General features: G+C 42.8%; 1 protein-coding gene across 1 annotated transcript; it reads left to right on the top strand.

Annotated features, from left to right (window-relative positions):
* The first annotated feature begins 18,714 nt into the window (after window positions 1-18,714).
* On the top strand, window positions 18,715-70,058 carry Tapt1 (transmembrane anterior posterior transformation 1). The gene is made up of 14 exons (XM_021210632.1): window positions 18,715-18,924; window positions 27,156-27,286; window positions 41,119-41,237; window positions 50,764-50,926; window positions 51,851-51,986; window positions 52,697-52,794; window positions 53,066-53,135; window positions 56,659-56,739; window positions 58,976-59,085; window positions 60,284-60,343; window positions 60,650-60,718; window positions 62,624-62,700; window positions 66,302-66,462; window positions 68,056-70,058. The coding sequence occupies exons 1-14, from the start codon at window positions 18,735-18,737 to the stop codon at window positions 68,283-68,285; spliced, it is 1,695 nt and encodes a 564-aa protein (XP_021066291.1). The 5' UTR covers window positions 18,715-18,734; the 3' UTR covers window positions 68,286-70,058.
* The last annotated feature ends 2,031 nt before the right edge of the window (window positions 70,059-72,089 follow it).

The following is a 72,089-nucleotide window of genomic DNA, read 5'->3' as shown; positions in this document are numbered from 1 at the left end:
GCAAAGAAGAAGGCAGCGAGATCAGTTAGGAGGCTTTTCAATGGCGCCTGCAGCTTACTGTGTTCTCTGTGCATACCTGGCGCTCTTCCAAGCTCTTTACACATTTTATTTTACTTAATCTTCACTGTAATGTACTAAATGCTCTTGTACACCTGCACTGCCAGGAGAAAACCGATGCACAACAAACTTCGCTGTGGGGTATCCAAGTTGACGAGTACTGCCGAGCAATGGATTTAACCTGGGAATCTGGCTCCGCAGTCTACAGACTTTTCTCCTTTTCCGGAACCAGAGATGTGTTATGGGTCATGAGAGGGCTGTCGTAACTGCCACAGAGAAAGGGAGCGAAACCCGCTGCACTTTCAAGGTGCAGTTAAGGCAAGAGATAAGATAACAGGTTAGGGCTCCCAAGGACCAGGAAAGGGGATTAGAACCCGTGACTAAAAGAGCAGCAGCAGCACATCGATAGAAGCATCCTAACTGTGCAACGTGACAGACATCCTTATGAAATTTCTAGAAATGCTTTCCTGGACTCTCAGATTTGCCCTCCTTCCTTCCCATCATGCGCAGCTCAGTGACAGCCCTTTGATGGATGAGTGTCAGCTCTAAAGAAAGGGTTTGATACAGATGTCCACGCAGTAATGCCACTGAGCGCTCTTGTAATGGACGGCTCTCATACTGGGCAAGAAGCTTTGTGCCTTGCCAAAGGAAGTAGTGAAAAATTAAAAGAATAGGATGGAGGGGCTGGATAGATGCTCAGCAGTTAACAGCACTCGCTGCCCTGGGAGAGGACCAGAATTTAGTTCCTAGAACCCACATCAGACAGCTCAGAACCACCTGTAACTCTAGCTCCAGGGGATCTGATACCCTTTAGCCTGTAAGGACACACAGACACACACACACACACACACACACACACACACACACACACACACACATCCTAAGAGCATGATGTAAAGAGGCTGGAACAACCCATAAAGATCCTACTTGCTTAATTAAGCAAGATAGTCATCCCACATCCTCAGATAAATCCCCAGAGAGAAAGAGATCAGTAGATCAGGCGGGGTCTTCCGGGTCTTTCGAGAACTCAATAGCTGTGGGCTGGATTAGGGCAGCTCTCTAAATTCTCCCACAGAGCACAAAAGGTGTAGGGAACAGAGAAGCCTGAGAACAGTCAGAGCTCCCCCACAGCATCCAGGTCTTCTTTCAAAAGTGTTGAAGTGTTGTTGTCCAAAGGATTTATCTTCCCCCAAACCTTCCCACCCCCTCCAGCCTTCACAGCTAGCTGTTCCAAATGTAAATGGTGGCGCGATTTTTAAAATGTTCAAGAATTTATTTGAGCAAGCAACAATTCAGAGATTCCAAAGTACAAAATCAGAAGAGGCTTGGGGCTCCATCAGAGCAGCCCAGGGACAGGCTTCTACAGAGTGAGCACGGAAAGAAAGAACGGATCTGACTGCAATAGCCCCACGGCTGCTTTATTTTGTCCATCCCAACGCAGTCCCTGGAGTGTTAAGGTTATGTCAGGTGGATGCTTCAGGCTGGTAGAGCTTAAATTTTTTTTTTCTGTATCATAAGCATTTGCAAATAATAAGGCAAAGTTTCTATCATGTTTTCAACTTCAGCAAGCTTATTTCCAAGGTGAAACTGGACTGTTAGCTAGGAAAAATTTCAGGCCAGGCCTGCATTTCAATTTGCTTAAGCAGTTCTCCACTTGGCTATATCCTCAGCAGGCTGGAAGGGAAACCAAACACCACAGTGTGACTCTTATTCACTGCCTTTTGGAAGATCTCCCAAGTCACTGGAACAAAGGGTCATGTGGACATTATCATTACAGACAAGTACACTGGGACAGAGGACGATGTCATTCTCATTGATAGTGACTGAGCTTAAGCTTTTGATTCTGGGCCTTAATTTGGTCATTGGATAAATGTAACTGTTGGAAAGCTTTTGCAACCTCAGGGAAGATGCCAGGACTATGGGGAGAGTAATAAGCAGGGACTAGATGTAAACAAGTTCATGGAAGCAGTATCTCTTGGTAGATGGGAACCTTGAATCAAATTTTAAGATATTTAGCATTTTTGACAATCCCTGACTTGTAAACATACACCTATCCTGCCACTTCCCATGAGCACCCAGTCTCTAAGGCTCGCCTGCAACCGTGCAATTGTAAGGTGGAAGGCCACGTGATAAAGTTTGTGGCGAAGCCCGGTGCACTCACGTTTTCTTCCTAAAAGGCATATTGAACTGTTTCTCCTAATCCAGAAAGGCCAGTGGGGAAGACCAGTGTTCCAACGGCCAAGAAAAAAGTGGGAAAAACCACAGAGCTGCCTGTAGCCAGAGGGCTGGCACTGCCTGGTGTTAATGGACAAATGGTCCCTAATCGGCTATTTGTTATTGGGGGGGGGGTCTTCTGAAACAACACCTGAGCACGGCAAGGGACCAGTCCTAGTCCATGGCCCCTGTGCTGATCTGTCCAACCCATGGACCAGAGTGGGATGCTTTGAAAATAAAGTTCCTTACCTTATATGTATAAAACTACATTTTGAGGCTCTTCATTAAGACAATTCTTGGATCCATTGACCTCAGTTTCCCTACGAATTACAGAGCAAGAAGATCTCCTGACTCCTGAATTCAGGTAGAGTTTGTTGTAGGATTTGGGATGGGAGAAAAGTTTGAAAACATTCATCAGGATGTCAACACAAAACACAGCTCTTGCTCCAAATGGGGAAGGGACAGTTTATTTTGAAACAAGTAACAGTGATCATGGCCCAGAAGCTAAGATTCAGGCTGTCCTTAATGACGAGTCATATCATAGAAGCAGTTAGGTGAGCCTTTCAGAATTGTAAACCAAAAGAAAGCTATTAATCAATAAATTTACTGAATAAATCAGGCAGGCAGATTACAGCAAAGCAAGGCAATCTCTGCTGTAAGCACCAAATGCTACCTGATGACAGTCTTAGCTGTGGGGTTGGTAGAAGTTCATGGTCTAAGCTAACACATTACAACACTTTTACTTGATGTCGAAAGGATGTTAGGTCAGATACAAAGGTAGGTGATAAATGGTTGTCAAGGGAACTAAGGCTAGAGAGCTGGGTTAGCAGGTAAAGGTGCTTGCTGTAAAGGTTGAGGTGTTCAATTTCTGGAACCCACATAGACAAAAGAGGGAATTAGCTCCTGACATAGTTATTGGCAACGTTCCAACTCCCCACCGCAGGCTGTTTCTAACCAGTCAATTAGCCAATCAGAATCTTCAACAAAGGCATGGCTTTTTCTAGATGTGTTAGTTGACGTGGATTGTGGTTGCAGGCAGGGGCAGGTGGGGGTGAGGGGTTGGGGGGGGGTTGTCTGGCTGCATTGGGAACACCTAATTCCAATACTTTCAATACACCATTGAAGATCAGACAACAAAGGCACATGTGGTCTTATGATCTTGAGCGCTAAGAATAGCGAGGTGTCTGTGGTTTCTTTGGGGGTGCTGAGAAAGCATCACTGGAGAATGAATAGTTGGGTGTTAGGGATGTCCATATCCCCATGGAGAACCTGATGTTTCATAGCTGCACCCAACCAGTAAGAGTCGGGTTTCCACATCTGTACGGGCAGAAGCCCAGCGTTCTTCTTGATTAGACAGTCTCTATCTCAGTCTCAGTCTCTCCCTCCCCTCCCCCCCCCTCTCTCTCTCTCTCTGTGTGTGTGTGTCCATCAATTTGTATTTGTAATCACTTTTTGAAAAGCCTACAAAAAATGTAAAGCATGATGAAAATAACTTGTAAAAAACTTAATGAGCAAATGCCTATTGTGAATTTAAATCAGAGTTTGAATGTGGTGTGGCTCTCAGAGAAAGAGCCCAAGACAGAAATCATGTAGCACAGCCCCATCCCTGAACACCATTCGAAGTGTGTGTGTAAAAGGGAAAAGGATGAGAACAGGGAAAGACAGAGGATTCTGGAGAAACGTCCCCACACAGCTCAAGAAAGAGCAGGTAAGGGGAATTAAGAACACAGAAGGGTTACAGACAAGGCACTACTCCCCCGAGACCTCATCACCGCCATTTGCAGACCTCACTGCCCTCTGGTACTGGTATGTATATTAGTTAGAAATATAATTAGGCAACCTTGTTAATCAAGGGAAATCCTTTTGTGGATGGACACTTTGCATGTGTACAAGACATTGTGGGGAGACACCCCACTCCTTTTGCATTTTGGGTCCCCTGGGTGAGTCTGTGAACACCTGGAAGGTTAGTTGCTTCAGGGAATAGATGCCAAGAGTAGACAATAAAAGCCTGTCTGTCTGACATCCACAGCTCCTCCGCCTGCTGAAGGCGGTCTCAGAGCAACCATGGATCCTGCAGAGGAGACTGCCAGGCGCCTGTGACCCAGAAGCAGAAGGTTCCATAACCAGCCTACCTGGGCTTGTACTCTAAGCGAGGCAAGCTAGAGGGGACAGAGAGGGAAAACACACTTGATAGAAAGGGCTGTGAAGCCACGTGAGAACTACCAACAGAGACCATTGTCTCCTTGCCGGTCTGTAGCGGAGAGCAAGAGGCAGCAACTGAAGTACATCCTGTCAGACAGGGAAAGAGGCCCTGAGGAGTTGGGGCTTCTTCCCCATTTTCCCTTTTCCAACAGCAGATGGTAACGAGACTGCAGAGTTCATATGGAAGTGGCTTGGCCTATAGGTCATCTTAGTGCACACTTCAATTTTGGGCTCAAACTGACACCCAGTGTCTCTCATGACCTTTCTACCTCACTGGACATACTTCAACCTAAGTATGGAGGCTTGACACGGGGAGACAAAAGAAGCTCAAAATGGCTCCAGAATAAATTATCTCTTATCCCTACAAGAGAGCAGCGGTTTTGTTGTTGTTGTTTTGCTTTTGTTTTTCTATTGACAAGCACCAATGCTATACCCCAGAAAGAGGGGCAAGTCAGGACCGAGGTTACCTCAGAGCCAGCAAAAACAGAAGCCTGGGAACTCGTCAGGGAAGAAGGCAGATGGTGGCAGGTCAGTCCACTTATTTTTTGTTGTTAAATCCTCATGCCAAGAACTCAGGTTGGCAGGAGTCAAGCCAGCATGCTAGACTCAAGATTGGCCAACAGGACTGTCCTGCCCTTTGTCCTGAAGGCAATATGATAAGAACAAAAACAGTGTCAGACAAGATGGAAGGGGAACGCTAGCTGAAAATACAGAGGGACTCAAAGAAAACCAATGCCCTTTCTTCAGTGTCCTGGAGATTCGGTAACCTATCTTGACTGCTATGAAAGCAGACATGTTTCCTTTAAGGTCTACCAGAGTCCTGGAATCTGTCCAGCCTTCGGGGCAAAGTTAACTTTTGAGGTTGTGTAATCTGGCAGGAGAGTTAGTGTGCAGTAAGAAGGGTGCATTTCATGTTTGACCATTGGTTTGTTAATAGATTCTGTGGGGGAGAGAAAGAGAAAGGGAGAGGAAGACTGGGGGTGGGGGGAGGAAAAGAGAGAGAAGAGGGAAAGGAAGAAGCGTTAGGAGGACAAGGATGAGGAAAGAAAAATTTACCAGCACTGGTTAACCTAGACGGGCTGGGTCTTTGCCTACCTCTCCACACAGCACAGCGGAGGGGTAGGGGGTAGGGGGTGGCGGAAGGGACTGAGTGATCTATTAAACAGAAAGCTTCCTGACTGGGCTGGGCTTGTGTTTCCTCGGGTTGTGAGCTCCCTGACTTACCAAGATGCCTAGTACGAGGACATGCCCACCAAAGTGCCTGGTACGAGGACATGCCCACCAATCAGTGAGGATTATTGCTCGGTCAACACAAATGTGTACGTGTTGACCATTGTCCAGTGTGTGTGAGGCAACATACATTTTGCTGTGGTTTGCACAGCCATGGGACAAATGAGAGGTGTAAGTGATGGGTTTCCTTACACATGGTAATTATACACTCAGCTCATAGCTAGACGGCACACACAGCAAAGCATATCTGAAGGGTACTATGGGACAGGAGTAGTGTAATAGGTTGTAATAGGCTGTGTGAGTGATAACAGGACTATGGATTAGGAACAGATTCCTTGCACTGAGATGGATATAGGCTATATGTGTGCATAGACTGTGTGCCCAGATTTCAGATTTTAATGCGGATGCTAGGGATCTGAACTCAGATTCTCATGCTTGCACAACAAGCATTTTACATACCAAGCCAACTCTCCAGTCCAGTGAGTCTTTTAAATGCTAAACAACTAGTGTCTGGCTAATACCTGGTCTGCAGAAAGTATCGGAGGCAGGAGGGAAAGCCAGAGTAGAAGTATAATTAAATGAAGCTAGTGGATACTGTTGGGAACAGGGTCCCAGACCTGGAGATTCGGGCAGATAGACAAGTGTAAACCCGCCGGACAGAGGAGGCTAAGCGCTTCCTATGATCATCAGGGAATCCAACTCATCTAAGTTCATTCTCTCCCCCTCCACCCATCAAGACCTCACCATGCTCAAGTCCCTTCCATAGTAATGAGAAATGTGCCTACTACCCTTCTTGAAGCAAGCGTACCCCCACTCACACAACTCGTGTACAAGCTGCAGTGTGGATCTTTCTCCACTCATGAGAAGGCTCTCCGTGAGGACGCAGGCATCCTCACTGCTATATTGCTGTGGCTAAGTCTGAACAGAACAGCACACTTCTGTAAGAATTCTCTCCCCAGCAGCTAGCCTCGGTGACCACTTCCTCGTCCTTGGCTGGACTCCCTCCTGTAGCTTTCTGTATAGCCTTTCCTCTTTGTATGGCCACCTTCCTTTCCTTTCTTTTAGTCTTCCCCCGTGCTTTCATCCCCCTTCCCTATCCCATGCTACAATAGTACTGGTCCTCCTAGGTTTGGAGGGTAATCGTTTCTCATGATACGTTTTCCCCATTCTGAGATGTCATTCATTTGCTTGGGTTTCATAGGTGAAAATGACACCAAGCCCAGGTCCACTTCACAGATCTCTTTAGCAAGTCTCCATTCTTTTTTTTTTTTTTTTTTTAAGATTTATTTATTATTATATCTAAGTACACTGTAGCTGTCTTCAGATGAACCAGAAGAGGGCATCAGATCTCATTACAGATGGTTGTGAGCCACCATGTGGTTGCTGGGATTTGAACTCAGGACCTTCGGAAGGGCAGTCGGTGCTCTTAACCACTGAGCCATCTCTCCAGCCCCCGCAAGTCTCCATTCTTGTGTCCATACATCTGTTTCTGCAGACATCTCCCTAGATATGTGGTTATCTCATACAGCATATGCCATACTGATGCTCATCTGGAGACAGTTTTGATCTGAGGATCTAACAAGAAACTGTTAAGGGCCAAACTATACTTAACAAGGCCTCCTAAAAATGGAAAGATGGTTTTGAAATCACCTATGATAGCCCAGAAAGATGGCAGAGGCTGGAGATACGTGTAGCCAAGCCTGACCACTTGACCTGGGCTGCATCCCCAGATCCCACATGGTACAAAAAGAAAGCCCACATCTACTTTGACTTCCATGTGCATACACAAGTAAATAAATAGATTTATTAAAGAAAAATAGAAAAAAGAAAGGAAGGAGAAAAGGAAGGAAAAAGAAGCTCTTGCTGTCGGCAAATTCAAACACTGGAATAATTATCTGAAGGAAATGTCCTTTTTTTTTTTTTTAAAGGTAAACACATCTGAGAACAGCAATAAATAAAAATTTTAAAAGATAAAAAATATTATTGCCTGAGACTTGATGAAAAGTCAAAATGATTTGAAATCTAAGGTTCAGGTGTTTATAGTTTATATGTCTAAAATTTGATGCTACAAATTTGACATCATAAAAAGTTATGTTCAAATGAGATTTAAGGATGGGAAAAGGTTAAACTGCAAATACCTGAAAGACAAAGAAAGGGAAGTTTGATATACTAAGCCTTCACTGTAAAACACACATGAGAAAGACTACACCCCGGTGCAAATAATGTTGGTACAATAAAAGTCCCCGAGGAAAGAATTTAAATCTGCCACATAGAAAATGGGATGAAGATCCTGAATGGTATACTAGAGACTTCTCCCAGAACAAACACAGTGCTTTCCATGTCATATCATGATGGAGTCTTCATGTGTAGTAACAAGTGAATCAGGGTCACATATAGGGTTCAAAATAATGAAGTCAAAATGCCCTCCTTTCCCCAAGGGACACCTTAAATCCTAATTTCTGTATCAGACTCATTTTATATCCTCCTTAATCTTAGTTCTCTTTTTCTGCTGCCACAACAGGAAATCACAGACTGGACAAATTACAAATGGCAGAAGTTTGTTTGGCTGTGGTTGGAAGGCTGGTTGGTGTATTAGGTACTTTCTCATTATTACAAAATACCCGACAAAAGGCAACATAAAGAAAGGAGGGTATTCTAGTCCATTTCTGTTGCTGCGATAAAATACCCTAACCAGCCAACCAGCCAACCAGCCAACCAACCAGCCAACCAACCAACCAACCAGCCAACCAACCAACCAACTAACCAGCCAACCAACCACCCAACCAACCAATCAGCCAACCAACCAACCAACCAACCAGCCAACCAACCAACCAACCAACCAGCCAACCAACCAACCAACCAACCAGCCAACCAACCAACCAACCAAATAAACAAAACCTTAGGGAAGAAAGGGATTATTTTATCTTCTGATACCAGGTTACAGTCCATTATTGTGAGAAAGTTAAAGTGACAGGAACTTGAAGCAGCTAGTCACATTACAGCCCTTCAAGAGAGAGAGAAATAAATGTGTGCATGCTTGCTTGTGCTCCTCTCAAACTCTACACCCTTACTAAGTTCAGGATCTTCTTCCTAGGGGATGGTACCACCCAGAGTGGGATAGCTCTTCCCATGTTAATTAACTTATGACAATCTCCACAAATATGTCCACAGGCCAACCCAATGTAGAGAACTGTCACCAAGACTATCTCCCCAGGTAGCTCTGGGTTATTAACAAAGTTAACCATTACAGAGGGTTTATTGTGACTCATAGCTCCAGAGTACTGTGTATCATTGCAGGGAATGCACAGCACCAGGAGCGTGAGGCAGCTGTTCCTACTACATCAGCGGAGAAACAGAAAGCAGTGCTTGCTTGCGTTCAGCTTATTTTTCCATTTTTATTCATCCCAGCACTTCAATCCAGGGAATGGTGATGCCTATATTTGAGGATGTTTGGGAGGGATCTCCCCACTTAGACAAGCCTAGAGCTTTTTCTCCTAGCTAATTCAAGATCCTGTCAAGTGGACAGCCAATATTAACCATCACAGTTCAGAAGACTTTCAACTGAATCATAACATGGTGAGAAAGTATGTTCATGTATGTGCACATTTTCATGAGAGAGGGAGAAAGACAGAGAGGAAAAGAAGGTGGAACGTCCACAATAGCAGGGCACACTCTCTAGGTAGATGCATGACCCTGGACATGAGAGCATAACCCTAATATCCTAATCACTACATAAAGGCTCAGCTCTTATGACTGTTACTATGACAACAAAATTCCAACATGACTTCTTGGAAGGGACAGTTAAGACATAGCAACCAACTGTAGGTGGTTGCTGCCTAGGTGATCTTTACTCTGTTCTCACTGCAGCCTCTTAACTGGTCATACTGGTTCACTGGACTCTTTCAACCCACTCTGCGAAGGAAAGAGATCTTCCTAAAACACCTGGATCCCGGACCTTCCTGGGCTCCCTGACATTTGCAGCTCCATCCTAAGTCACACACATCACCACAGCGAAGCTGCAGCTCTCCTTGGGTTTCAAACTTGAGTCTGCTCTGACTCTGACATGCTTCGCCTTCGACTCTCCTTCCTGATGCTCTCACTCTGAGGCTTCGAGCCCTGTCCTCACAATGCCTGCTCATTCGTCACAAATTATTTTACAGTTGCCTATTTTCTTGTCTGTCCCTCCTTTAAAGTCTTTAGGACACGGTCATGGCCTATTCACCTTCATGTTCTTGGTAGCAAGTACAGTAAATAATACTTACAATTACCAACGAGCAATCGGGCTCTGTATACATGCTGAGGTGATGAATGGAAGTTATTTAATCTTGACCACAATCCTGCATAACAGGTATCATTATCCTCATTTAAAGAAGTTCAAAGAAGTTAATTGGTTCCAATCCCCAGGGCAGGTAAGGAGAAAGACTCATCCCCTATTAGTGCAGCGAGGATGTGCATATTCTTTCTATTCCATTGCTCTGTACCTTTCAATGGAGTGCAATTTAAAAAAATAAAGCAAAAAACAAAAACAAAACAAAACAAAACAACAACAAAAACCCAAAAACCAGATATGAGGACAATGCTCCTAAGAAGGTGGCATTGAGAATTGTATTAGTTAATTTTCTCATTGCTGTGGCAAGACATCAGAGTGACAAACTTTATTGGAAGAGTTTCCTTTGGCTCCCAGTTTGAGGCTGGTGAGGGCACAGTCTCAGGAGTTTGAGGCAACTACTCGCATTGCATCAGCAGACAAGAGGCAGAGAGCAGTGTATTTGACTTGCTTTCTCCTTTTCAGGCTGGGCCCTGGACCATGGAAAGATGCTACCCATATACAGAATGGATCTTCTGCATGAATTAACCCAATCTAGAACCCCCGTCGCAGATATGCTCCAAAGTTTTTCTCCTAGGTGACTCTAGGCCCTGTCAAGTTGACAATGTTAATCACCAGAAGAGTCAACAGGGAAGAGAATCATTTTTGACAAAATGCCACACCGTGCAGTCTCGGGTTGCTGGAGGTGGAAAATAGTTATAAACAGAAGCAAGCGAGTAATAGGAGGAAAGCTGGTAAGAGATGACTGTGGGCGCTTAACGACTTAGGAAGACACGGATGGCCAAGGTCGGAGAAGTCTGCCAAGACATAGAAAATACATAGTTTCTTTATACATTGGCCACTTTATCAAAATAATAAAGAAATTAGTATTCTCCGCATAGCATAGATGACAACCCTGCTCATGCCAATATTTTGACATCTAAAAACACTGAGATGATTAATGTATAAGAGCATAAATGCCAGCCAGGCTGAGTTCTCAGAAGTCCTGTGCAGTACACTGAGAGTGTCTTTTTTGGATGCTGCCAGAGTCCTCAAGACAGGCCATTATGAACGTATTTCTTCATGTCTTGTGCTTCATCAACACATTCTATTGTGTTCCAAGTACTAATTAAAATTGCATGCCAATTGCCAAACTAAAAGCAAAAGCACTTACGTTATAACAAGTGTCTAAATTAAATGGATCAAAACAGAGCATCTCACTCCAAGCTGACATACACGCCTCATCCTACCTGTGTAACTGTGGGGAGAGGGCAGCCACTCTGACTGAAAATCGCCTCGCCAGCCTCAAACTGGGAGCCAAAGAAAACCCTTCCAATAAAGTTTGTCACTCTGATGTCTTGTCACAGCAACAAGAAGATTAACTAATACAATTCTCAATACAGTATCTCCTCCAACTTGGAATTTATAATTATTTAGAACCTTCTAGAATTTCAAATTTCACAAAAGCAGCTTCATGAGTCATTACTCTTCTGCCTCTTCAATGACTAAAATGCTTTGATTTGGAACTCAGGGAAAGGTGATGCTGTGATATCACAAACACACAGCTGTAAGCAAAACGTCTCTCCGTCCCTCTCAAAAAGTTTCATTCTTAGTTTCTGGTTACCTTCCAGCCAGATAAAGACAATCTTTGAAATATTTACCCCACAAATGGTACCCTAACCTCTCATGAAGAAAAAAGAAGCCAGAGGCTGGTAAATTCCCCTACCTAGATATTGGACTCGATATTGAGAGTAAGGCTCAGACCACCACAGATCCTTAGTAAAAACAATACTCTGCTTGTCATAACCAGCTGTTGTGGACAGAAATGCAAGCAAACCTCAAACATACGAGCATCCTGAGAATATTCTTCGTCCTGGGAAGGCCAGGCAGTTTCTCCTCACCCCCGTGCCTCGCCATTCTACCTACTCAGAGCACTACTTCACAGCATCCTTTAGGATTCGCTACGCACAGAAACTTTGTCAAGTTCGACTCAAAGAGTGTTATGCCTTCCTTCCCATCTCCCTCTGCCCATTTGCCTACACCTTCTGTAGGTCCTTGGAGGCCTTCCTGGGCCCCGTTTTCTGCTTGGCAAGCTCATCTTTGCAGATCCAGTCAGCAATCACTTCCCTTAAGTCATTCTGACTCTCTCAAAGTATAGTTAGTCTCTCCTTAGCACTATCATGATAGCTCCTCCACTGTCAGCACCCCTGCCATGTCTCTCTCCCTCTCCCTCTCCCTCTCCCTCCCCCTTCCCCCCTCTCTGTCTTGTCTGTCTGTCTGTCTATGTGCGTCTGACTATACTTAGGGGTGGGAAGTGCCTCTCATTGATCTTGTCAGGCTAGGGCTTTGTACAGTACCTACTCATAAAAGAATAAAAGAATGGCAGCATTGTTTACCTGAAAAGAGCACTGCAGTCTGATGACTGAAAGTAGGCCATTCAAGATAAACATTACAACTGACAATGGTCCCATAGGAGAAAAATATTAAAGTGAATGTAAAGTTACCACTTAGTGACAGCCTAAAATAATGCAGAGAGTAGTAAAATCATACAGTTCTAGAATAGAAGGAAATTTCTTGAGACTCTATTTTGTCCTTTCCTTCATGATTTAAGACAATAAGGTCAAGAAGCATGTGGCATGTCTCATGACCTTCCACCAGGTCTCCCAACCCCACGTTAGGAGCTTGATCTGCCATATTCCACCATTTTTCTGGAGAAAACGTCTTGCTATCACTGGAAATCCCATCCTTTGTTCTAGTCTCAATCTTCTATTTTACACACTGACATGCACATGCGCGCGCGCACACACACACTCACACACGCCCTGGGAACTGTTTTGAGAGACCCATCTGTCGGCTGAGACACATGCTTGCATGGATGAGTCCACCTCTGTTTACTTGCATCCCTGAGGACTAATGGATGCTGCCTCAGTACAACAGTGTGGCTAACTATTTGTGATCAGCCACTTTTAAAGCAAAAAACAAACAAAACACCACCCAAAAAACAAAAACAAAACTCCCGATACAAAGTTTTCAAGGTAGAAGCCAATTTTGCAGCCTATAGGACACCACTGTTAGCCACACCAGTGGGCTCTTTCCATGAGGCGTGATTAGATGTTAGAAACGAATGCAGATCAAAGGAAAACATTAAGGTCTATTCCATTCCAAAGCCAATGGAATCACTCTATTTTAGATCCTTTAACTCCATATGTGACTGGCTTTTATGGCCACAGTAAGATACACTAGACACTATGTTTCTATCAAGCTTATAAAAATAAAAACCAATATTCACAAAACATATTGTTCTGAAAAGGAGTATCTAGTACCCAGCTGTCAGTTCATACACATGAGCACCATAATAAACACCAGAATTAACTATTTAAAAATGGTTTGCAGCACTATAAATACATTTCCACTCACACACTTAGTGACGCTACGTACTTAACTGGATATATAGATGAAGGTCAGACTGAGCACTCAGATGATGAATAATGATCAGTGTCTGGCTTCACCTTCATTTTTTTCACGATCAGAAATTTATGTCTGAATCATATATTACACACTTTGAACCCAGCATGCATCTGTCACCAGAGGACATGTACTCAAGAAAACAGGAAATAATGTTTGTAACACCTTAGGCAGAGCATAGTAAAGAATACGAACTGTCCTCAAACACTGTTTGTCTAAAGCCACAATTTTTTATTGCTGTTTGAAGAACTTAACCACTACATTGTTCTCTTCTGTGAGACTACATTCCTAGGTTGTAGTATGAAAGCCAAGCAAGTTGTTAGTTATTTGAAAGTGGAACAGAACGAGAAATGTCAGGAGTGGAAGCATTTTACCAATATAAGTTCAATCCTGGAAAGGGAGAACTAGAACTGGAAATCTCAACCTCTGTTCTAGTCTCAAACAACTATTTTACCTACTTCGCACGCGCGCGTGTGCACACACACACACACACACACCAAGGTTTTGAGAAAACCATTTGTCAGCTAAAGCATATGCTTGTAAAAGGATGATTGGAGATCAGATGGATCTCTAAAACCAGGAAGGCACAAACCAAAAGGATTGTTTTGAAAATGTGTAATTTTATTAGTTATTTCTAATGACTTGTTATAATCAAGGGAAAAGTGGAAGGTAAATAGTTGAGTTGCCATAGAATAGGTGACTTCGCCTAGGTCTTGTAAGAGCTAGAGAGCATGATCCCTTTGAGTACCTCAGAAGCTGGGGAAATGGACAGTATACATGACAAACCGGTGGATGAGCAGAATGAGAGACCCAGTTACAGGAGCAGGATCACAGCCCAGAGAACTTTAAAAGGAGAGAAGAAAACAAATACTAACACTTAGTTACCAAACCCCTGGTACTTCAATTAGAAACACTAGGAAAAGGTAAACTATGAAACCAAGCAGTATACAAAGCTCACTCATTACCAACTCCTGCTTGATGAGCAGCCCAGCTCAGCAATAAATAGCTCACCACAAGGAACAAAGAAGCAGGGAAAGGCTAGCAACAGGGACTGGGAGACATTAAGATCTCTCTGCCCTCTGAATCTTAACGTATGCTTGGTAGAAATAAAAAGAATGTTAAGAAATAGCAATAAAGGCTGGAGAGATGGCTCAGGGTTAAGGTGCACTGACTGTTCTTCCAGAAGTCCTGACTTCAATTCCCAGCAACCACATCCTGGCTCACAACCATCTGTAATGGGATTTGATACCCTCTTCTGGTGTGTCTAAAAACAGTGACGGTGTACTCGTATGCATAAAAAAAATAAATAAATATTTTTTAAAAAGAAATAGCAATAAATATAAGGGAAGATTTGAGTTTCTCTCATAAGCATAAATGTTAATTAAGTGATAAAAAACAGTTCTAAATGTGACATGATTTTTTTTTTTCAATTGTGATGAGAAATATCTTTTCAATTCAAAGAGAAAAATCTAGAATGAGGAACTTGGTAAGTCATTTCCCAGGTCTCTTTCATCAGTATTTTAGAATTTTCCAGAAACTTAAATGCCTATATGGAATCAATATATCTGATGATAAACTTAAAATACTGTTAACTAACAGAATATGGACTATGTTCACACTTTTGTCACATAAACAGAGCCTGCCATGCGGTGATGGTGATACATGCCTTAAATCCAGCACTCAAGGAAGGCAGGCAGATCTTTGAGTTCAAGGCCAGCCTGGTCTACAGAAAATGTTCCAAGACAGCCAAGGCTATATGGAGAAACCCTACCTAAAGTAAGTAAATAAGTAAATAAATGAAGCCTACCTTTCAAACCTCAATATCTTTGTCCGAATATCCCTTTTAGCAAGGGATTATTAGAACAGAATGTTTCGTATAACTTTCAGAGTTTGAATTACTGTGATCCCAGTCAAATACCCTCATGCTGAGCAAATACTTAGGAATAAGATTTTCCTGGTTACTGTTACGTTGTAATGGGTATATTACAATCAAAGGCATATTCAGTGTGGTTATTTCTTCTAAAAATAAACAAAGTTAATTTCTGTGGAGCAAACCCAGAGAGGATAGAACATTATGAGACTCAGTCATAGGGGGAGAAAAGATCGGCAAAGGTAGAAGACATTACTGAAACCCAGAAATACAATGAACTCCATCAATTTGCTGCAAGACTCACTATAGACCCAATAGTGTATTTTTATTTCTAACCTTACAGCGAAGCTGTTTAGATTTTTTAAAAAAAATCCTCAACTCTTAAGTGTATCTGTAATACCAGCACTTGGGATGAGGTTAGAGGATCATTGATTTTTAAGGCCAATCTGGCCTACGTGAAACTTTGCCTCCAAAACAAACACTCAGAAGCAGGAGAGATGGCTCAGCAGTTAAGAGTTCTTGCAGAATACCTGGGTTCAGTTCCTAACACCCACATAATGGCTTACAACCATCTGTTAATTCTCGTTTTAGGGGATCCAATGCCCTCTTCTGGGCTCCAGGCACATACAACACACACGTGCACACAGGCAAAACACCCATACACACACAAATCTTTAAAAAACGAAGTTCCATCACCACCAGAAAATATACATCCCTTCTTCTCTGAAGAATTAAACTCAGGGCTGCAGCTTCAGAACTAAATACTGACTTCCATGTTGCCAGAAACAGAAGCCATGCATTGTCAGAGCAGATTTCTGGTGGAGTCCCATGGGCTTCACGAACCATGTGACTTCTGCCTTTGCAGCTACATGACTGAAACACACTCTAGCCATCCCTTCCAGTCCTAACATTTCAGCCACCTTCAAATGCCACCGGGGAGTAGTGTCCTTTGGAACACTCACTGGAATACTCCTAGAAGCTTGCTTGCTCCTGGTGCTCCTTGGGGAAGTCTGAGAATCTGAAGCTGGAGAAGTGGACGATAGCTTAGAGCCCAGAAGTCCGGCCTGCATCCACCAGTTAGTTCTCCCACATCAATGAATAAGGAAGGAGTGCAGAGAAAACGAAGAGGGCACATAGAGAGATGGAAATCTTTCATGTGCTATCAGTATAGTTACTGTGCTTGCTTTGCTTTTCTCTTTTCTTTTCTTTTCTTTTCTTTTCTTTTCTTTTCTTTTCTTTTCTTTTCTTTTCTTTTCTTTTCTTTTTAAGTTTTAGACCAGGTACAAAGTGACTCTAGTTAAGGATTTCACACATTCCTATAGATCTTGATAATATCAACAGGCCAATCTAGCTTTTTAAACTACATTGCACAAGGATCTAAAATGGGGGATGCAGAGACTTTGGCATAGTCGTGATGTTTTAAGAGGTCATTAATGTCTGGCCCAAATGTGATTTCACAGTAGGGGAAACAGAGCAGAGAGGGGCTCACCTCTGCTCATTTGGTCAAACACTAAAGTCAGAGTCCAGGTCTTTCCACGATGAGGGATGTTTTCATTAGAGTTTTTGTTTATTTTGTTTTTGTTTTTACTCAAGAAAAGTGTGAGGAACTCATTTCAAACAACTTAGGGGCAATAGATATGCTGCATGTGCTATCAAGAGATTAATCCACTTAATAGTAGAAAACTAAAAACATCATAAAGAATTCCAAGTCGTCACAAAAGAGAAATAGTATCCTTTTGCCCTATATATCAATGCCAAGGTCACAAAACTAAACGTTCTGTACTATGTAAGGTGTTTGCATCTTAAGGTTATTTGTAACCTAACTTCAAGCTTTCTGAATGCTTACTTATATTTTGGGGTTTGGTAGTATAGAACCAGGAAAAATCCCTGAGGGACATATAAATAGCAACTAAATATCATCTTTATAAAGGAAAGACATAGACTTAGGTTTCCAGCCATATCATTTTAAAACAAGTTTTTAAATAGCAACCCTGTCAGGGCCCCTCTCTCCTCTTGGACTATTTAAGATTAGGGACACCCTTTGGAACATAGATAATAAACTTAGGTTGGAAGAGACCTTATAGTATATAACTCTGTGTCTTTTGATTTTCATGATGCTGAAGCTTTGTCAAGTGCACTGTTTTTAAGATCCAGTTTTACCAAATAAAACCAAACTGACTTTAAATAATATTCTCTGCAGTGTTTGGTTTTCCACAATGTAAAGTTTACATTGGATTGGGATTGGGATTTCTTGGACTTTGCAAAGTTCCTCTTTAACCCTTCCTATCCCTTCATCCCGCCCTGCTGTGAACCGGCTTTGCTGCAGTCCAGTACTGAAAAGTTGCGGAGTTTGCAACCGGGTATCTGGCTATCCCTAAGGCTCTCTTGGATGTTCTAGGACCTGCTCCATCGGTTCTCGGCTTAAGTGTAGGGCAGATTAGGGAGTGAAGAGGTATTTGTTATGCTTTTGCTCATTTAAAAAGTTGCAACAATACAGGTTAATTCCGAAGTGGGCATGAAGGCAACCCAGGGGTCACTGTGTACGTTACAGAAGCGCACACAGCAATAACGTAGGAATCCCAGGTGAAGGTCTCCCAAGCCTGAGCCGGATTTATTTGCACCCAGCGAGCATCCGGTGGTCTCAGCGCGGCTATCCGTGGCTACCAGTGAGGGGGAAGGGTCACAGTCCCACGGCAAGCGGTGGCCAGGTGACAGAACTAGGCCGCCTTAGCTGCCACCCGCAGTCACATAACCCTATTCCCGAAAGGCAGCCCAGAATGTCCCCGGCGCTTTAGGCGCATCGAGCACACTGCCCGTCGGGCCGAGTCCCCCACCTGTTGGCACGCTCCCCCGAGCTAGGCTTTGGACACTGTCCACGGACAGGGAATGTGACAGACGATCATAAATATGCAGGAGAGATGCAGCCAAGACGGCAGAGCTACCGGGTCGGCGCCGGCGGGAGCCACAGAGCTGGAGCCCGGCTCCAGTCGCCGCGCAGCCAAGGCCAGGCGGGTCGCGCCGGCGCACTCCGGCCACCGCACGGGCACAAGGGGCTCCGGCCGCGCCGACCACCACGCCGAGCCCCGCCGCCGCCCGCCGTCCCCCACCGCGCGACCCGGCGGCATGGAGCCCGGCGCGGCGCCCCGGTCCGCAGAGCCCGCCGCGCGCCACGGCGACGGCAGGAAGAAGATGGCGGCGGCCGTGGCGGCGGCCACCGCGGCCTCCCACGCGCCGCTGACGCCAATGGCGCGCGCCGGCCGGCGGGCTACGGAGGGCGGCTGCCCGGGCTCGGGCGAGGGGCGGGGCGAGGCGGCGAGGGGGCCGGCGGGAGGCGGAGGCCGGGCGGGCGGCTGGAGGGAGGTGGCGGGGACAGTGTGTGGCTCTCGGAACATGGCGGGCGTCTGCGACGCGGCCGCCCCGGGAGAAGGCGGCGGTGGCGGCGCGGACGGCCCCGAGCGGACCGGCCGCGGCGAGACGGAGCAGCCGGGTGGTGGCGGCCATGGGCCGGCGCCCCAGCACACCGAGACGCTGGGCTTCTACGAGAGCGACCGGCGGCGGGAGAAGCGCCGCGGCCGCGCAGGTGAGGCGAGCGGCGGGCGAGCGGGCGGGCAAGCGGGCGACACTAGGCCGCGGCGGGCTACCGAGGGGCCGACCGGGCTGCGGTGGCGGGGACGCCTGCGCCTTCCCTCTGCGCGCGGAGTGGCCGCGGCTCCCGTGGCTCCCATGTCCCCGCGGCCGGTGACAGCTACCCCGGAGGCTACTGCGCGCGGCCCGACGCTCCCGCGGCCATGCCCGAGCCAGGTGCGCCCGGGAGATCGTCGGTCCCCGGTCCCCGAGAGTTCGCGACTGGCCTCAACCGTGACAGGCATCTCCCACATCCGAAGGAGGTCAAAAATGGGAAACGAAGGGCTTTCTAGGTAATGTCAATGCCGAGGTGACTCCCCCCCCCCCGTGGTTTTAGGCGAAGTTGAGTCTCGGAAACCTGTTAACTTGCCCGCCGAATCCATTTTTCATAGACTCAGCTGACGGTGTGGTCGTGACCGTGAAGTTCAGTAGTTTTCTCCCACACAGAAATGTGCGGCACTCCTTAAAATGTTACATGTGGAGTTTTCCTTAACTAAAACTTAAGCTAGAGGAAACAGTTTTGTCACACAAGAAAATACGTACCACTTTAAAGCTCTGCTGTCTGTCCATAAGCTCTGAAGCATACTGTTAAAATATTATTATCCTCGTGTGTATAAGGATCTTATTATTTTAAGAACTTTTAACAGCTTTGGTATTTATACTGAAGCGTTGTATTAAGCCCGGAAGCAAAAGGGAAAGTTTTGGTTTGACCATTTCATTGGGTATAATAGTGATTGCATTTTAATTCTTGCATCATAGATCTAAGGTCTTGGACAGCAACTTGATGACATTTCTTCCAACTTATTCCGAGCTAATGCAGTGGAATAAAGTCCTGCAGCTTATATAAATATGCGTTAAAGTTATAAGGTTGACTCCATTCACTATGGGTATTGAAATTATAGGAGTCCTAAAAGTTTGTAAGACTGGTAGATAGATCCTGATAGACTTGCTAATTCTCAGAATTGGACATAGAGTTTTGTATCCGTCTCCATATCTTTGAAAACTCAGGCACCGGCTGTGTGCCTTGTTTAGTCTTTTTTGTTTAGGCACTTAAATTTTTATTCTCTATAAAATAGTTGGTTTATTTGTCAGTTAAACACTTGCTTGCAGGAATGTTTGCTTTCTAAATTGGCAATACCTAAGTAAAACAAAGTCTTCAATCTCTCAGCCACTTGTTCACTTAGACTTGACTGGGGCAAGAAAATAGATGTGACCAGATTTCACTACAGTTTCTTTGAAATCTTTTTAAGCTTTAGAAAAGCCTTTATGTTGTTTGCATGAAGAAAGACAATGAAGCTGTGCAGGGCCTTCGGCGAACGCAGACCTTGAACTTCTGAAGTGAAGTGAATTTATTCTTCCCTGGCACTAACTAACACAGACCTTGAACTTTTGAAGTGAACATCCCTGGGCTGAGCTGGATACTTGGACTTGGATAAATTTAACATCCTATCACGCACTCATTCTTCACAGAGGTGGCACACTGAGCATCATAGACTTAAAAGGTTTAAACCTGGATTTTCAACCTGCAGTGGCAGAAAGTCCTTACCAGGGAGACGGCCTCAGTAGCTATTGGGGTGGCCCTAGCTATTGGGGTGGCCCTCCTTGTTTCCGTCAGTCTTGTCTAAGGGAAAGGAAAGTGGTTACTCCCGCTTTGGTCGATGGCATGACGGATCTAGGCAAGCACCCAGTTAGAAGTACCAGCCAGTGGTTTGCCCGGGTGGACTCTGTGCGAGCCACCCTCTTCTGACCCCTGGTGTCTGTTCTAAGAGCCAGGCAGCTCTCACTGTGACGGGGTCTGCAGGTGGCCACAGCACTCACCCCCCTCACTTAGGGATCCAGGCGCTCTTCTTGTTCACCCCCAAGTGCTGCTCTCTTCTGCTCTTTCTCTTTCTTTGCTTCCTTACCAAGAAATAGGAACCGGGTTGGCTGGGCCAGAGGGCACCACCTAGCGTCAGACTTGGAACATCTCTCTGAGTCATTTATGTCACTGAGGTATTAATGGTCCATTCTCTGTAAAGGTGCCTGTGGACTTGCCCTGCCCTCCCCTCTGCCAGCTGGGGCAGTCTGTGCCATTCCTTTTGAAAGTCATAATCTTAGTGTCTTGATGGCCTTAACCATCACTTAGTTCCAGTGTCCCTTATATCATTTGCCCCAAGGCATTCAGAGCTCCTTTATAAGACATTTATTGGTGGGTCCTAGTTTTAGTATTCTCTTTACATGAACATACAGTTAAGGTGCTTATCCACACTTGGAATAAAATAAAATTCCAAAATTCCAGTGTTAAGGTACATCCTAATTTATCTGTTAAGGAAAATATGTAAATATATACATATATATATATATATATATATATATATATATATATATATATATATATATATATATATACATATATATGAGTATATACAGCTATAAATATGGCATGTATTCATCTATATCAGTTATATTTGCTTTTTGTTTCTTTGCAGACTGCTATCATTTGATTCTCAGCAGCATTTTTTTTTAATGCATGAATTGTGTGACAAATGCTAGTACTTACATCTTAACACGGTTAGAGCTAGATGCCGGTTCACCATTCCCGTGTGTGGTGACTGAGCTGGAACTCTGGGAAGAGTGCTCACCAAGAACTGCACTCTCACCGTGCTCTTAACATTACTGCCATGTCACGTTGCATTTTTCGACATAGACCAGACCAGATTAAGCAATGCCTGTCATTCGGTTCCTGTGTTTTCCTCTCTTGACTCATCTGCAGAGTTCTAGGTGAGAGATTTTGCATTGCCATGTTTGACTTTAGAAGTCAATGATGGGCAAGTTAATGTAGGACTAAGAATAAGGAAATCTGTCTTCTTAACTCGGTTCAGTTGTTGAACTTCGTAGACTGCTTGCTTAATCCACTTGGCTCTGCTTCATCGAGCCACTACTAAATAGTCTCTAACTTAGTTGTCTTCCTTTCCATGGAGACCTAACAGAGGCTTGGTGTAAGATAAACATGACATCTAGCCACGAGCATGAACCAGCTCCCTGTAAGGCAAGTGCAAGAGGTGAGCAGATAAGCATTGCTTGTAAAGTGAGAGGCCTGCTGTCAGGTTGGCCACAGTGCTGTTTGTGATGGAACAATGCTGTGCCTGTTGTTCTCTTTGTAGTGGTGACTTGACTTCTGGAACTCAACTCTTGTCTGATTTGTTTCTCTCCTTGCCTTTACACATCTTGCTGGAACTCCGGGAGAAGAAAGAAAACCTGAAACCCAGAAAAGCCAGCTGGTTTCCTGTTAGCAGTTCCCACAGAGATTGTCAATGGAATTCAGACAATTCCTATTCCTTGCATTCTACTGTCTGTGGACTGGAAATGTTAAGCTGGCTGGAGGATTATTGACATGTCACACTGTTAATCCTTTGCTTTGTTAGTGTTAAGATGTCCCTTCCATTTGGGTACCTTCTTCTGTCTCTAAGCGTATGGCTGCTCTGCTCTTTACTATCCTAAAGGAGACCATAAACGGTTTTTAAAGAGTGGGAGGCAGAAGTAAGATCCTGAGTTCAAGGCCAGCCTGGGCTACATGGAGAGCCCATGTCTCCAAAACAACCCAGCAAAGAAACCAACAAAAAGCCTCAAGAAGCTGAATATAGTATGCAAAATGGCTCTTTTTCTTACGTTTGACTTAGTATTGTCTCCTAGAAAAGTTAATTCCTAGTTTCCCTGTATAAAAGTATGCCTGTGTGTAAGAAAGGCTCATTTACTATTTTAGATACCTTGTTAAACTTTGTAAACACTTCTTTTACTTAAGGCCAGAGACAGCTTGTTTCATGGTTTCTTAGCAGTCAACCAGTATTCCTTTCCAATTTGCTTTTTTAATGTGCAGTGCTATTTTAAGAAAGATATATTTAGACACATTGCTGAATATATAAATATATGTATGATTACTCACTACTTTTAATAAATACTTCTTGATCCTAGCTTCTAATTTCTAAAGTAAGCTGTCTCGGAGGAGTAAGACTCATAGTCCTTATTTCAGGAGTAAAGGAAAAGAATTTATACTCTTATTTCTCAATTAAAGGTAAAGGATTACAGACTGTTTCTGTGATAGATGAATATCGATTTTATACTGGTAGAATTGATTTGTACTTATGACTGATATTATTTTACTTTTATTAATGTTCACATTCTTCTAATAGACACACTTATAATTCAATAGTAAAATCCTTCTGTTTTCAGAAGACTATACCCGAAGTCACAGGACAAGTAAAGTCAGATAAGTCTATAGAATACAAGAGAAAGTTTAGCAAAGCCACCTTGCAGTGGTGTGCTGAATATCTCATTAGGACTTCTCCAGGGAGTAACAGGGAGAGAGAGGGGACATACCATACAAACAGCAAGATCACTTGACAGGTCAGGCCCAAGGCAGTGGACGCCCCTTCACGTAGCATGATTGAAAAGCATATTCTGGCCAGGTCTTTTTCTCTAAAATAACAGTGGTGACTGGGTGTAGTTATGGTGAGAGAAGAGCATGCCCCATTTCACAGGTCAGTTCTGGTCTTTACTCTCACGTTTGTCCTTTTAAATGAGTTTCGACTGGGTCTGTTAATTTTCTCAGTTTCTTCATTTGTATTATGTGAATATCTTTTTTGTGCCTCCTTTTTAGTTGTAATTGTTATTAGAGTTATATAAAGGAATGAACACAAGACCTTTGTAAACTGCCTCAGAGTGCAAGGATCCCATCTGTTAAACTTGGTCTTATCTCTATGAATTGTTGATATGGAAGCAAGTAAAGGCCTTTGAGATAGTTTATCCTGTGAAGCTTGGGCTTTTGGTCATTATTATTTTACTGTACCTTTAAAAACCATTCTTTGGTCTATTAGCATGGTGTTGGTTGTGTGTAGAGACAATGTTACACTAGAACTTACTCAGAGATGAACATTGGAAAAATAAGGTGCATGGTACTTGGTTCATGGTCTTATAGCAGAGTCTGCTATTAGGGTGGCTGCATAGAGCCCAGGTTCTGTGGGAGTGCAGAGAGTGGGACTGATGGTGTACTAGACTTTTCCGAAAATGTGCAGATACCTGTTTTTAAAAGTACTTAGTGCTAGGCCTGGTTTCTCATGTCTGTAATTCTGGTATTATGGAAACAGAGGCAGGAGGATCACTGTAAACTTGAGGCCAACCAGATCTATATAGGCCAGCCAGCCAAGACTCCATAGCAAGTTCTTGCTTCAAGAAGGAACAGTAGTGGACTATTTAATCTAGCGGTGAAAAGCACCCACTTGGACAGAACTTGGAATCTGCTCTACTGCTTACTCTTGGTGTTGCCTTGGAGACGATGTCCTCAGCCTCTCTGTGACTTGGAGACAGCCATGGCTATAGAATCTGTTGTATAGTTTTGAGTGTTTGTACTTAAAGAATACACTTTCATTGTTTACTATTTTACCATTAAAGAACTGACTGTGGTGAGGCAGGCGAGATAGCTCAGCAGTTAAGAATCTAACTTGGTGTTTAACACTAAGATTCTTGCCTTTCTAGAGGTAGTTTTCTCACACAGTCCTCTTTTGTATTTATAATATTGCTGAAACATTTTTGTTTACATCATAACCTGTTTGTGAAATTAATTTTGGTTATATCCTTAGTTAAATATATTTGTGATGCTTTCCACCATAGAACCCAGATGGCAGAAACAGCATTTATAGATTTAGGTGACAACCACACCAGAAATGGTTAATTTTACCGTTAACATACAGAAAGGAACTGGAGTTCATGACACCACATCATGCCCTGTGGTTTTCATCGGCTTTCACACAAACATTGTCAAGTGCCTCAAGGATCTGTGTGGAACTCAAGTCGGAAACAGGTGTTACAGAACTGGCAGAAGGTTCCGTTTTCCCTTTGAAAACAAGAGACCTGTGACTCAACCATCATAGGCCTAAAAGCTGAGAGAGCTGGTGATGCTAAAGCCCCTTTAGCACCAGTTGACCCCACATTGTTTTTGTGGACCTGTGAACCAAAACACTGATTCCAGCGGACACCACTGTTCAAAGGGGCATCCAGGCTGTTTTGGTTTAGTTTGCTTTTTAAAATATGAAACTACTATATAATGACCTGACTGTGTGTCTCTTTAACACAGAAGACAGACTCCTGGTCTGGCCAAGCTTCTGTCTCTTGTTGGGGACAGGAAGCCTCCCATCCTTGCAGTGGCTGCTCTCAGGGGTCAGACCCAGGGCCCTTGGGCTGTTGTTTATAGTTATGATCAGTGGGGCCGTGGGCGGAAGCCCGATAGCCTTCCTTCCCTGCTAACTCCCCAGTCGTAGATGAGTCTTAGCAGCTCTAGCACCCAGCAGCTCTTCTGTAGAGATTCGTCTTCTCTTTCGACTGCTGAGTTAGCTTGTGTGTATCCTTGGTATTTATTAAGTAGCTGCACCAATGCTGAACACTTGGATTAATCCTACTTTCACTGTTCACATAGGTTATCCTTCTCCCCCCCCCCCTTTGGTTTTTCGAGACAGGGTTTCTCTGTATCGCCCTGGCTGTCCTGGAACTCACTTTGTAGACCAGGCTGACCTCGAACTCAGAAATCCGCCTGCCTCTGCCTCCCAAGTGCTGGGATTAAAGGTGTGCACCACCACACCTGGCTCACATAGGTCATCCTTAAGTAAAGTCAGCGGTAAATAAGATTGGATGGCAAGTGCCAGAAGTTGGCACTGACCTGAGTATCCGCAGAGCTTTCTCTAGTGGCAGCGTTTGTTTCTCTTCTGCAGCACAGCACGCAGGGCTTCCTTTTCCTCTTCAGGTGGTGGGATAGTGCAAGAAAGCCCAGTTTTACTCTCTGTGGATAAGATTATATCATCGCCTTCAAGTCTGAGCATCTGTTAATATAAGCAGTAGCATTTGTAGCTTGTGCCTACTTCACCCATGACTTAACTATAATCTGAGAAAGGAAGGCAGGATCCCATGGTACACTGTGACCCTATGTGCCTTGTGCCAAGCAATAATGGGGAAATGGTGACATTTCTCTCTAGGAAGGCTTACCTTGCCCCAGTTCACTCCCAGATACTTCTCAGTACAATTCTGCAAATGCATTATCAGTCTCACGAATACAGGTGTGTGTGTGTGTGTGTGTGTGTGTGTGTGTGTACGTACATAGAACATATTACTTAAGCAAAAATAAGCATGTGATGTGATGTGAAACTCCTGGCGCTAGGGATTCATTGCCGTGCTGACAGAAGTAAGCTCTTTAAGGTATGCTGTCCAGACCCTTGGCTTCTGCCTTCCTAATGGCTTTTGGGGTTCATTTTGACTATCCCCACTTGGTAGTGCTTTGGTACATTTGTTAGAGAACTCACAGAGTAAGCTTAGAAATTAGTTTTCGATCCTGGAAAAAAGTTGAGCCTCATACAGCCTCATGCAGGTGTTGGTCAGGTAAGGGGCTTGGAGAAATGGCTGAGCTGATGGGGTTAGGAGAAGCATGGAATACCAGAAACAACTGAGGTCAGGCATCTGCACCTCCGTTAATTAAGTCCTGCAGAGTGGAATGCACATCAGCTACTTTTGCCTTGCCTTCCTCCACTGATATAAACGGTAGGGATGAGTTTACACCCGAGGAGCAGAGGCAATGTGGACATGTGGACAAGCCCGTCGAAAGAAAGGTTTTGCTTTGTGTAGCTAGTGACTTCATGGCATTGGGAAACTCTCACTTAGCAGGAGTAAACTTTTATAAGGAGAAGTTCCATTGCTGGCTGGCTTCCACAGGATATCCAGGCTTACCCAATCAGAAAGCAACTGACCTGTGTCTGAATGGCTGGCATAGTCATGGGCTGAAAACAGTGCTTTCCAGGGCCCTGGGCTGCCTTTGGACTCCTGGGATGCATAATCAATGGAGCCTTTACAGCTGCTCTTCTCTCTTTATCCCCTATCTCTGCAGTCCAGGCCTATAGCACTGTGAGATCCAGGACTGGTCAGAAAGGTGTTCTTTGATTCCTTCGGTTCTCAGCAGCCAGCCTTTCCATCCTCCGGTGGGGTTTTCAGCATGCAACAACAGCAGTTCCCCAGCACCACCCTCCAGTCGCCTGGTTTCCCTTTCTTGTGGGCACAGACCTGTAGACTGTATATTCCCTGTTTGTTTTCTATGTGTTTTACCTATGGCTCCAGCCTGTGAGTTCTTGATAAACACTTCTTTTTCTTTTGTGTCATTTCTTTTTCCTGTAGAACTGTCATTATTGAGATTCCTCAGTGCTGAACTGACAAGAGGGTACTTCCTTGAACATAATGAAGCCAAGTATACAGAGCGAAGAGAAAGGGTGTACACTTGTATGCGAATACCAAGAGAATTGGAAAAGGTACTCTTTTTTTTTTTTTTTTTCATTTCTGAACATCATTTGAAAGTGTTAATTACAAAAAAATTGTGAACAATTTCCAATGACTTTTGAAAATATTGGAAATAACGTGGTAAGTGATTGAATGTGTTTGGGGATATAGGATTGCTTTGCAGAAAGTCACTCATAAAAGCTGGTTTCAGTACGAGGAACAGGACTGAATCTCTTCACACCTGCACTCTGGCACACATTTGCGTCTTAGCCAAGCAGCTTTAACTCAGGGTTTCCTCTCCATCTCGGCGCTCTCCGGCTCCCTTCAGCTGTGTATTTCTAGAATATCTCTTTCTCTTTTTCTTTCTTTCTTTTTTCTCCAGTTAAGGTGTTTATTTTCAACCTTTTCTGAGGTTTCAGTTTGTGAGAATAGCCACATATTTGAAGGCATATGTGACAGACCCTCAAGGAAGAAAATGTCTGGTTTAACCTTGTCACAGAAAGCCTCCTATTAAAGGTAAACATAGAAAAGCACAGCACCAGGTCCTCAGTCTCTTGTTGCAGGGTCAGCCAGAGGACAGGAAAGCCCTTTCCCCTCTAATGCGGCTGGAGTTGGGAGTCCTGTGAGAGTCCAGATCTTAGTACAAGGGAAGATGTGTGACCTAGCTCACGGGTCTTTATGGTAGCCACTTCCTCAGAACTGTGCTTCCTACTAGAGTAGTTGTGGGCAGCCTCCCCAGCGTGTTCTCTCAGTGCATTGTGAAGAAGGTGTGGCAGGTGGTGGGAGGCTGCCTCCCAGCCTCCATGGCTGAGAAGAATCGACTTTATATAGGTTCTTGGTAGTGCTACCTGCTGAAGTGTGGGGGAGTATGTACTGGGGTGAGACTAGAAAACTGCTGAGGAGGAGGCAGGGGCCGTGTGCCTGCCTGGGATCCTCACTAAGGAGGATGAAGGTTCCCACAGAGGAACCTTCCTCAGGAACCCTCCTAAGGGACTGATGGCTGAGGGGCAGTGGAGGACTGAGGCTCTGCAGTGTTCCTTCCTCTGCACCAGAGGAGCTGCATTTTCTCTTCAGAGATTTAGCTAACATTGGGTCTGGAGCTGGTCAGGTGAGACAGATATGTGTAATGGGAAGTAAGTAGAAAAAAGAGGAAGCCAGTTCTTATGTTGGGAAGCTCTATTAGGTTGCTTTTTTATTTATTTATTTATTTATTTTTATTTTCTTGGTGTGTAATAAACTATGGTACAGACACAGTGCAGAGTCAGAGTGAAGATAATCTGCTGATGCTAAGTTTGTCTGAGATAATACCAATATACTTAACTTATACCCACGGAGCCTTAGCCCTCCCTATAAGGAAAGTCTCTCTCTTGGTGATCAATCCTGGATGCAATTTTTTTCTGACAATCCTGGAATTTACCTGCAAACACGGCCAGACTTCCTGAATGCACCCAGCTCTCTTTCCCTTGCACTGAATTTAATCCCTTTGTTACACCGTCTCTTAGTTCTGTCAACAAGCCCAGTGCATACATGCATTTTCCTTCATTGCAACTTTGAAGTGGCAAGCAGATGTTGTGTTTCATAGTGAGGAAGTGCCCACAGGTCTTGATAAGACTTAATACAATGCTCTTAAACTAAGGTCCACTGTGAGACCACTGTTGGGCTAAGTAGTATATGTAGTGTGTTGCCATCAGGATTTGCCTTTTAAAAGAAAGAAACAACAAAGTATCAAAGAGCATTGCTGTGTCAGGAGTTAACTGCTTATAAAACTGCAATTATTTGTATGAAGGTTAAATGTATAACATCCCTAATTAATTAGCACTCATCTCTCAGTTATTTTGCCTTCCTTGAAAGGGAGCGCTGGCTGTAGGTCTTTGAGGAACATACAGAGTGCTTCAGAAGAGGGTGGGGTTTTTCAGTTAACTGCACTTCCCCTCGACGGCTAACACAGAAGCAGGACTTCACTTAAAGCCTAGGAAACTATTTGGCATCCAGGTTAATCTAAATTATTTAACTGTCTCCCTTTTAGTGAACATTGTCAATACCAACATATGATATCTTATTGGCTGTTTTCTTGGTAAATACTGTATTTTCACATAACATCATCTGGAGAAGGTACTTGAAAATTAGAGAGTTCTGTGCTTTTCTGAAGTCTGCAAGGACTACAAACATTGATGTTCATACTTTCAGGTCAAGGAAAATCAGCTCAGTGTCTTACCAAACCTGTGGACTAATGTGGAGCAGAATAGTAGTATATGACAGCATGACATGTCAGTGGATCAGCAGCCTTACTTGACATTGTGCTCTGTGCTTCAGCAGTGCCTCCAGCTTTCCTTTAGCACTCCTTCTCAAACCTCTTCCCCTGGCATGAAGCCCTGACATCTTAGACTACTTCCTTAGTCTGGGTAGGGATGAATTTCTTTTCTTTTTTTACACAAACCTCCCCGTCCTGCCTAGCTCTGGGCACTTCCACAGTCTGCTACTGAGTGCTTATGGTCCACTTTTGGATTGTTGTTCTGTCTTCCATAAACCTGAGGAGACTGGCTTCTCTGGTGATTGCAGTGGGAGGCAGAGAGAAGTGCAGTGGCTCTCGGGCAGGCTGTGGGCCTCAGATCCCAGCCCCACTGCTGTTAGCTGTGACCTCTGGCTTGTTCCAGCTCCTTCCTGTGCTAGGGTCTCCTGCTTGTGGATCAGCTACATGTGCTCTGTAGAGATGTTTTAAAGTCCTTAACAGCCTCACTTTAGCCCCTTTTGAGGAGTGTCCTGCTATGGAACAAGGTACTTTTCTTCACCCACCGGTTTCATTCCTAAGCTTTCAGGACACAGCAGCAGAGGCTTGGGAGAGGCCAGGTTCCAAGGCTCCCCTGGGTCTCTTCTTTATCTCCTGCTTTGCCTTAATTAAACATGACTTTGCCAACCATGCAAGAGATGTCTGACGGGCAGCCTTTCTCAGATTGCTAACCACACAGAAAGAGACCCTAGGGAAGGTTTGTTTCCTCTTTCCTTTAACCAGGCTTTCTTGAGGCAAACCTGTCTTGCTCATGAAGGATTTACTGTACAGGAACATTAGGTGACAGCTCACAGCTTTTAGACTTTACCTTTAGTGGGCTGCAGCTGGGCACTAGTTGAGGATGGAGACCCATGTCCTCTGGCCTGTGTGACAATTCCCAATGCTGACTTCCAGACTGAGTTTACATCCCACCATATTTGGTGGATAGAGGTACTAGGGAATGATTTTCTATGATCAGATATGTAATTATCTCTTGTCCAAGGCTAATTGTGTTGATTTTGTGAATCTAAAATTGTAATAATTTTGTAAAAATTAAAATTTTACAAAACATAAAATTGAAAAAAAAACGTCCATCATAACATTTTCTAAAACCCCCTAATTAGTGTATATGCTAATTTAAGGAGGGAGATAAAGATCACATACTGACTGACTGCTTTGTCCTGTCTTAAGTAATTATGGTATATCCTAGGCATTTGTAACATGGAAGTACATAGACTCAGATTTTAGCATGATGGGAAATATTGAGTTATAATAGAAGATACAGAATTGTAAGTGCCATTAAGCAAAATAAGTAAAATGCTGCTAAGAATTTCCAGAAGGGCCAGGTGCTAGTGGTGCATGCCTTTGATCCCAGCACTTGAGAGGCAGAGGCAGGTGGATTTCTGAGTTTGGGGTCAGCTTGGTCTACAGAGTGAATTCCAGGACAGCTAGAGCTACACAGAGAAACCCTGTCTCGAGGGGAAAAAAAAAAAAAAAAAAAAAAGCAGGGTGGGTGGTGGGTGGGAAAGGTTTGCTTATAAGGTGAGCTGCAGAAATAGTCAAGGGTGTGGCCTGAGAAGGAAATGTGTGGCCCAGGTAGAAAAAGGTAGATTGTGAACAGGCATCATAGGGCATGTGTACATGCACCAGCTGGTGTGGGGGACGGGACTGAAAGATTCAGGGTGTGAAGATAGGGTGTGAACAAGGAACCATAAGGACTGAAAGATGGGCCTGGTCTATTTGTCTCCTGGTCAAGCTGAACAGTTTAGAATGAGGATGAGGCTACACAGGGTGTATTCCTTAGGAGTGCTCTTGCTGTGTAGAGCAGACAGTGAGCCTAGCAGAGGCTTCCTCGGACAGTTTCCTCTCCTTTTGAGCAAATGTAATCAAGGGAGATCTGAGTTAGTCCAGCAGGCTAGTGACCTGCCATGGCCCCAAGACCTTGTTTCACCCAGTCTTGGTCACTTAGCTTTGGTTCTCCTGCTGAATGGTTTTAAATAGAAAATTGACAACTAGGAGTTATTGAATCTTTATTGTAATCAGGAGGGAAAAATAATAGAGCGGTTGGGTAGTGCCCCTTTTGACTGACCTTCATATAGAATTAAAGCTTTCCCAGAGCTCCCAAAACTCACACTTGTGTCTTACTGACTAAATAAACACATGGCCAACCCCAACTGTAGCACAGGAGACTAAGAGAGTAAAGGCTGAGCTTAAGCAACAGAGAAAAGGCTTAGGAACAGTTACTGTGTTAACTTCAGAGCTCTGCTTCTGAAAAACTAGGACAGCAGCAGTCAGTGTGAAGTGGAAATGAACAAAGAAAGCTCACATCCTTCCTTATGTTACATGCCTCTCTCCAAGCATCTTGACTTATTTGTCTCTTATGTCCTTTATTCCTGGTGTTGGACAGATACAGGTTACAATAAATATTATTTTATATTTATATATAAATATAAAAGTAGTTATATTATTTTATAAAAATCATTTGTTTATGAACCTTACCTGTCACCAAAAGTTAAGCTACAATGAAATTGTATCTTTACCTTGTAATGCATGCCTTGAGCAGTCATTTATTTCATATTTACCATACTTTGTACATTATACTTTTTTTTTTTTTTTTTTTTTTTTTTGGTTTTTCGAGACAGGGTTTCTCTGTGTAGCCCAAGCTGTCCTGGAACTCACTTTGTAGACCAGGCTGGCCTCGAACTCAGAAATCCACCTGCCTCTGCCTCCCAAGTGCTGGGATTAAAGGCATGCGCCACCACTGCCCGGCTTTAAAATACATTTTATGAAAACTAAGTTGCACACTGTTTAGTCTTAAATATAGCTACTGTTTTTAGAGAATCTTATCAATTACTTACTTATTTATTTATTTATTATTTATTTTGTCATACTAAGGATTAAACATGGGGGTGTAATATGAGGCAAGTTTCTGCAATTGAATCCCCAAGTCCTGTTCTTGTCACCTGAAAACAGATCTCACTGAATTGCTTATTTATTGTGTGGCCTAGGATAACCTAAAAATAGAGATTTTTTTTTTTTTCTGCCTCTAGCACATCTCACAAATTTTAATGATTCTTAAATTTATTAGATTGGAGGTTATAAGGAATGATAAGTATTTGTGTTGGTCAGATTTTTGACACAGACATAAGCAACTAAGGGAAGACAAAACTTAACATGCACATACTATTTCAGAAGGTCACGTGCATAGGCCTTGACTTGTGCTTCTGAGGTGCTAGAGAAGCAGAACCTAGTGATGCGAGTGGATGTCAGAGGCATAACCTCCCTCCCTCCCTAGACTTCGCTTCCTAAAATTCTCAGGGTCTCCTAATTTAGTGGCATCAACTGGGAACCAAATGCTCAACACATGAGCCTTTTTAATTCATCCACAAGATATGTGGAGTTGTGTTATTACTAAGCATGAGCTGTTAACCAAAAGGGAGAGGGGTTCCCTGAGCACTAGAATCATGTGGTCCAGCATCAGCTGCCTGCTCATCTGAGTCCCCTTAGGACTTAACTTTCTTCATCTAAGATGAGAAGGTTGACAGAGCCATCTCAAGAGGCCTAATACAATATGAACCTGTCTTAGTTACTTTTCTACTGCTTTGAAGAAACACTATAACCATGACCAAGACAACTTATAAAAGGAAGCATTTAATTGGGAATTTGCTTACAAACTCAGAGAGTTAGCATGTGACTATCGTGGGGTGTGGAGGATGGTAGCAAGCAAACAAGCAAGCAAGCATGGCCCTGGAGCAGTAACTCAGACCTTATGTCTTCCCTGCAAGTTGGAGGCAGACACAGGGACAGAGACTGGGCCTGGTGTGGACTTTTGAAGCAGATCTCACCCCCAGTGACCTCTTCCAAGCCCATGTCTTAAACTTCCCCAGACAGTTTCACCAACCAGGGAACCAAGCATTCAGATACATGAGTCTATAGAGGCTATCCTCATCCTCACTACCACAGACCATTTTATGGAACAGAGAAACTGTTCCATATGCTTTTGAGGAACAGAGAAAACGAATGGTGACAGAAAAATTCTAAGAAAGGGAAGATTTCAGTATCTAATAGGAGAACTTAATCCTTTCCTTTTTTGAGGGTAAACAGGGTCAGTGTTTAGCAGAACGATTCAAAAGTTCGTTTTATAGTAATGAACTTAGTTTGCCATCATAGAAAGCTGGTTTTGTTTTTTTACAAGACATGAAAATATAGTAGTAGCTATTGGGTCACTTTATTTCAGTTAAACAGTCTTGGTTTTATTGTGAAACTGACATACTGTTTATTCAGACCCGTTTGTGTCAGGGACTTCTCAGTCATCCTATTGACTTCTAATTCCATGAGAATACATTTATAGAAACATCCTTCTAACTCCATCTTGGGATGTAGACTTTCTTTGACTAGAACTCTACCTTGCCCGCATTCCCCAGTTACGGAGCCACTGGGAAAAAGGCAGGCCAGTGCAGTCCGACTGAACCTCAGCCCTTTGGGCCTTCCTCCCCTTCCCGCCAGGGCATATCCCTGCCTGTGGCAACAGTGACAACACCAGCAGCCCCTCCAGAAATAAGGCTTGATGGGATGGGACAGCAGCCAGTGAATGCCCAGCTACCTTGCATTGTGAGGATGCTGTTGCCTCTTGGGCACATAAGACCATCCAGCAAACTAAAAGATAGCTGTTTGTAAACTTAGAACTTGAGCTGCTTGTTGGAACCTCTTTTCTGTCTTGTTGGCTTTGGATGTCTTATGTCACGCCATTATGATCCCTTGCTCAAGCCATTTGACTCTTAATTGCCCTGACTACTTAACTGCCAGCCTAATGAGGCTGATCTCTTCCTGAAAATCACATCTAATCACATCTGCCTTTACCTGCAGAACCTGTGAGGGCCTCAAGTATTAGGGTAACTGTCACCTTCTTGCAGGGCTTTAAGGACACTTAAAACACTTATTGTTCTGCATCTGGCCAGCCTCTCAGCAGGACCTTCTGCTGCTGCAAGATACGTGATCACACTGTGAACCCCAAGATTGTGTTATTTACTCAAAATACCTGTTTCTAGTTGTGGTGTGGCTCGGCCCGTAGCACACACCTTTAATCCCTCTGGCTGGAATACAGACACACTCTTAGTACACACCTTTAATCCAAACCAAGTTAGGAGGCAAAGTTAGAAGGTAAAGTTATTTTGTAGATGGAAGCACCCATGTTTGAAAGTGATATCTAATCAAAAGGTAGAAAAAAAGTGATGTCAGAGAAAGATTTAACAGAATAGGGTATGCCCAACTGTCACTAGAAAAGAGAAGAAAGGGAAGGAACTTGAGGGGCAGAAAGAGAAAGAGCAGAGAAAACATTTTTACTGGGACAGTTGTACAAAGGCAGGTTGAAAAGAGGGAACAAACTAGACACAGGTGAAGACAGACTGAGCCAGAGACCAAGAAAGAAGCCAGACTGAATCAGCTTGGAGAGGAGTTTGAACAAGAATAGCTGAGTTGAACCAGCCAGTGAGAGATGAGAAAGAACTGGAAAGAGTGAGTTTATTCAGCAGTAAGTCTCAGAGCTGGAAAGCATTCTAGGCCTACACAAGCTTCTACAGAAGCTAGAAGCTTCCAGGACTAGGCCTAGGTTAGCAGACTAAGGCAGTAAATCTTGGAGATGATAATTACTTCAGATGAGTAAAAGATGCTTTTACCCTTGCCCTGGCTGTCCCATTAAGAGTAACAAGTACTAATCCCACCTTGTGTACTGTGAAGAGTCCTAACCAAGTTAGCGTAAGTGGGTGGCCTAGGATTACTAGCACATAAGAGAGGCCAGAAAATTGTAGGCTCATTCACTCTATATAATTGTTCTTCAAATAAATTCTCCAATGTATTTACCTTTCAAGAAATAATGTCTACTGTTAAATGTGGACGTATGAAGATATAGGTTATGTGTCAGATGTAGAGTATGATGATGGTGATTCATTGATCTCCATTGTTCTGCTCTCTGTGGTTACAGATGTGTACATAAACTCACCCATCACAGAAGAACCCGACTCAGCAATCCCTTTGTTGATCATCTCCTAGGGTATAGACTTCTTAGGGTCATGAATATTTGAGTTCAGGTACATAAAAAAATATCTACTCTATATAATGCGCAGCAATTGCTTTCAAAGTCAGATTCCTACATGTGAGTTTCTTGAAAGCTACTGGATAAGAAGTTGAGCTCCTTAGCTGTTAACCGAAGATGGCCTTATCATGCTTATATAACTGTCTTCACAGCTTACACCCAACAGTGCAGCAAGGACATTTTTCTGTGTAGAATTCTGGTCCTCTTTCCTTTGCCCTGCAAGGTTTAGTCTGAGTGTTGTCTCTTCTGCGAAGATAGCATTGTCTTGTCTGAAACAAGACAGCTTTCCTGATTCCTGGGCATATGCCTCAATGTGCTCCACAAACTCCCAACACTAACACTGCACAAACCTGATCTTTCCAAAGTAAATGGTTATTTTAGAATTTAATTCGTAGAGAGATTATACGTAATGAGTGATCCCTGGGTTGTCTGGCCTCTTTTACTATTATGTTGAACATTGTTATATCTCAGGCCTTTTAAGACTCCACCTTAGCTAACCACTCACTACACTGGCCCTGACTGCACTATTTTCTTCTAGTCCCCAAGATTCTTAACACCCTGTGGAGCCTCTGTCCCAGGGACCTCTTAACCTAAGTACAGGACCAGACCTTTATAGACAGGGGCGTTCGGGGCTGGAGAGGGGCTCTTCTAGGTTCTTTACTCACATTTCCCAGGAGCATTCCAGGCTGCAGTGCCTCGCCCGCCACAGTAGATGATGCTTGCTGGCCCCAGCAGAGGAGATAGATGGTGCTCAGAATTTCAAATGAGTGTTGAAGAAATACATTCCACAACCATTTTTGCTTTTTTTTTAAGCCATGAAGTTTTATGTATTTTGAAATTTCAAATGACAGTAAGGAAAAGGCTCTGGAGATTTTTTTTTTTTCAACTTAAAAACAAAATTCTCATGGATAGAAGCTGGTATTTTTGTTTTGAGACAAGTATTTTTCAAATGACTAAGAACAATTTAGTAGGTTCTGTGGAAATGTTTAAGAGCAACTTAGACCTTTTCACAAGTGTTTGATGTGTATTGCCCTACAGTGTTGCAGATGCATTACGGCTCTATACTATCCTCAAAAGAGAATATCAGATGTTAAAAGCCTACAGTGAGTGAATCTTCTAGCATAGAAGACTAGGAATTCAGCTGTGAGTTTGAGTATGGAACTGGTGCAGTTTTCTGCAGCCCTACCATGTCTACTGCTCGGGAATGTGTCCTCAGTGTCACTGCAGAGTAGGCGCAGTAGCCTGCCTGTAAGGTGTCGGTAAGAAGGAACTGCACCTGTAGAGGCCTTAGAACAAGATCTCCCAGAGTCAGGCCAGCAGGAACCTCTGGATTTTGGTTGTTTTCATCTCAGGAATTGCCAGGGCTGTCTCATTAATTAAGCCGATGATTATTTTTGAAGTCATGTACATTTGATGAATCTGTGTTCTGAGAATAGAAGTGAAGAGACTATTTGAGAGTTTTGTTCTATGTAACTTGCCGTCCATGCTGCACTTTCTGCTCACCTTCATAGGCTCTGAGTTTCACACTTGCAATCGGCATGGATTAGTACCGCAGGGACTCATTGAGAAAGAACACTGTTTGAGTTGGTGCTAAGAATTGGAGGTGGCATGTTTTAAAAGGGGAAATGAAACTCATCAGACTATATATACCTGGTACCTGTGGACCAGAAGAGGGTGGCAGGTCCCTGGAACTGGAGTTATAAATGGTTGTGAACATCTTTGTGGGTGCTGGGAGTAGAACCCAGTGTAGCCTGTTAACCGCTGAGCTGTCTCTCCAGGCCCAGCTTTGACCGTCTTAGTGCAGTGTCTTAGTGCAATAAACACTTTTGATTGATGCTTGCTTGCTCTTTGTTTTCTGAAGGAGGTATTTTGATTTAGTGAGTTTTTTCTTTCCTTTTCCTTTTTGTTAATATATAGCCCAAGTTGGCTTGGAATTCTCCATGTAGCCTAGGCTGGTTCTACACCTCCTTCCTTACTCTCCAGTATGTTGTGTGTAGGGTGTACCTCTGTGCCTGGCCATGAACATGGATTTTACTCAGTTGTCAAAATATCTGCCTGGACAAAGCTCTATAGTATTTGATTAAGGGAGTATGACCCTAAAGAGTGACCTGGCTCAGGGAAGGTACTCACCCAAGACCTGTGTCACCTTTTGCCTTTCTTCTCTGGGAAAACGTGAGTATAGCTGAATACAAAGAGGTACAACCCAGAACTCCTGTGCGTGGTTTCTTTTTGATAGATTGTCTTTACATTCTGCTTTTTGGGGTTATTTTTCTACCGTGTTTTTATCTCATATGCAAGTGCATGCAGATGGCATATGTGTTGTAAAGGCCTTCTGTGTGGAGATGAGAGATAGGTAAAGTAAGAGTCCCCATTCTCGAAGATAGGCGAGGTGACGTGGACCGGCAGCAGTGGGGCTGAAGAGGGGAGTTTGATGTACATCCCATGAGCATCCACTAGTCCAACAGACTGTGTCTTAGGGGCACATTCAGAAGCACGGCTGCTTTGGTGTCCCAGCAGTGCATGTGTTCTGAGATTTGAAGTGAGTGTTGAAAGAAGACGGGAGATTTTTGTGTCTCAGAAAAAGCTGCGTGTCACTGCTGTCGTTACTTTATAGTTACACCTTGTATGCTGGAGAAGAAATTAGAATTTATAGTTACTAATGGACAGGTAAATAATTTATAATTAGTTAGTCTAAATAAAAAGAAATAGAAATTGCTTGCCTTCTCAAGATCCACACTAAGATTTGAAAGTAAACATTATTCTTATTGATGCATTCTCAAAGCTTTTAATTTGTAACATATTTTAAAGCTAAAAGCCAGTCTAAATATTTGATTCATTAAATTCTTACTCCTTTTTTTTTTTTTTTTTTTTTTTAAAGACAGTAAGCAGATTGCAAGATAAGCTAGCCAAAAGAAAAGCCACCGTAACTCATGGAGCAAGTCGACATAGTGGAGGTAGTCCATTTGAACTATGCTAAAGGTCTAGAACAGGACCTCTGTCTGACCAGACAGACTTGCTAGTTCCTTCGCTCATGCCCATCCGTGGGCCAGCTTTCATCTTCACATCCACAACTTCCTAATGTGTCAAGCAGAGGTGGTCGGTTCCTCAAAGAGCTGCTAGGAGCATTAAGTGCTTAATACCTAGCACCTGCCTGGAACACTGCAGACACTGGCAGGAGACCCAGCATCCTGAGTCACATGCACATGAAGGGGATGGTAGACAGCGTCTTTTCTGCCCAGGACTAGGCTCACACTCCATCCGGGTCTAGTCTCTTTACTTTGTAAGACATTCAGAAGAGTGCTGTTTAGGAGAGATAATGACAACGAACGGCAAGGACAGTCCTGCTTCCACGGTTCCAAATTAACCGGTCTTTCAGTTGCTTTTCCTCTGCATTTTGTATTCTCACACTTCTGAGTATTTACCCTCACTCAGCTGAAATGGCTTTAAATTGCAGCCACATGCTCTCTTCTCTCTTTGTGCTGAGGTCTGTTGCCAGCTCCAGTGGTCCAGTTACAGGGCCTGCAGAATGTAAGAAAGATTGTCCCTCTGCTGGCTTTATGTGACAGAGCTGAAATGTGAAAGGAAGGCCACTAGACTTTGAGGATACTAACACAAAATCTGCTGAGCAGTAGAAGGAGTTTGATCCTTCCTGTCCTTACTGCCCATCTCTGTGGTCTTGCCAGTACCTCACAACTGTGGAGGCCATCTTCCTATCTCCTGTGCCAGGCTATCTTCTGCTCAGCCCATCTTCTGTGTGTGGCACGTGCTCATCTCAGAAGCTATTTAAGTGCTTATTCTAACTCTCTCCAGGGTGGCTTGGCCACTGGACCTTCCATGTTCCTGCACACTCAGGTCTGCCAGTGCAGCTGTTAGCCCTACCCAGACATGACTGCCTCCCTCTCTGGTAGTTACAAACTTCCTGACAGGAGTACTGCATCCTGCTTCCTGCTCCCTTGGTACCTGCTGGGCTGAGCGTGTTACATGCCCACAGCCACAGCTTCAGGGCCATTGGCTAAAGGAGTATAGTGTTCATCCCAGCAGGAGCTCACGAAGAGATAGGCACACTCCCCTTCCTAGCGTTGTGTTCTCCTGTAGACATACCCAAGATCCTTCTTGGGATCTCTAGGCAGGAAAGGGTTCTCAGGGGCAGGAGAGTCATAAATAAGGACTACTGCTCAGACTTTAGTGCCCCTTTGCACAACTTGAAAACATGGATGAAAACTAGCCCTTTATACCACCAGCATCAGGGTGGCTGTCATGGAGGAAAGATTTAGACTGTGGGCTTCCATGTGACTTAGGTTCACACTGCTTTCATTGTTGTCTAGAATGTTGAAGAAGCTTTATATTCACATTAAGAAATCTGACATATTTATAATTTATTTCTTAGATTTTTGTCAAAAATTAATAAAATATGGGCTTTCATTTCAGACCTATGTATAGGTCTATCAGCTGCCATCCCAAACCGGGCAGTTTAAGTAGCAGGGATGCAGAAGGGGGAAGCCTGACATCGAAGAATCAGCTTTGTCCTGAAGCCTTTGTCCTTGGCTTATGGACAGCCGCCTTCTCCAGAGGTCCTCACCTGGTCGTCCCTCTGCCTACCTGTGTCCAAATCCCCTCCCTTACAAGAAGGCCAGTGTGGACTAGAGAGCTAGCTCAACCAACCGTGACTCACAACCAACATCTCCAGGGGAGCAGGCATATTGGATCAGGACCTATTTATCCCAATGACCTTTTCCACCCAAATCACCATTTTAAAGATCCATGTCCTAGAAGTTAGAACTCTCTCGTGAGTTCTGTGAGAAACTATTTTGCTTATAGAGGTGTGAATTTAGGTAATGCGTCAGGTGGGACAGTTTATTGCCAAAGGCTATGTACAGTATTATGGTGACACCATATCCATCAGACCATGTTTGTATGTTAGGCATACAAGAAGTTGCCACTAAGTAGCAGAGTTTGGTAAGCTATGAAAAGATCTATCTCGTTCTCCTCTTAGGAGTTATACTGCTAAATTTATTGGTGAAAATGGAAAGTATAAATTAGTAAGAAACAGGGGAAAGGTTAAAGAAAATAGTAATTACTTCTGAAACTAATCAGAGTAAGGCCTTCCAAGTATAACAGTTGCTTATTTGTATAAAATTATGTTAAACTTAATTAGTCTACAAAAAAAAAAAAAAAACCAAAAACTGTTTTCAAACTAAAACTATATATTCCAGTCTTCTGATGAACAGGAAATGGAAGGATGGAGTTAAAGGTAAGAAGCTTGTCTGACAGATTTGACTTAGCCTCTCTGGTTTAAGAAGTACTGAAAGTCACATCAGTTGAGTCTGAACAACCATCTTTTGAGGACCTGACTTCTAGGGATGGTAAACAGAAAACTGGAAGAGTCATAGAAGACTAATGTCCTATTTCTTAAACTTAAGGAGTCAGAAAGCAGTTTCTCATGTTTGAAGCTGTATCTACAACTATTTAAAGAATCTCTCTCTCTTTTTCATTCTCTCCCAATGTAGCTCATGTTCTTTGGAATATTTCTGTGCCTCGATGCCTTTCTGTATGTGTTCACCCTGCTTCCTTTAAGAGTCTTTCTGGCGCTATTCAGGCTCCTCACTCTGCCTTGCTATGGCTTAAGGTAAGTTTAGATCTTTGACTATTTTTAGTGTCTAAACGGTTTCATTACTTTTATAACTTGTAGAGTTGTTAGAATAAAGATGATGCATATAATTTCATTCATACACTGCCTATCTGTTCAATTTGTATTATATAATATATGTTTTATATATGCATTTTTTTCCAGAGAGGTTTTGAACCAAAACTCTGCTTTAGCTGGTAAACTGACACTGTTGTGGAGGCCATGGGGTCGAGTAGAAGAGGAACAGGGCTAGAAGTAGAAACTGACAGACCATGTTCTTAACCGGCTTGTACGAGGGCTGGGAGGCGTCCTGGCTTGCTTCATCTGTGAGAAGCCCAGGTTCTAATCTCCTAAGGAGCCAGCCCGACTATAGGCTTCCTCCTCCAGTTCACCTGTGTTAGTGGCCTGTGAAGCTGTTGTCATAGACTTCTGGTTGGTGGGAGTTGATCACTCTGTAATGGCATCATTCTGAGAGACAATATCAGTCAACCCAAACCAACTTGGAGAGCTAGTATATGGTAATGAGTGTCTGCCTCCCCTAAGCTTATTTCATATCTGCAAAAGAAGATATTGAGAGCTCAGTACATGTCCCCCAGAACCTGGAGATAGAAAAGCATATCAGTGCAGTGCATGACCACACACTCCTTAGCTGGCAGAGTGCCTGCCTACAGCATCCCGCAGTGCCAGCAGATGCCTGCCTCCAGCACCGAGTAATAAATACCAGTTTCTTGCACGTCTATTCTAGCAAAACAGAAAGATGGAATGCAGTGCTTACTGTGCATTTGTCCTTTGGGTAGCAGGAAGTTTGATTTGAGGGTTTGCCTTCTTGACAGTCATGTCAGCATGCCTCTGCTTTATGTGGTCACCCTGTAGAAGCTACTGCTTAGCTTTAGCATAGTAGTTTGAGTTACAATTCTAAAATATGTGACATTTGTAAATATTTTCAAAACATTTCTTTTCAGTTTGAAAATTTAAAATGCTAAAATGGGTAATAATTTATGAAACTCCATTTAGTGAACATTCAGTAGAATATAACACTTGGAATTATAGTTTCATCAATGAAGTTGAGCTAAAAAATTACTGGTCCATATTCAAAACTGTAAGTTCTGTTTAAAAGACTAAAGTCACAAAGACATTTCTTTTGAAGTAGAAAATGAGCCATCTATACTTAATAGTAAGAAACACAGCCCTTTCAAATGAGCATTAATCCATTTTGATAAGAAATGCTTCTAATGTAAATAGAAATAATCAATAATATAATGATTAGGTTGTGAAAGGAATAAAAGTTAGATTAGCAAGATTATAGAGAATATACAGTTGTAAGAATTCAGCCTCCTTCAGTGCTATAAAAGTTATTATTTGTGTCTCAAATCTTTCTCATCTTCCAGAATGATATGAATTATGGCATGTTTAATTAATCATGAGTTAACCAGGTAAGGAGTTCTTTTTAGGCATTTAAGCACCAATTTTAGGATCTGCCAAGTATTTTCTTTACTTTGAGGAGGATTTGTAAAAAGGGTTGCTCTCATTAGTCAGGATTTTCAAAAACCTTGGTGGTGCTTTAGTACTAAAGCTGGTTCCTATACTGAGGGCTCAGTGAGATAACATTTTAGTTACCTTTTCAGAAGATGGCGGCAGTGGGGGGGGGGGGCACTTCCTGTGTGGCTACATAAAGAAGGTGAATACAGGAAAATTAGATTAATCCAATGCAACAGCCTGACATAAAGTAACTAAGATCTTGCAGGGATTTTCACACATATTTTGTAAGCTAGGTTACCTTTTAGTTATTCCAATATCAGCAGTGTTAAACAGGTTCATATCCTACCCATCCATGGCATGTTCTGATCAGTTGTTGGCACCCTGGGGGAAAGTGTTAAAAGGGTTTATAACCTAGAAACTCTTCCTTCTGGACTAGATCCTTCCTGTGTGGTTAGTATACAGGTGACGTACAATTCATGATAATGGTTCTTGAGGCTCTCGAGTATGGAAGTCATCTTACTTGATGATCATCTCCTTCTTCAGACATCTAACACTGCTTTATGCTCAGAGTCATTTCTGTTTCTCTGTCACTTGGGGAAGCAGGACATGTAAGCAGCATATAACATACCCTTTCCATTCTGAGTATTAAGTATTGCAGAAAATAGGAATTCTTAAACCATCTACTGTAATTTGCTTCATATAAATGATTGTTGCTTCCTAAAGCTAACATTTCTATAATAGTTTACATTTTTAGCACAAAAAAATTCTTGCTTTAAAATTTTATTTTGAAGCATTTTCAATCTAAATTAACTTCAGTGTCATTTAAAAGGTGCTTTCTATTTTCATAGTTTTATAGCTAAAAGGACTCTAGGGGGCAGACTGTTACAAACAACTTGTAATAATCTATCTGCAATGTTGGTTAACTGAAGTTACATTTTATGTTGTCATTCATATTTCTATGATAAATGAAACATGAGGATGCAGTTAAAATTGTGCACCCAAATCTCAACCATCTTGAATCCTCTGTATGAAAGCAAGCAATATTACAGAAAATATGAAGTGCTGTTTTTAATGTTTAATACCTTCAGTGTTCTGTAGCTGAGTTAAGCAATGTGTTACTGTGAGCCACATTTATTTTCTCTGAGCCTTGAAAACAATGTCTCTGTGATTCTTTTTTTAAAACATGGAACTGAAAAATATAGTACACTTAAAAAGTGACTGAACAAAAAATACTGTTAATATTTTGTCCAAGGTCATTTAGGTATTTGTAGAATACCCCCAAACCATTTTATCTTTATGGGATTATTTAGAAATAGCCAAATCCTGCTGTCTTACAGCTTCCCTTTTATTGTTCTCTACTTCTGTTAAAGATTATTTGATTGGTATTGCATAGCTGCTTCATGTTCCATCTCTTTTCAAAAAGCAAAGGTGCTCTTTCCTTCAGTCTGACTTAAAACCTACAAAGAAGTTAACTGTCTACTTTCCTCAGTCATTATCATTCTCATCTCTCCTGTTTCATTCATATATATATATATATATATATATATATATATATATATATATATATATATATTTCTAGTCTCATTTTTTTTTCTAAGAAAAGAAGAAATGTGTGTCTGTTAATTAAATCCTGCCATGGAAACAGTATCGCCCTGCAGCAGGGTCAGCAGCAGCAGCAGGACAGTGCTGCCTTTGTCATCCTTGCGTGAGTGTCTCCTCCTTCTCCTCTGCCTAACCCTCTCTTTGCTGCAGCATCTCTGGGATGCGTTTTAAAGCAATCAAACTTTCTGCTGTGAAGCTATTGCTAGATCTTCTACTGTCTTGATGTGGTTTTGGCTCTGGTTTGAGGGTTAGGTTGTGTGGCCACTTGTAACTATCGGGTGAACAGAGATGTCACCTTTCATGAAGGATGATAAGCAGGAAGATTTTGTAGCTGTCTGCCCATTTGACAGACCATTTTGCCAATTTTCTTTTTTTTTTCTTTTCTTTCTTTCTTTTTTTCTTTTTCTTTTTCTTTTTTTTTAGACTTATTTCATGTATATGAGTACACTGTCACTGTCTTCAGACAAACCAAAAAAGGACTCCCATTACACATGGTTGTGAACCACCATGTGGTTGCTGGGATTTGAACTCAGGACCTCTGAAAGAGCAGTCAGTGCTCTTAACCACTGAGCCATCTCTCCATCCCCCATTTTGCCAATTTTCAAGCAGCTAAGATTGTGTTATGTTGGCAGGTACTGCTGTGCATCAATGGTGGGGTGCACTGCTCACAAAGGATGCTGCAGTGTTCCTGTAGAAAGCTGATACCACTTCTCAGTGATCTCAGAAAGATTTGGTTGGATCTCTCTCTGATGAATTAGCAGTCCTTACCCCTGCTGCCCAGTGTTTACTGAGGGAGGAAGGAAAGAAGGAAGGCGTCTAGGTCCTGGAAAGCTGGTTGGTTCTTTTTCTAGATAGGTAGGATAGCTTCTAAATTTTAGAGAAAATTAGGATGATATTTTAATTGAAGATAGAAACAGAATTAGATTATAATTCATTATTGAGTTATCTGTGATTGATAGCTACAGATATCTTTCTAAGTTCATCTGTTAAAAATACTGAGTATGTGGTAGTTTAAGTGGTATCAGTGTGAATACTGTCTCTTCCTAGAATTTCCATTATTTTGTGCTTTAGAATTCTGTCACACTTAAGTTATACATTGAATGAGATTACAGAGGAAAATGGTAAAATCTAGAGCCCAGAGCTAATAGCTATTAGTAGAGAAAGCGCTTTTGAACATTATATGGTGCTAAGTAAGCTGACTCGATTTAGGAATGCTGGGGTGTTTTTCTTTTGTTATTGGAGTAAATAAAATTCAGGCAAGCAAATTTCCTGATCTCTTGTCTTGGTTTTAGACATAGCTCTCATTGAAGACTTCATTGGCTTTTTTTCTTGTTTTAGGTTAGAAATATCCTTTCTTTTGACCCTGTAGGAGAGTTCTTATCTCGCCAAAAAACTATGGATTTCAAATTCTCAAGTTTCTTAACCTGTTGACTTTTCCATCATGTGCCTTAAAGTTATTTGTGCTCAAATTAACTTTATTTGTGCTGTGTAAATAGGCTTTTCTCTTTCCACACGAAGTTAAGCATTTGATTCTGGCCTGAGTAATTAATGCCACCACAAGAACATGAGTGTAGGGGAGCTCTTAGTGTCTTTGTCAGGGACACAAGGATGTCCATTCTTTCCTCTGACCAAAGCTGACGTGTGCCACACCAGTGGGAGAGAGAGAGTACATGGTCATGGAGAAAGCCTTCATAGCATCATCAGGTTTTGTCATCCCATGTTCCCCACCATGACGCTCAAAGTAGCGTAGCAACATTCCAACCTTCTTTCTTTCTTTCTCTCTTGTAAATCAGACCGAAGGGAGGAGCACTTTCACTTCCTTTATAGGATGGAGTGTGGTGGCACAGGGACTCCTTGTGGTGAGTAAACCCTGATTTTTCCTTTTATACTCTAGGCCAGATTGACCTCAGTACCAAAGCAAAAGCACCAGCATAGGCTACATACCACTTGAGGATGGGAACACATTGAGGAAAATGTGGCTCCCAGCCTTCAGTAGCATCCTTACTTGGTCTTAAGCCTTAACCATGTTTATTCCAGTGTTTGACCACACTGTCACCATGAAAATTACCATGAGATATTCTCTAATGACACCTCAGTCCTCACCTTAGGGCTAAGCCCAGCTCACTTGTTCCTAGAACCACTGTTTACTTTGTGTTATTCCAAACACAAATGGCGCTTCATAAATCAGCCACTTCATTCTAATTAATTTAATGTATAAAAAAAGGTGTTAGCCATCAAGTGTAAAGTGTTACGTGATTATTTTTTACTCTGTGTCAAACTTAAATGAGTTTCTCAGTTCAGGAAAGCATCCTGGCCCTAATCCTTTATCCCTGTTCACTTTAAGACCATAAAAGGACTTCTCTTAAAAATTGGAACCACATGAAATACACATTTTCAAAATTTCAATAGTACGTGTCCCCTCCAGCCCTCTGTTATACATATTTTCCAGTGAGATGAGGCATGCTCACTCCTGGCCTCTGTCCGTGGCTTGAAATGAACTGGCAGGAGGGCTCTGCTCGCCGTTGTTGCCGCCTCTTCCTTCTTGATCTTGCCAGTCCTGCTTCTCTTTATCAGTAGAGTATCAAGGCATGGGGACACCTCACAGCAAGCACCTTTCTCTGCTGCATAGTTCTACTTGCATGACTCTATAAGCACTTTAAACAGATCAGAGATATATAATAGTAAAACATATGACATGAAATTATCATTTGTAATTACTGTGAAAGTATAGTAGAAATATTGGTAGGAGTAAACAGGTAAAATTTAGAAATGTAGAGAGTCTACTTTCTGTATAGATATTTTTAACTTGAATATCTTTTAAGTTGTGTTAAATGTCTTATTTTTATTGGAAGTTCTATTGAATGTCTTATTTAATCTTGTCTTGCATGGCATGTAATAAAACCATTAGTCTAAACTAAGTTAGACTAATGTGGGGTTTTTTTGTTGTTGTTTATTTGGTTGGTTGGTTTGGTTCGTTACTTTGTCCAGCATTCTCTTGAGATCTCCAGCATTTGCTAAAGGAACTGCCTATAATTGGCTCTTTAACAGACATCATACCTAGGGCTTGAGCCTGAAAGATTATCTGGTGTCAAGTTCTGGGTTGATTGGCAGCATTGTAGGTAAGCTTCTTATGGAGTTTATAATGATTACTGACAGCAATCTAAAAGTACTCTGCAGAATAGGAGCAAGTGCGGTAGTTGGCTCATGTTGTTTTAATTAGGTCAACTCACTTGTGGTTGGTTCTTGAAGAAGCTGCAATGCATACAAGCATTGTGTAGGATGCCACTCAGAAAGGGTGTGTTGTTTTGTTTTTGCACCTTTCCTTTTTTATTAATGGGCACATGTGGAAAGAAAATCCTTGTTTATAGACGTTGTGAAACAAGTTTTATGTTGTGTTGGAATAGTAGTCCTCCACTCTGAAAACCTCTAGTTGCTGTAGCAGACAATAAGACGCTAAGGCAGTGATCGAGAGCTGAGGGACAGTGCAAGTACATTTGTCCTGTCGTCCACTGTGTATTGTAGAAATTAATGAAGTGAGAGGTATGCTTGTTCTTAACACAATCCTTTTTCCAAATGATAGATTATATATGTTTGGAGGTTTTGACAGTCAGTGTTTGTAAAGAGCCATGCCTGCATTGATGCCTCTCATTATGCTCCCAGGCCATCAGTGGGGCAATGCCCATCTATAGCCCAGGGATGCAGAACTATTTAGCATGTCTCCTCTTGATATCTGAATTAGAAATGTTTGCTCTTGACAGAAGAACCACTGTTCCCAGTCCCAGCCTCATCTAGAGTATAGGGCATGAAGTTTCCTCGATCGTCAGTTAGCCCTTGGCAGGAAGTGTGCTCTCAGCTGGGTGTGAGGGAAGGAAAGAAAAAGTGGACCCTGCTTTCCATGGAAAGTCAGGAAGAAAGTAACGATGGAGGTGGTGCATGGTGCACTTCAGCCCAGAGCACTAGCTTGAGCTGCAAAGAAAAAGCAATCAGCATCCCACATCTTTTGGAGGGCTTGGGATCCAGCTAACAAAGCCAGGCCTGTCTCCATAAGCTCACTACATGGCTTCCTACCTGCTTATTTTTTTTTTTAAGATTTATTTATTTATTTTATGTACATGAGTACACTATAGCTGTACAAATGGTTGTGAGCCTTCTTGTGGTTGTTGGGAATTGAATTTTAGGACCTCTGTTCGCTCTGGTTAACTCTGCTTGCTCAGTCTCTACTTGCTCCAGCTCAAAGATTTATTTATTATTATATGTAAGTACACTGTAGCTGCCTTCAGACACACCAGAAGAGGGCATTAGATCTCATTACGGGTGGTTGAGAGCCACCATGTGGTTGCTGGGATTTGAACTCAGGACCTTCGGAAGAGCAGTCAGTGCTCTTACCTGCTGAGCCATCTCACCAGCCCAACTTCCCACCTACTGTCACCCTTCCTGAATGTGTCTTATCCCATATTGAATCCAAATAGATTTATCAAACTTACTGATAACCTGTAGAAAGCAAGAATGCAGTCCTGTGACAGCTACTCTCAGAGCTGGTCCCACAGCCTAGTTACAGGAACAGTTTAAAAGACTTACACATTATTCTGAAAAAGCCCCGCTCTTGTGGACAGGCTGAAAAGGAACTGAACAGAATAGATAGCCAAGAAACTCCTAAAAGGTAGGTGTGTGGCTCTGAGTAGCAAATGAGTTCAGCCCACACCGAAGCTTGAAGTGGTCACTCTTGGTAAAGATAAAGAGGCCATAGCTCCTAAAGGAAGCTCCTACTCCTAAGAGTTGAGTGTATAAGTAAAAACCTGCCAAACAGAAGCCTGAACATTGATCTGCACCTTGTCGCTGTATTATTGAGGAATAAGCCTGCTACAGCAAACAGACTCAAACGTATTCATTCTTGTCATGAAAATGTTATGTCTAACAAAAGGGAATCATAAATTTCTTCTTTTCTGTTTGTTTTCTCCGTCTTATTGTTTCCATCCTTGACTTAGGCTTCAGTTTTTATGCTATACTCTCAGAAGAAAGAATCAACTAATTTTTTAATTCTGAAAATTTTAAGTAATGTTTAAGAACAAACTTCTGCAGAAAAGGAGTTGTCCCACAAACCACTAACTTACCAAAAAAAAGAGGAAAGAAAGAAAAAAGAGAGGGAGATATGAGGAGAGGACTCATTGGAAATTTAAATAAATCTTGAATGCATGAATCTTTCAGAGTGAGACCTGGCAGCACAGGCCTGTGTTCCACGCTGTTTGGGAGGCTGGGCAGGGGGATTGCAAGCTCAGAGCCTTCTCGGAGCATGCATAAGTTTTGGCTCAATTTTTTTTTTAAATTATTTTAAATGAATGTATGGTTCAGTGGCAGAGTGCTTGGCTAGCATTAGCAAGGCCCTCAGTGGTATTTCACCCAGAACCAGCTCTACTCCTGAGGTAAATTAACATCAAGTTAGACTGGGTTCTCTTTCTCACCAGTGCAACGATTCAAGCAAAGATTCGGGAGTTGGTCATGTGTTATTTTGATGCTTGTGACCACAGGCTTCCCAATATGTTGCTAGCAGAAGTCTAAGTTGACACAGACCCTTCAGAGGCCCATATTGGCTGTTTTTACCAAAATGTCAAGTGAATGCAACTGTGCACCTAGAATTGTAGGATTTTACAATACAGATACATTTTTACTTATGAGCCATGTACAGAGTGCTAGCTTATAGTTGGAAAGCAGTAGAAATTTGTCAATACGGGGTTGGAAAATTTATGGTATGTATTCATGGGAAAAACTACATAGCCATAAAGATCCGAGGGTCCTTTTGAACCACTATGAAAGACCTGGAGCTAGGTGTGCCTGTGATCCCAGCAGTGGCCAGCAGGGCTGTTGGGAAATAGGATGGGCAAGGTACAGAGTGGTGTGCATAGAGCACCTACTGGGTGGGCAGGCTGACCCAGCGGCCATGAGTATAGTAAGGTCTGTTCACACTCACACACACACACACACACACACACACACAAAGCTGCTGCCTGCACACTCTCTTCAGTTCTGATCCACCTTTAGTCTAACATCTTTCTAATATTTGATTTTTTTAAAAGGCCTATTTATGTATATGAGTACACTGTAGCTGTCATCAGACACACCAGAAGAGGGCATCAGATCCCATTACAGACGGTTGTGAGCCACCACGTGGTTGCTGAGAATTGAACTCAGGGCCTCTGGAAGAGCAGTCAGTGCTCTTAACCTCTGAGCCATCTCTCCAGCCCTAGTCTAACATCTTTATATTCTGTATGCAGCAGAAAAGATCCAGTTACACTGTCATTTTAGTGACCCTCCTTGTTAAAGTTTTTAAAACATCAGCCTGACGTTCATTATGACCTTGATATGCTATTTCGTGTCCAGTAAAGGTGAGTTGCTTTGGTTTGAGAACAGGTAGAGTAAAACTCCTGTCTCCATTGCTTGTATGTTTCAGGGACAGACGTTTGCTTCAGCCCGCACAGGTGTGTGACATTTTGAAGGGCGTCATCTTGGTAATCTGCTATTTCATGATGCACTATGTTGACTACTCCATGATGTACCACCTGATAAGAGGCCAGTCTGTCATCAAGCTCTATATCATCTACAACATGCTAGAGGTAAGGCCACTTGCTCCTCACATCTTAGTCTGACCTGGCTGCCTACAGTACAGCCTGCACTCAAGTCCTGCAGAGGGAGTGAGAGAAGGCCATTGGCTGTGGCTTCTGGGAAGCCATTAATAAATGTGCTTCATTCACCAGAGGATCTTGATACAGTGCAGAGTCAGATCTAGTGAGGATTGGGGGTTGAGTTTATCAAGGCGCCACCTGAGCCACTGGTGCTGGGTCATACTCGAAGGGAAAGTTCCTCAAAACCAGGTGTGTCCTCCAGTTAAAGCAGTGATTCTCAACGTGTGGGTCGAGAACCCTTTGGGGGAGTCAGTAGACTCTTTCACAGGGGTCACATATCAAATGTCCTGTATACCACATATTTACATTATGATTCATAACAACAGCAAAACTACAGTTATAAGGTAGCAATGAAATAATTTTATGGTGGGGAGTAGCCACAAGACGAGGCACTGTACTACAAGGAGGGTCACAGAGTTAGTTAAAGGACAGATTCCCACTGCTTGCAGAGTTCTGAGGACACATGCTGTCCAATTGCAAACTTACTGGAAACCCATGGATGCAGTGGGTTTTGTTGTTGTTGTTGTTGCAAGAATTGTGAGGATTGTGTGTGCTTAGTATACTAAATAAAATAGCTTTGAACTTTTTGCATCAAATTTCACAATTTTTTCTGTTTTGTTTGTTTGCTTTGTTTTTACAAATGGCTAATTCAACAAATCCCACTCTGGTTCCATAACTGTATCGCGTGTCCTCAGCACGCACCAGGGAACACATGCAAAGATTACAAGCAGCCAGCCCTTTGCTCTTCCTCTGCTTCCCTTCCGGGACTGCAAGCCTCAAGTCTGCCTGCTAGTAAACTACTAACGTGAGCGAGCGGCTGAGAAAGCAGCATGCTCCCACTGTTTCTCTCTGCAGGTAGCCGATCGGCTGTTCTCCTCCTTTGGACAAGATATCTTAGACGCCCTCTACTGGACAGCCACAGAGCCGAAGGAAAGGAAAAGAGCACACATCGGAGTCATCCCTCACTTCCTCATGGCTGTTCTCTATGTCTGTATCCTTCTAGGCTTAGAGGGCAGTCCAGCAACCCTCGTGGCTTTGTTTGCCTGTCCCTGCACAGAATGGGGTGTGCGTATGGAGGGGACCTTGATAGTCCATCACTCGGGTCACCAAGGAAACCAACTCCAGACTTACTTCTGTGTTCACTTTAAAAACTTTATTATAATACAGATGTATACCTCGTAGTCTCCTTCATCATTTGCCGTCGTTTCTCTGTTTTTAATTAACGCCTCTTTTGAGGGCCTACTTCTGTTTTTGGTGGTGGTGGTGGTTTTGGGTTTTTTTTGTTTGGTTGGTTTTTCGAGACAGGGTTTCTCTGTGTAATCCTGGCTGCCTTGGAACTCACTTTGTAGACCAAGCTGGCCTAGAACTCAGAGATCCACCTGCCTCTGCTTCTCAGTGCTGGGATCAAAGGTGTGCGCCACCACCGCCTGGTGAGGGCCTATCTGTGCCAACTACCAGAGGTACAGTTATAATTAATGGATGTTCAGATTTCCTCTCTGCTCCTGCTTCTTTCATGTAGAGTACATATATCATTTCAAGTTTATATCAACTAGATAATAAGGAAATTGTGACAATAAGAAAGTATGTGTTAGGCAGATTTGATTTAGAAAATATGGTCATTTCCCCCATTTTTTACCTTCAGAATTGTATAATATTGTGTTAATGATTGCGAAATAAGTGTTTTCTTTGACTTGCTCTTAGTTCTACATGCAATTCTTATCATGGTTCAAGCAACAACTCTCAATGTAGCTTTTAACTCTCACAACAAGTCACTGCTTACTATCATGATGTCTAATAATGTAAGTATGAGGCCACACTTCGCATTGGAAGTTTGGGAAGGAAACTCACAGTAATGCTGTGCATGGAAGGAATTCTTAGTTACCTATTGGGTCTAAGAAGCATTTTGTGGAGAGAGTTGATTTTTCAACTGTTAAGGTGTTAAAGTAATATATATGTATGTATATGCATGTGTGTATATATATGTATATATGCACATATACATACATATATAATGTATATATAATAAAAATTTTTAAAGTGACCAAGATGGTATTTCTGTTGCTATTTCAGTTTGTTGAAATTAAAGGAAGTGTATTCAAGAAGTTTGAAAAGAACAATCTCTTTCAGATGTCAAATAGTGGTAAGTTGTTCATTTCCAATTGTAGCTCTAGTTAATATTCATTAAAAGTGACTCATTACCATAAACAAATGTTGAATAATAACATTTTAATTAAAAGTAATTGTATTTCAAAACATTTTTTAAAGGTTTAAAAAAATCATATTTTCTACGACAAATTAGTAGTTAGTGAGGTATTTTTTTACCTAATAGTGGTTACCGGTAGGCATTTTCTCTCAGTCACAAAGATAGAGGGCAGATTAGAGCAGATTAAAGGTAGATAAAGTTAGGGTTACTAGGAGGCAACTCTCAGGTGTATTCACCTTTCTCAGAGGTAAAGGTCAGTGAAGTCACACATCCTGGCTAAAGAAGAAGAGTTTATAGACTTTAGGCTAGGAGCTGGGATTGTGCCCACACATGGTCAAAGCTGAGGCCCTGGGCAGCGCTCTTGGGTGGATTGTCAGAAACAGGAGACGAAGAGTGAGGACATGTTAGCTGGAGCTCTTTCTAAGCAGATGGGGAGTTTTCTCTGTTCAGGTGTGGTTGAAGGAAGGAGGCAGACTGAGCAGGGGTTCCAACCTAACAGTTACATCTGGAGTAAAGGTTAAGTGAGAGACTTAGGATCCCTGTCCTCCTCCAAGAGTGTAATTCAAAGTCATCTAGTGCCGTACGGGTAAGTGCTACATCTAAAATTTTAAAAATAAAATATAGAAGAAAATATTCACAACGTTTGTTTAGGGGAACATCTTTAGAGACTACACAAAATTATTAACCTTAAGAACAATATATAAATCAATTTTCAAAATTGTAAAAAAGTCCATGCTGATTAAAAATGAAATGAAAGGTACTGGAAAGGGGGCTCAGACTGCACAGAGAAATGCTGTCTCAAAAACCAACCAATCAAAAACAAAATAAAACCACCACTACCACCATCAGCCACTAAGAGCATTGGGCTCCTTCAGAGGATCCGTGTCTGCAACTCCAGTCCCAGGAGATCTAACGTCCCTATTGGTCTCCCTGGGTACTGAAGAGACTCAGAACACAGATATGCTTACAGGCAGAACACTCATACACATAAAATAAAAATGGAGAGAAAATACTTTTTTAAAAAGATTTATTTATTTATTTATTTATTTATTTATTTATTTATTTATTTATTATGTGTAAGTACACTGCGGCTGTCTTCAGACACACCAGAAGAGGGCATCAGATCTCATTACAGATGGTTGTAAGCCACCATGTGCTTGCTGGGATTTGAACTCAGGACCTTAGGAAGAGCAGTCAGTGCTCTCAACCACATAGCCATCTCTCCAGCCCGAAAATAATTTTTTTAATGACCATGCAGATCACATATAGGTTATGAGAAAGTAGTTGAAGGTATATATATCTGAGAAAGAACATTACCATTCCTGAATACATATTGAAAAATTTGCCAATTATGAAAGTGATATAACTTAGAGTAGCAGAAGGATTGGATTTGAACATGAAAATATAAAAATGACCAATAAATTCACACTCATCGTTAAGGAGATTCAAAGGCAAGGCAATGGGACGTCACTGCATTACCTCCCAGAATGCCCTTGTAGGCTGACAGTGCTAAGAAGGAAGGTGGAGGCTAGCTGCTTCTCCATGCTGTGAGGGTATGACCATTCTAGCCACTCTGCCAAGCCTTGGGACAGCTTTCTTTGTGGCTCCATTATACACAGAAGCCCCGCTGGCTGACTTCAATGATGTGTACCTTTTCCTTCTAATAATGATTGCATTAAGAACCAGATTTGCTGTATAGAGCCATTCTCAGTAGGATTGTTATGAATACATTTCTTTGTTAACTTTGTTTATGAAAATTAGAAAGGATAGAGTGCACATGCCGAGACAGATTTGTGAATAGTTGTATAAAATTCCAGTTAAACATCAGAAAAGCAATTCCGTGAATTAAGATCCGTCTCTAACTAAGTACAGAGAATATTTCCTCCCTTCGGTCTGACTTTGCTAGTAGCTATACTAGGACACACTTTAAGTTACATCCCCTTGGAATCATGTGAAAGAATATACACACGTGTTGGGGAGTGGGTCAGAATGTGCACTTGGAAACCCTACAAATGCTTTTCCAGGAAGTGTTTCTGTGCTCTGTACCTCAAAATCAGTTGTTATATGTACCTTACACATGGAATTGTGTAAGGATTCATGCTCTGGTTTCACAGATAGCGCAGCATTTGTGCCCACTGAAAGTACAGTTTAGGCCTGCTACAAGTGAGAAGCTTGGCAGCGCTAGAGGGGAAGGAAGATGCCAGCTCTAACTGGAAGAGTTCAAGAGTTTAAGGCAGCTACAGACAGTAAAGGTAGCTTACCTAGAGGGGATTTGCAATGAAAAGAAAGTCCAGGTATGTTCTAGAGCAACAAGAACAGGGAGTGGAGAAGCAAAGTCAGTTCCACGGAGGACGGTGAGGTGAAATGGAGCTGCTGGATGCTGACAGGTGTGCCACAGTCAGGTGAAGTGCAAGCTGTGCTGTGTGAGTGATAGCTCCCAGCCTTACACGAACACACACACACACAGTGCACACTCACTGTCACACGTACTATAGTTCCTGACTACATGGTATCTTGGACTCCTAGAAGAAAATAACAACTGAAAATAATGAAATACATAAACTGTCTTTAACGTGGCTTCAGTTTTCTATTTTCACAAATTTATTCCAATTAATCAACTAGTTAATACCTTCAAACAAACACCACTGTGAAACCTAATCCTGCATACGCACACACACATAACACACACACACACACACACACACACACACACACACACACAAATTCTCTACATACCACCAAGGAATGCTATTACAATACCGGTATTCTCTTGGGTAAGAAATTACATGCTCCTTTCATACCAGGTTAGATATTTCCTGGTATTATTTTACTTATATTTTATGCTCTGATTTCTATAAAATGAAAACAGTTGTCATATATTCCCAAAGACTGTTGGAGGCATTTAATGACTAAATTTGAACAACTTTAATTTTTTAAGTTTCCATACTAGAAATATGTTGGAAATTTAAGTAATGGCTTACACACATGTATATATGTGCATACACAAATGTGTACACACATACACACACACACACACACACACACATACACACACAAGTCAGCAGTTAAACCTGTGTGTCTGCGCTCCCAGCCTATATGGTAATGGCTGCAGGGAATATTCTAAGCAGGAACCACATCTGTATTGAACATGGACAGACATTTTCTTGTCTCTGCTCCCTACATAATACAGTAAAATAACTATATTCATTGCTTTTAAGTTGTGTCAAGTATTATGAGAGATCTAGAACTGACTCAGCATATGACAGAAGGTAGTAGGTTATGTACAGATGATACAGCATTTATATAAGAGACCTGAGCACTGTGAATTTTTGTGCCTAAAATGGAACCCCATGGGTTCCAAAAATCACTATTTTTTTTAGGTGTTTTAATAGAATTACTTAAGTATTTTCCTACTTAATACACTTTATCACTTACTGGTCAATCTCGCTCTTTTTTTTAGATATTAAGGAACGATTCACAAATTACGTGCTTTTGTTAATAGTGTGCTTAAGAAACATGGAGCAGTTTTCTTGGAATCCAGGTAACTCTCTCTGGAATCAAATATGGTATCCTGTTTTACTCTGGAGACAAATCAGGGCTGGACATTGGTAGTACAAGTCTTTAATCTCAGTTCTTGGAAGGCAAACGCAGGTGGATCTCTGAGTTTAAGGCCAGCCTGGTCTGTAGAGGGATTTCTAAGAGAACCAGGGCTGTTATTCAGAAAAACCCTGTCTCCAAAAAACTAAAAACAAAAACAAACAAACAAACAAAACAGATCATCTTTTCACATAGAGTGAAGTCAGGGCTGAAGTGACCATATGTACCACTGACTCTTTGTGATTGGAAATGGCTCTTCCAGGGGAACGGATGTGTCATCCTCTGCAGGTTGGGATGTGGGCATTTCTCATAAGACCCACAGCGCCTCTGCAGGTGTTGTGGTGAATAAGCATACTCCACCAAGCCAGCAGCTCAGGGCTTCTGTTGGAGCTGTGGCTGGTGCGGTTACTCTGGTTACCATTAGGCTAGAGCCCTGCTCTTCATCACACTGGCCATTTTCAAATGGGGGTGGATTTAGAAATGGAGTGAATCTGGGCTGACAGAACCTTGTCAGACTCCACAAGTGTTCACCTGTTCAGTTAGCTGCTGTGCCCCATTCATATGTGTTCAGGACTGTAAGCTACTGAGGTAGAAGGCAATCACAGTGCAGAGTGAGGTGGGAGGCAAGCACTCTCAGGTAGTTCCCTCTGGGCATTAACAAGCTGGATTTCTTGATGTATAGTTGTGTTCTTAATGGAACAGGCAGTGTTTTATGCTTCTTGTGTTACTGCCAACATGGAGGATACCCTCAGCATCTGAGGCCTCTTGTTAACTTAGTGGTTTGTGGCTTGTTTTCGGAGACATCGGAAAAGTTGGGATCACTTATAAAGTGATGCTGAGTTTGGAAACACATTTCCAGAAGTTACCTTTTTACAAAACCTGTAAGGTCAAATGGTAGATCTTATCAGTTGTGATCAGAATAGATCCAAAGGCCACTTGACCTGTGCTGGCAAAGCTCCTAATGCTACACACCTGACTTTGTGTTAGCTAGATGCTTTCAAAACAATTAGTTTTACACTTACACATGTGTGTGCATGTGTGCATGCCTGTGCATGGGCATGCTCACACACTCAAGCGAAAGTTGAAGAACAACTTGTGACAGTTGCTTTACTCCTTTGATAATGACAGTTCTGGGGCATGAACTCAAGTGGTCAGGCTTGGCGGCAAGCGCCTCTTACCCATTGAGCTGTTTCTCTGACTGGATGATGTTGGTGCATAGTTGCCAAGATCAGCTAACAAGTTTCCACAAAAGACAGAGTGGGCATGTGTGACCCTGTGGCCCAGATGGGATCAGTCCCACCGGGATGGAATTGTTATGCCAAAGGAAGCCCTGAGCCTCCTGAGGACTGGATCTATGAACTCCTGTAATCGTACCTTAAGTCTCCTTTATCACCACTGTGCAGTGACAGAACACCATGCTTGAATGCTTCCACTGTTTTGAACATCGTGCTTTCCCATTGTGCCCTGGTTAACTAACACCAAAAAGACTATTTTGTATGGAAAGTACATTGTTGCATACCAGTACTCCATTAAATCTTAGAATAATGAGATATATACATTTCTATATTCTTATTTTGTAGATGAGGAAACTGGAATTTAGACCTTAGAAATTTTGTATAAGAACACTGCAGGAGGTGGCAGCACTTGGTTTTAAGAGTCCCAGGAGTCTCATAGCTTCAGTGAGTTCATGAGTTGCCAGACTCAGAAAAGCTGCCCTGTGTTGTCCATGTAGGCAGGCCTGCCCTTCATGCTGAGGTGTTGTAAGCTATGTCCGTGTGGCTGTGAGATAAATGAACCTTAAGTCAGAGTGACTGGGGAGGGAAGAGCATCAGCATAGTGGCTGTGTATTTATTTGCTGTCAGAGTGAGGCAGCCATGGCTTTTCTAAAGAACTTCTGACCCATGTCAGCTCTCTGGTGTCCAGACTTGTCAGAGTCAGGGCTCTGCTGGACACTGGCCTGCAGGCGAAGTGGTACTAGGACAGGCCTGAATAACTATTATCCTTAATTTGGTGAAGTGTTACTCCAGCAGTGAAGGTTGCAATTGATAGAGTGCTACTTCTAAACTATGAGTTGGCAATGCTAGAGTGTGCCCTTTGGAGGTCCCAGGCTGCTGGGAGCTTGAGATGCAGGTTCTGCTTATGTAAAGAATTCTAATTGTGCATTTCTTCTATGTTTATAGATCATCTCTGGGTGTTGTTTCCTGACGTCTGTATGGTGATTGCATCAGAAATTGCCGTGGATATTGTAAAGCATGCCTTTATCACGAAATTCAATGACATCACTGCAGATGTATGTATTTCTAGTAATTCCTGTTCAATGTTTCATTGATTTCTTATAAAGGTGTAGCCTTTGGTTTACTATATTTATGAAAATGAGTTATTAAAATCGTACTGAGTCTGTTTTTAAAATAGAACCATCAAAACCTTGACAGGTTTGTAAGTTAGCAAACTTTCAAAGTTTAAAAGTTGGCTTTTTTTTTTTTTTTTTTTTTGGTATTTAGAGACAGGGTTTCTCTATAAACCCTGGTGTCCTGGAACTCACTGTGTGAACCAGGCTGGCCAGATCTGTCTGCCTCTGCCCCAACATGCTGGGATTATATATACAGGTGCCTAAATTCCAGGAGATGAGCTGTACATTTTACTTGAAGAAGTTCTGAGGGATTTGCTTTATGGTGTAACCATTTTCTGTAGTATCTTTAGAACTAGGTCTGAGGCTGTAAATCACAATACAGTGAAGGTGGGGTGGCCTGTACAACCTCATCCTTAGTTCCAGAATGGAGAACTGGCCCATCAGCTTTCTGGATACTTATTTATTGTTTAGCTCAAAGATTTAAAATTGAGTGTGGCCTCAGCTGGAGAGTTGTGTTTCTGGTTCGCAGAATGCTTGAAGCATCTCGTCTGTCCCTTCAGGGAAGCCCGCGTGGAGAGTGAGCTCATCCTTTTCTCTCTTGGCTTCCTCCCCACAGGATCGTTCTTTTCATAGGGTCTTTTTCTCAGTACCTGAAACTAAAATTAAAGGCTTGCTTCAGGTAGCATGGCATTTTTAGTAAAGATGCAGTTGTCAGAGCTCCCTAGGGGCTGCAGGGCTCTAATGCAGTCGGTCCAGCCCTCATTTCTGACTCTCTGTCAGCATCCCACTGGGGGAAGGTGCTGTGGTTAAATACTCAGTCATAATACTTCGTTGTGCAGTCAGGACTTCAGAAATATTTTTCCCGTATATAGCACTGCTTAAAACAGCCCCTTCCCCTGAAATTCTAAAGGCTGGGATTGAGAATCATTGGCTGTTACTTGTCTTTAAAGTAAATCTTTTATAAACCCATGGATGTAGCAGCTCAGGGGAGCTTAGACTGTTTTCCTCAAGCGATGGGTGTCTGGTTGCTAATTAGCATTAGTGTAATTAGGAAGCATTTTTCTCTACAAAGTCTAAGACTTTCCACTGCATGTATTTGCTCTAGTCTATATCATCCTTTTTTCTCATTTGCCTTCAGGTCTACAGTGAATATAGAGCCAGTCTTGCTTTTGACCTTGTTAGCAGCCGACAGAAAAATGTAAGCATTCCATTAAAGGTGTTATCTGAAATTAACTCAGCAGTGGATAAATGTGCTACAGATAAAACTAAAGACTTGACCCTGCCTTCTTCTAGACACTAAATACTTAAATAGAATGTGTTCTGCAGCATAATAGAGCTTTTTACTTGAAACTCATGTTGACATCTGCATCCTTCTGTTCAGTTACATGGCAGGTTCTGGGTTCTCTTGTGTTCAGAAGGCACCTGCTCAGAGCGTCCACTGACAGTGAGTAGTGCTTTCTAGATGCTGAGTAACCGACTGAGCCCTTTCCTCCTTTCAATGCAGGCATACACAGACTACAGTGACTCGGTAGCACGAAGAATGGGATTTATTCCTCTCCCGCTGGCTGTCTTAGTAAGTTCATGCTTCTCTGTTCTTGTCATGACATGGCCATCATAAAACATCAGTACGTATTATCAGTAACTTTGTTTCAGCAGGACTTGCTTATTTTAAGAAATGATAAGTAACCTGAAAGAAAAGTTTGTCTTAAATTCGAAATGCATCCTTTCAGTTTTGAGCTATGCAGAGGGAAAGGGCCATCACGGGACTGCTTGTCCAGGTAGCCTTCCTAACAGTGAGGCTACTCTCTTGCCTATCCATTGGGCAAACAGTTGTCTTTTCTAATGGTTAATCCCAGAGGTGGCCATTGTGCTGTGGCACCTGGAGCACAGAGGTGGCCGTTGTGCTGTGGCGCCTGGAACACGGAGGTGGCTGCATAGCTGATGCTGTTTCTAGAGGGCACATCAAGACTGATGTGCTAGATGCCATGAGTTCGGTGCTGAGGAAGTCAATACGGGGGCACAGTGAGTGGTAAGCAGAACTGAGCATTGCAGTGTGCTTAAGGAGGGTCTGACTGCCCCTCTACACTACAGGATTCAGCTCCAAAACAAGTAGAGCTGTTTATCAGAAGGCCTGAAAGCAGTTGTTTGCAGGTCAACTAACACATGTACAAGAAAGCTAGAAGTCACAGCAAGTATGTTTAGATTGGTTTGCCCAGCAGTTTTAGATGGTGAGCAATGACAGGCTTAATGTAAAATTTCAACAGCTTAACAGATAATACATCCTAAGCATTGTTATGGTTTTAGTCACTTATTATATAGTAATGCAAATTTCTTTTCTTTAGGAAAAGGCTACCTAAAATTTTGAAGAAACTTAGATTTTAAAGGTTATAGTAAAAGTTAAACTGAAAAAATAGAATGTCAAGTTTTTCTACTTGTTTTTTCCTGGTATTAAAAGATGATGAGGGTAAATCCAGACTGCTCAACTAATTTAGAATAGAAGGGTGAGTTAGACGATAGTGGCTTTAATAGAAGGGTGAGTTAGATGGTAGTGGCTTTAATAGAAGGGTGAGTTAGATGGTAGTGGCTGTTGTGCAAGAGTAGCTTTCTGTGCTAGAGGCTGTGGTACAGCTAAGGGCTTTATGGTACTTTTCTTACAATGAGATTGGACTAAGCATATGACAGTCCATTCCCATATCTCACTTCTGTTGTTCTTATTTGTAGCATTTAATTATATTCAAGGCACCACAATAGAATTTTGACACTACTGGATAGGCAGCCAATTACCTCTGCTTCATTTCCATGTAGCCACTCGTGTAGCTGTCATGTGTAAACTGTTCTCTCAGCTGTTCCCACCAGACTCATTCAACAGGCTTCCAGGGATAACACTACTCTGTCTATGTTTCTGTTACATATGACATGAAGTGCTAGCCATAGGTAACCAAAAAGACAGAAGTTCGTGGCTTTCAAGTAATTAACTGTGTGCTTAGTTTCTTCAAGAGTGTAAGTCTTTCAAGGTTCCCTTTGCTCCATGTTCCCTACAAGTCATTGGGGGCTCTTAAAGAATTTGAACAGTGGATAGGAAAAACCAGGAAAGAGAAAAAACTGTTCAACTGGTATTATGTCTAGCAAGACTTGGATGAGTACCTTCAGACCTTACAGAATGAGTTTCTACATTACAAATGGCAGCTGCTGTGTGCCTCTGTGAGATGTATGTAGAAGTGTCATCTGTGAGACACTGTGGTGGAGCTTCCCAGAGTGGGCAGCAGCTGGCCTTGCCTGAGCAAACCCAGGCCACCACAGATGACTGAAGAAGTGTACTTACTGTGTTAGGAAGTCTAGACCAGTCTCTTGGACTTAGATGCAGGTGTGCTCTAAGATGTTAACATAAGAGAGAAAAAGCAGTTTCTAAATGTCAACCAATAACTCTATGGTTCTGTTTTGTCTCTGTGTTTGTGTGTTGTGGTTTGTTTCTGGCTAGCTCATCAGAGTTGTAACAAGCTCAATTAAAGTGCAAGGAATCCTGTCCTACGCCTGTGTCATACTCTTCTATTTTGGGTAAGAGCAACTATTCTTGATTATGCTTTGACTTTAAAGTATGTATTGACTGCAAGATGTAATAGAAGCTAATTGCATCCAGTGGTATTTTTCCTATTCTGTGTACTTGAGTTTGAATCAAAAGTTTATAGTAAGGTCTTTTTGTTGAAGACTAAAAGTTCATCCACACTTTTTTCTTTTTAGGAATAGACTTTCATTAGAGTCAAATTTCCATATTTAACACCACCTTTGGTTTCCCTTTGTACTGTCACCCTAATAGTCAGCACACTGGGCTTGGTTCACATTAACCTTACTGATGCAAAAATTTGGTTTCTGTGGCTATGGCCAACTGAAACTTTCGCAGATTTGGTCCTAGCTAGCTTACATACCTGTCTGGTTGTGAAATACAAGCAGTACGTAAACAGTTTAAGTAATTTATAATAATCATAAATGACAACAAGAAAATGATTATATCAAATGTTATTTTGCCACTTTATGATTTTTTTCAAAAAGTGAAGTAAAGTAAGGAGCCAACCTGAGTTCTGATGTCTTTGTCCAAAGGGGAATTGGGAACCCATGACTGATCCGGTTTATGTGGGATACATGGGCATGGGTTTGAGGAGGGCTGGTCTGTGGGAGTACAGCCCTGAGCACCACCAGAGGAAAAGGCTGTGGCGTTCTAACTTCCTGTAGAACCGGCTTTCCAAAGCCATCTGTTGTTCCAGTTTCACATTCGAGTTTTATGTCTATCTTCCTGGTACCTGCACTGCTGGGCATGTGGCAGGCACCCAAGACTGTACAAGCAGCTCAGTCACTCCTGTGGGCTGCACTTGCTGTCCCTTGTGTATTGTAAGTCAGGAGTGTTTCACTGTACCTGTCTCAGCCCTCCTCCAGAGCTGTGTTTGTTCAGGTGACATGACTGATTGCGTGCTGAGATTATGGTGTTTGCACTACCATACCTGGCGTATGCTGTGTTGAGCATTGTCTTGGGGCTCTGCATGCTAAGCACACATTCTGCTAACTGAACTATATCTTCAGGGCACACCTTTTGTTGTTTTTGAGACAGGATCTTGAATAGTTCAGACTGGCTTTGAGCTCATTGTATACCAAAGGCTGGTTTTGAACTCCTGATTCTCCTTCATTTGCCTCCTGAGTGCTGGGATTACTGGCAGCATGCCACTGTACACAGCTCTCTTAAATTTGACATTAAGTTTTTTATATTAAATTATACAATATTAGAAATTTTACTGTATGCTTTCTTTTCGAGGTAGGAGTTAAAACTTCCATCTCAGAAAATTGACTTTTATTTTTATGTTCTGGACTCTTCCAGTCTTTTTGCATATTTTCCCTGAGCTGTTTCTTCCTTTGACTGGAGTCACATTGGCCTTTTGTTCTTTCTCCTTTTCTTTTACTAATAGGCCAAAGGTGTTCCAACTACACACTGAAGACAATGTTAAAACTTTAAACTGTGTTATTTTTTGGGTCAATATTTGGGAGTTTTCTTTGTACTTAGACTGCATAACAGTAGATATTAAAATATTTCTTAACAACATAAACTATGCTGCTCCTTCCGTAGTGCAGGTTCCCACACCCTGCCCGCTGGTATTCTCAGCATAGTTCTCTTTTTTCTACTTGCTCCGGGCTTTGTTTAATTGTTCTCATAGTTGAACATAAATCAGGAAAGTGATGCTTTCATATAGCGTACTTGAAAACCTTTGTTTGTTACAATAGCTTCTGCATAGTTCACCAGAGAGGATGTGTGCCTGTCAGCTGTAGGGGGAGAAGACGACCCACCACTGCCCTTCCCCATCTATTCAGCAGCCTTGGCTGTCAGGTTCCAGGCTGCTCTAGGGATTGACCAAAAAGAAGACAGACAAGTTTTGTCCCTTGGTATCTCTGAAGTTGTAACATGCAAAAGACAGGAGATACATTCTCGAGAGACTGCTGGTAGTGAGCAGAGTGAAGAAAAAACGTAGAGGTGTCAGGAGATGGAGTGACAGATGGTGGCTTGTGAGCACAGCAGAAAGCAAGCAGGCAGTGGGCTGTGTGAAGGCCCCTGACAGGGGAGGTAGCTCCAGAGTCTCACAAGAAGGCTTTTTGTAAGAGCCACTCAGCTCCCGTGTGGAGGACAGACTGGAGTGTGGCAAGAGGAACGCTGAGCCAGGAAGCAATGGGCCCTACCAGGGAAAGGTGACCAAGGCTGGAATGGCGGTGCTCAAAGTGGGAGGACAGCATGTGTCAGGTGGGTGCACACTGCCTGTACACGAAGTGTAAAGGAGCAACTTCAGATGTGGCTGCAGAACCTGGGCTCAAGCAGGGAAGGCAATAGAGTTGTCACTTACTATGACAAAAGCAACATTTAGGGATGGGGAGAGGAGGTCCTGAGGTAGGGATGACTAGAATTGGGGATTGGTTTGATAAGTTTGGAAACCCTGGAAACGGGAGAAGGAAGGGGATAGTATGGGGCGACCTGGAACTAACAGCAGATTTGCACCTGTGTTCCATGGGGCCATCTGTGCTGTGTTTGAGCCCCTAGTGAAAGGCCTGGGGACCAGGCAAGAATCCTCATGTCTCCTGCATTAACTCACAAGTTGAGCCACTGATGATGCTCACTGGCTTGTAATTCCGTGTTCCTGACAGTTTATCTCAGGCACAAAATAGCAACCTCCATGTTCCCTCCTGTTACAGCTGTCAGTCACGGTCCATGGTATGTGAGATGATAGGACTGGGATGCTGTGCTCTCTAAATTTAAATTGTCTTGCCATAATTATAGCAGATGTTTTACACTATTAGTTTGTGGTCTAAAATTTCCATGATTGTAGTTATAGGTATTAGCAGTTTATTTTAATAAAGTACAAGATTAAGCTAACTTTTCTTAATTACAAACTTTTTAATAGAAGCAAAATGTTAGAAATAATCCAGATGTCCAGAAATGGGAGCTCTTACATTACAAGTAAGTTTTTGTTATATAGCCCATACCACAAAGTAGGAACAGTAATGGACAAGAAAAAATATTTGTAAAACTATGTAGTATGTATGGTGTGTGTGTGTGTGTGTATGTGTGTATGTATGTGTGTATATGTATTATATATGGTGTGTGTATGTATGCATGTATTATGTAACTATCAGCTGTGAAGACGTTTGCCCAAGACCACAAAGAACTCCACTCACACAGAGGCCATGCTCCTCCTCTCGTTCCCACTTTATCTCCACTTACAGCCTTGTAAATCAACCCCATTTCTGTACAGGGGGAAGGTATAGATGATGTGCTTAGAGCAAATGGCTAATAATATACGGGTGCCACATGGGAAACTGTCTCTTATTTTTTTTGTCCATCTGAATCTACCTATTTTATAGAAAAGAATATATGTTAGATTACCTGTATTAGGAAAAGCTGATGGCTGATAGAATTTGTTAGGAAGTAGAATGTATCAGAAGTCTTCCTTTGTGATAAAGAGCCTCAGGAAACTCAAGCTTTGTACAAGGAGCTCATGTTGCGGAGCCCGGGTCTTCTGACTCCTGGGCCCATCCCTCAACCTGTCTCACATCTCAGAAGTCAGGCTAAGAGGTTGGCCCACATCATGACTTAGATCACTTCCACCAACTTTGCTTCTTTTCTTAGGTTGATCTCCTTGAAAGTACTTAATAGCATTGTGCTATTGGGAAAGTCCTGTCAATACGTGAAGGAAGCCAAAATGGAAGAGAAGCTATTTAATCCTCCCCCAGCCAGCACACCTGGAAAACCCTCCAGTAAATCCCAGAGCAAGGGCAAGTCCTCTCAAGGTACGTCTGCTTCAGAGTTCATCATCTGAACTCTTCCTGGTAAATCACTGTTCTGCCAAGGTCAAGGGGTGCTTAGAGATGGTTTCCTTCTACTTCACTGTGAGTCCTTTACGTTCTAGGACAGATACACCTGACCCAGCACTGTTACTCCATTTGCTGATGCACTGTTCTGTAGAACCTATTACATGTCAGGACCACGGGCTATAATGGGGGGAGAAAAAGGCCTTGTCCCTGCTCTGGACAAACTTGATCTGGACTTTTGGGGAGAGGGGAAGAGCAGTAAGTGGAGCATGTGTCAGGCTGCAGTAAGTGAAGTCAGGAAGATGGACTGGGCAGAGGCCTTTGGTGTTTGGGAGGACAGCAGCCAGGTGGTGCTGTGCCAGGGTAGGACTGACTTGGTCTGAGGCTTAGAACTCTACCTCCCCATAGCCCAGGGCCTGGTCACTCTTGCAAGGCTCTTGGCTTAGAATTGAAAGGGAGAGGAGGCCAGCATCTGGACAGCACCCAGCTATGCTGGAGAGTGCAAATCTTGTTCTGAACAGGGCAAAGGAACCGGCTGGTCCAGGATCTAAGCCAAGGTGGTGCTCCTGTGTGTCTTCTCGGATAGTACTAAGCTCTAAGAACATGATGCAAAGATTACAAGTGTGTCAGCATGGGGTCTCTTACATTAAGAAATTAGTACATGTATATCTTACTTTCAAGAGGGCCTAGTCTAATGGAGGATAGCCACCAGATCATGGACCATGTCATGTGAAGTATATTTAAAATGAGTATCTGAAGGATGCCCTAGAGGTCAAGAGACTACAAGCTAGAGATGATGCCGGAGGGTGTTGAAGTCAGGCCCTGAAGGGGTACCAGTCAAAGCTGAAGACAGTGTTAGCTCTTCACTTTCTCGGAGTCACAGAAGACCACTAGGTCTCGCAGGAGTGCACATGTCAATTTATCTACAACTCACTGGTTTAAAGCTTCCTTAAGGATCAAATTGTGGGGAGAGGGTACTGAATGAGGCTGAGGATGTTGGCTCCATGGTTGAACACTTGACCTAGCAAGCAGAAAGTACTGGGAAAGGAAGGGGAGGAAGGTAGACTTATAATCCAGGGGTCAGTGGGTCCTAATGTCCTCAGGTGCCTCCACTACCAGGCTCCTAGATTCCTGGGCAGGGGCAAGCGGGTGGGAGACTTCCTGCAGATGATGATACTAGTCTGAGTGTAGGCAGAGTGTACAGACAAGAGGTGGAACACGGTAAGTCTGCCTAGCTCTTCCCCGGGTCAGGGTGAAGAGCCGGTGCTGTTTTCCACTCAGGCAGTAGTTCTGAGAGATTGGGGTCACATGGGAGGGAGCGGCAGAATCAGAGGCAGGCTCTTTCCAGAATCAGGCGATAGTGTTACCTATGGGGTGGGTAATATTTTTGGATGAACAGAGTGTGACTAGCTTCTAAATTTTATTGTAAATTACAGCTTATATAGTATGCTTTTAGTTTTCATTTGGTGTATCTAAGAGGAAAGCTGACAGATACTTTCCAGTACTCTGAAAATGTAAGTAGCTTGATAAGTATTTACTGTGACTGAAGGGAAATCATCTCCTTTTCCACAGGCCTTCCCACAGAAGAAAACCTGTCTGCCTCCGTCACCAGCCAGCCTGGCCATCAGAAGGAAAATGTCATACCCTTACTCGTGACCAGCAATTCTGATCAGTTCCTGACAACCCCAGATGGTGATGAGAAGGACATAACGCAAGAAAATTCTGAGTTAAAGCACAGATCCTCAAAGAAAGACTTGTTAGAGATAGACAGGTTCACAATCTGTGGGAACCGGATTGACTGAGTTTGTGACTAATGAGATGAAGATGCAGGCCCCGGGCCACAAATTCTGGGTGCCAGGACACTTGCTAAAAATGGCACTTAAATATTTATTTAAAAACTTAAATTATTAATGGCAAGCAAATCTTAGTATCTTTCTTCCAGTAATGTGGCCTTGCAGAGGGGCAGATCACGGAACAGCGGTGGCCTCTGGCCCTGACTCTGGATGCTGACACTTGGTGAACACTTCCTGCTTGGCCAACAGCAGTGCTGCTTCCGGCACCTGGCCCGAGCACTGCAGAACCTCCTTTCCTTTGTCGGCCTGGGCTTCCAGAACGTTGGGTTTTCCTCAAGGCCTCTTCAGTATAAGGACACACCTGGGAAACTGTGAAGCTTCTACCATGAGTTCCCTTTCCAGCCTCAGACTGTTTCCACACACTCTTTCCAGACGACTCCATCTGCCAAAGCATTGACAACTTACTACATCTAAGTCCAGATAATGTTCTTACCACCAGAGTCATCCTTGGCAATACATCTGAGCTAGTCAGAATAGAAGGCTACTTAACTACCACCTGATGAATAGCAGCGTCCTCTAGGAACAGTGAGCGCTTGGCCCAGTCATTTACTTTATACAGGTCATGTGTCACTGAGAAATGCTTCCTGCTGCCTGGGTTACTCAGGGCAGAGTGTGAGCTGTGTGACACGGGCCCAGTGACAGTAAAAGGCACAGAGCAATCAATGTCAACAGAGTAAAAGGCACAGGTTCAGTGTGACCTGGCTTTGCTTTAAGGCTAATTGCTTCATTCCAAGTTAAAGGATTTGGTGTTGAATTGGCTGAATAGCCACTGCATAGCTGTTGCTAGCGGCAGGCTAGTTTGTTGGGTTTTGTTTTGTTTTGAGTAACAGTTTTAAAGTATTCCCAGCAAATTGATCAGTGTCACCTTGCTGGGCTTGTAAAATGCATTTGTCTTTCTGTGGGTGTGTTCTGTGTGGGGAGGAGACCCTCACATGACCGACCGTAAGTAGGGTGTTTGGGACACAGTAACTAGCAACCAAAAGGTGCTCTGGGGTTTTCATTTGAGATAAAGATGCTATTCCTGCTTCATGACTACCTATTTGCATCCCAGGACAAGTTCTTGCCACCCTACTTTATCTTAAGAATCTTTTCTGCACTTCTCTTAGAAAGAAAGTTGACCGTTTCTGATGTCTTGAAAGATGGTACTCTTAACTTCATTTCCTATGCTGTCTTCTGAAACTCGGCTCTTATGCAAATATTTGGGCACAGATGGCATATTTTAAATGGTTTGCCTGTACCCTGGATAAGTATAAAACGGGTTTGGATGCTTTGGCTTCTGCATGAGATACAGGAGGGTTTCTCATGTTTGCACTAACAGAATCTAAAGATAGCTGTTGGAGATGCTATATATTTATGCCTTGTAAAACCAGGAAGCAATTTTAAGTTTAAAATGAACATTTTTATTTTGTGTATGTTTTAGTGGGGCCCCACTTTTAAACTATTCTTTTTACTGAAAGAAAGTGTCCATGGAAACCAGGAGCCGTGTGGGGAAAGCTTGCCAAGCGCAGCCCTGGACAGACCAGGAACACCACCTCGGTGTGTCTTTCTGTTCCGCTTGAGTTTTCTGTTTCCGCGCTATTCTCTGAAGATTGCATTTCCTTTGCAGATGCTCTTGGGAGTGTGGATGACACTCACTTCTGTCATAATGGCATTCAGTACTAATTTTATAAGTGCATCTTGTGTGAAACTCAATAAATTCAATTTTATAATCTTTTTTAAAAAGGTCACTGAATTTCTTGTGGCAACGATTACTATTATATTTGATGGAATGGATATCTCATTGAGATATTTCTAGTTTAAGCAGAACTTATTTCTAATTTACAAGTAATAGGGTTGCGTTAATTATTTTTAGTTACTCTTGTCCTAAATGATAAAAAAAAAAAAGTTGCTCTTTTGTCTTTGCAAGAATAGCCTGCATGTTGGCCATAGACCATTTAGTATGTCTTATCACATGACAACATTTGCATTCTATAGTGCATCTTGATGTCACTTTGTCTTCTTGTCATAGTATGGGAGTCACAGTCAAGACAATACTTTGGTCTTTAAACAGTCTTGGTAAGGTGCAGCATGCATCAGATCCACTTTAGCTTTTCCTACAGGTCCAAGTACCAAATGCTATTGATGAATGTATCTTGGCTCCCTGTGGTCTTGTAGCAGCATTTGAAAAATGTGTGCTCTAACCAGCTCCTCAGCATCTGCCTCACCCCTCTGTGCCACCTGCCCTGCCACCTCTGCTAACCCAGCAGAGATGAGTTCACAAGACTGCCTTCAAGTACTTTACTTTCATATGCCTCAGCTCCAAGTGGTTTTCCCACAGTGATTTCTTAGTTGTTTCCTCTGTCAGGAACTGCCCGGAGCAAGGGATAGCAGGAGACAGCAAGGTCCTGCCTGCTGGCACAACTGGCCATCGGTCCAGTATGTAAAGCAGACTGAGGAATAGCACAGTTCACATCGTGGTGTCAGGCTGATCTTTCCCTGTGCTGTGTGCTTACGGTCACCTGATAGCAGTTTCCCAGCGCTTTCTAAAAAGGGGTGAAGGTGGAGGAAAAGATTTTTCACCGAATACTGCTAGTTGCCTGCTAGCCTCTGGCCTTCCTGCATGCTGTGTACAGGACTGCAGCCAAGCTTCATGGTCCCTCACTGTGAGTCTAGAGGTGAATATGCCATTTTCACATCTATGCCTGTCATACCGTAAGTCACACCTTCGAGTCTGTCCCTTCCCACCCCTTGGTACCCTGAGAAGCTGGTAGCTCTCCCCAGCCATGTGTATTGCACAGCATCCCAGAGTGGCAGGGTCAAGGAACTGCAGGCCAGGATGCCTCTGAAAAGGAAAATGGCTGATTGGCTTAGAGTACTCAAGACTCTAATGGAAGAGAAGAAGTTCAGGAAACGCCTGTGTTCTCAGCCTCTGATAGACAGGTCTGTTGATAGCATTAGGAAAAGGAGATGAGGGTCAGACCCATCTCTGAAACTCAGGCTTCGGCAACACTCCCTGTGGACAGTAGAGTCCCTGTTTACCGTGAGTCGTCAGTAGAGGAAACAGAAAGGGCCATTACTCCCTGTATTTCAGAGCTGACACCCACACGCCCAGGAGATGAACATTGGAGTCCGATTTGTTCACAGACTTAATGAGCAGGTATTTCTTGCCCTTTATGTCAGGGAAGAATGTGTAAGAGTTTACGTATAAGGAGCCAGCAAGATGGCTCAGCAGGTAGACCCACTTGCTGTGAAGTCTGACGATATGAATTCAATCCCCAGACTCCACACAGTGGAAGAGGTGAAACCATTCACACAAGTTGGTCTCTGACCTACACACACACATACACACACACACATACACACATACAGAGGCCCAGCAAGAAGTAGAAAGTGAGCCAAGAAAGCAGTAAAAACCTCAGAAGCTAAGGGTGCCATGCCAGTGGTTGTCAAAAACAGCCCTGTGGTTCAGTTCAGTGTGGTATGTGGTATTCATTAAATGCCTTAGACAGCCAGGGTGTTTTAGAGCAGTGGTTCTCAGCCTTCAAAATGTTGCAACCCTTTATACAGTTCAATACAGTTCTTAATGTTGTGGCGACTACAACCATAAAATTATTTTTGTTGCTACTTCATAACTATAATTTTACTAGTGTTCTGAATTGTAATATAAATAGGTTTTCCAGTGGTCTTAGGTGACCCCTGTGAAAAGGTCATTTGACACCCCCCCCCAACGGGGTTGGGCCCCACAGGTTGAGAACCACTGATTTAGAGTGTTTT

This window comes from Mus pahari, chromosome 13 (assembly GCF_900095145.1).
Source record: "Mus pahari chromosome 13, PAHARI_EIJ_v1.1, whole genome shotgun sequence".
NCBI lineage: Eukaryota > Metazoa > Chordata > Mammalia > Rodentia > Muridae > Mus > Mus pahari.
The sequence above is the reverse complement of the archived record's forward strand: the minus strand, read 5'-3'. Positions and strand labels throughout refer to the sequence as shown.

Bases quoted from the DNA above. Each gene is read 5' to 3' on its own strand.
- Tapt1 (XM_021210632.1), top strand. From the start codon at position 18,735: ATGGCGGGCGTCTGCGACGCGGCCGCCCCGGGAGAAGGCGGCGGTGGC. The intron at 53,136-56,658 runs GTAAGTTGTTCA...TCTTTTTTTTAG, and splicing joins CTTTCAGATGTCAAATAGTG to ATATTAAGGAACGATTCACA. The intron at 60,719-62,623 runs GTAAGTTCATGC...GTTTCTGGCTAG, and splicing joins CTCTCCCGCTGGCTGTCTTA to CTCATCAGAGTTGTAACAAG.